This window comes from Leucoraja erinacea, chromosome 8 (assembly GCF_028641065.1).
Source record: "Leucoraja erinacea ecotype New England chromosome 8, Leri_hhj_1, whole genome shotgun sequence".
Lineage (NCBI taxonomy): Eukaryota > Metazoa > Chordata > Chondrichthyes > Rajiformes > Rajidae > Leucoraja > Leucoraja erinaceus.
Window position 1 is genome coordinate 271940 of NC_073384.1, and position 62500 is coordinate 334439.

The window sequence follows — 62500 nt, forward strand, 5'->3', positions numbered from 1 at the left end:
GATCATCCAACTCAGTATCCCGTACCTGCCTTCTCTCCATACCCTCTGATCCCTTTAACCACAAGGGCCACAACTAACTCCCTCTTAAATATAGCCAATGAACTGGCCTCAACTACCCTCTGTGGCAGAGAGTTCCAGAGATTCACCACTCTCTGTGTGAAAAAAGTTTTCCTCATCTCGGTTTTAAAGGATTTCCCCCTTATCCTTAAGCTGTGACCCCTTGTTCTGGACTTCCCCAACATCGGGAGCAATCTTCCTGCATCTAGCCTGTCCAACCCCTTAAGAATTTTGTAAGTTTCTATAAGATCCCCTCTCAATCTCCTAAATTCTAGAGAGTATAAACCAAGTCTATCCAGTCTTTCTTCATAAGACAGTTCTGACATCCCAGGAATCAGTCTGGTGAACCGTCTCTGAACTCCCTCTATGGCAATAATGTCCTTCCTCAGATTTGGAGACCAAAACTGTACACAATACTCCAGGTGTGGTCTCACCAAGACCCTGTACAACTGCAGTAGAACATCCCTGCTCCTATACTCAAATCATTTTGCTATGAAAGCCAACATACCATTCGCTTTCTTTACTGCCTGCTGCACCTGCATGCCTACCTTCAATGACTGGTGTACCATGACACCCAGGTCTCACTGCATCTCCCCCTTTCCCAATCGGCCACCATTTAGATAATAGTCTGCTTTCCTGTTTTTGCCACCAAAATGGATAACCTCACATTATTAACCTATGATAAGTGTTTGACGGCACTGGGCCTGTACTCGCTGGAGTTTAGAAAGTTGAGGGGTCACCTCATTGAAACTTCCCGAATAGTGAAAGGCTTGGATAGAGTGGATGTAGAGAATCTAGGACCAGAGGTCACAGCCTCAGAATAAAAGGACGTACCTTTAGGAAAGAGATGAGGAGAAATGTCTTTAGTCAGAGGGTGGTGAATCTGTGGGATTCTTTGCCACAGACGGCTTTGGAGGCCACAAGTCAGTGGATATTTTTAAGGCAGAGATAGATAGATTCTTGATTAGTGCGGGTGTCAGGGGTTATGGGGAGAAGGCAGGAGAATGGGGTTAGGAGGGAGAGATAGATCAGCCATGAGTGGGGTTGGACAGGCTAGATGCAGGAAGATTGTTCCCGATGTTGGGGAAGTCCAGGACAAGGGGTCACAGCTTAAGGATAAGGGGGAAATCCTTTAAAACCGAGATGAGAAGAACTTTTTTCACACAGAGAGTGGTGAATCTCTGGAACTCTCTGCCACAGAGGGTAGTTGAGGCCACAGTTCATTGGTTATATTTAAGAGGGAGTTAGATGTGGCCCTTGTGGCTAAGGGGATCAGAGGGTATGGAGAGAAGGCAGGTACGGGATACTGAGTTGGATGATCAGCCATGATCATATTGAATGGCGGTGCAGGCTCGAAGGGCCGAATGGCCTCCTCCTGCACCTAATTTCTATGTTTCTATGATTGTGTTTATGTGCAGTGTTATCTGATCGGTTTGGACAGCACGCAGAACAAAGCTGTTCACTGTACCTCGCTACAGGTGGCAATAATGAACCCAAACATAATGGGAATGGAAGATGAGATTTACCTGTAAGCTCACCCTGAAAAAATAGCCTGATTATTAATCGGCTGGGCTTGTACAGTTGGATGAGTTGGATGATCAGCCATGATCATATTGAATGGCGGTGCAGGCTCGAAGGGCCGAATGGCCTACTCCTGCACCTAATTTCTATGTTTCTATGTTTCTATGATTGAATGGCGGAATGGGCCGAATGGCCTTATCCTGCTCCTATCACTTTTGAAGGAACTGCAGATGCTGGTTTGAAACAAAGAGAGAAAGACAAAAAGCTGGAGTAACTCAGCCTGACAGGCAGCAGCATCTCTGGAGAGAAGGAATGGGTGACGTTTCGGTTTAAACCAGCATCTGCAGTTCCTTCCCACACACTAGTCATGTTACTGCCCAGGGAGCAAGCTGAGGGAATGAGACAGGTGTCTGCCGGGGCAGAGTTATTCTTTGAACGGCTGTTGATTTATTTGTGTGTCTCACTCTGATGTCCATGGGAAACAGCGCAAGGTCCCACCCCCTCATCACCCCCAAAGCACGGGAGAAAATAAAAAAATACAAATTCTCTCTCTCTCTCTCTCTAACGTACACCAGTATGTTCCTCTTAAAAGCTGTTTAAACCTTGCTGGCCCTTTTGTAAGTCTGTAAAACGGTCTGCTTTGTTGCACAGAGCGGGGATTTTTAATGGCCTGTGTGGAACTTTTACAGAGGGTAACACTTGGCCCCTTGTCGATAATGTAGATGTGTGGAATCTGGGATCAGGGAATTCTGCCCTTGAAACAGCTAATTCAGGATGCAGAGGGGATGAGGAGATGTATAACTGCTTGCTTTATCGATGAAGAATTCTCACCTTGTTGCTTGCTTTGGTAATTGGCTTCTGCTGATGTGTGTATACTGGAGGACTCTCTATCTCAGCCGGTGTACTGCACCTTGTTGCTTGTTGGAGACCCCATCCCCCTCCCCCCCCCATCTCTCTCTCTCGACCCCTCTCTTCTCCTTTGACCTGTTCTCTCTCGGTTCAAGCCCAGGCAAGCTCAGATCTAATCAGATCCAGATGAAGACGGTACAAATGGGAGAAGGAGGTGGAGAAACAGTCAGTCTCCACCGAGGCTGGAATTCTTCATCCATAAAACAGGGGGAAGGGGGCGATTTATCACCCGTCTACTGCAGCGGCTGGGAGGCAAGCGATCGTACAATGAACGGCAAGGCAGGTCTGGGCTGGCGGGCATCCTGAAAAACCTTGGTTCAAATCCAGGTTACTGTTTCGAAACAAACAAAAAAAAATGTTCTCCAGCCTCACACACAATAACGGGCTAACTGGAAGACTGGATAGACTCGGCTTGTACTCGCTAGAATCTAGAAGATTGAGGGGGGGTCTTATAGAAACGTACACTTACACCTACTGTTCATAGCAAAAGGATTTGAGTATAGGAGCAGGGAGGTTCTACTGCAGTTGTACAGGGTCTTGGTCTTGGGGACCACACCTGGAGTATTGCGTACAGTTTTGGTCTCCAAATCTGAGGAAGGACATTATTGCCATAGAGGGAGTGCAGAGAAGGTTCACCAGACTGATTCCTGGGATGTCAGGACTTTCATATGAAGAAAGACTGGATAGACTCGGCTTGTACTCGCTAGCTGGAAGATTGAGATTTAGAAGATTCTTAGGGGGGAACTTATTGAAACTTGGGGAAGTCCAGGACAAAACTCTTAAGGGGGGGAAACCTTTAGGCTAGATGCAGGAAGAGTGTTCCCGATGTGGGGGAAGTCCAGGACAAGGGGCCACAGTTTAAGGATAAGGGGGTTAATTCTTTTAAAGGGATCGAGATGGAGAGAAAGGGACAGTTTTGACACAGAGAGAATGGTGAATCTGCCTTCTCCTGCACCTATGAATTCTCTGCCATCAGAAGGACCCACCTAGTGTTGAGGCAATCAACCTGTAGAATCGGTCATTTTCTCGGCTGCATATTTAACCAGAGGGGGATTTGATAGATGTGGCCTAAAGGAATGTTAGCTCAAAATTTCCGCCGCATCAGGGGGTATGCTGCAGAGAAGCAGCAGAGAATACGGGTCTAATGTTTGGAAAAAAAATCAGTGCCGAAACGATCCTATTGAATGGCGATAGATGCTGCTGCAGGCTCGAAGGGCCGAATGGCCTTACTTCGATTGCCAGCATCTTCTATGTTTCCTATGTACAATCAGATTCAGCATCAAACCCAGGCCCACCTATTTATTCCCTGTTGATGCCAATCAACCTGCTAGAATCGGTCATTTTCTCGAAAGCTGCATAATTGGAACCAGAGGCAGGGATTTGATAAATTGCCGGACTCTAAAGGAATGTTAGATCATAAATTTCCGCTGCATATTTCCAGTTTTCTTGTTTTGTTTCTTTGCTGCAGTGGTTGTCGGAGCAGAGAAGATTCCAGGAAACCCTCCAATTTTAGAAAAAAAACGTGCCGAAAAGTTGCCTATTTCCTTCGCTCCATAGATGCTGCTGCACCCGCTGAGTTTCTCCAGCATTTTTGTCTACCTTCGATTTTCCAGCATCTGCAGTTCCTGCTCGAACAATAGGTGCAGGAGTAGGCCATTCGGTGCCTCAAGCCAGCACCGACATTCACTGTGATTATGGCTGATCATCCACAATCAGTACCCCGTTCCTGCCTTCTCCCCATATCCCCTATCTTCAAAAGCCCTATCTTCTAGTTCTCTCTTGAAAGTATCTAGAGAACCGGCCTCCACCGCCCTCTGAGGCAGAGAATTCAACAGACTCACAACTCTCTGGGTGAAAAAGTGTTTCCTCGTCTCCGTTCTAAATGGCTTACCCCTTATTCTTAAACTGTGTGGCCCCTGGTTCTGGACTCTCCCGACATCGGGAACATGTTTACTGCCTCTAGCGTGTCCAAACACTAAAACACTTGTCCCACTGTACGAGTTCATTCCAAGAGCTCTCCCCGAGTTTGCCCTGATTCGAACTCGGAGATTTACGGTAATGGCCACTCGTCGATACTCGGGGCTCTCGTGGACATTTTTCGACACGTTGAAAAATCTTCACGAGTCTTCCCGTGCTTACCTGCCGTTAGCGAGTCTTCCCGAGTACCTGCCGTTAGCGTTACGAGCCGCTATGAGACGTCCCCGAGCTCCGACGTACCCGCTACGTACATTCTCCGTGCTTACCACGAGTTTGATTTTATTTTAACTCGGGAGAGCTCTTGGAATGAACTCGCACCGTGGGACAGGGGTTATAATAATCTTATATGTTTCAATAAGATAGCCTCTCATCCTTCTAAATTCCAGAGTGTACAAGCCCAGCCTGTTAATAATCAGGCTATCTTTTCAGGGTGAGCTTACAGGTAAATCTCAGCTTCCATTCCCATTATGTTTGGGTTCATTATTGTTACCTGTAGCGAGGTACAGCTTTGTTCTGCGTGCTGTCCAAACCGATCAGATAACACTACACATAAATACAATCATAGACATAGAAACATAGAAACATAGAAACATAGAAACATAGAAATTAGGTGCAGGAGTAGAGGCCATTCGGCCCTTCGAGCCTGCACCGCCATTCAATGTGATCATGGCTGATCATCCAACTCAGTATCCCGTACCTGCCTTCTCTCCATACCCTCTGATCCCTTTAGCCACAAGGGCCACATCTAACTCCCTCTTAAATATAGCCAATGAACTGGCCTCGACTACCCTCTGTGGCAGAGAGTTCCAGAGATTCACCTCTCGCTGTGTGAAAAAAGTTCTTCTCATCTCGGTTTTAAAGGATTTCCCCCTTATCCTTAAACTGTGTGACCCCTTGTCCTGGACTTCCCCAACATCGGGAACAATCTTCCTGCATCTAGCCTGTCCAACCCCTTAAGAATTTTGTAAGTTTCTATAAGATCCCCTCTCAATCTCCTAAATTCTAGAGAGTATAAACCAAGTCTATCCAGTCTTTCTTCATAAGACAGTCCTGACATCCCAGGAATCAGTCTGGTGAACCGTCTCTGCACTCCCTCTATGGCAATAATGTCCTTCCTCAGATTTGGAGACCAAAACTGTACACAATACAGTCAATACAATACAATCAGGTCAAACTCCAGTCCAATAGGTGGAGCAAAGGGGGAGATACAGAGTGCAGAATATAGTTCTCAGCATTGTAGCGCATCAGTTCCACAGACAAAGTCCAATGTCCACAATGGGGTAGAGGTGAATCGGACAGCACCCTAGCTTATGGAAGGGCCGTTCAGAAGCCGGATAACAGAGGGGAAGAAGCTGTTCCTGAGTCTGGCCAGGATTGTTAGGCCTGATTCTATGGATGGAAATAGCCCCTGTCAAATTCAATTGTGTGAACAAGCCCTTCGGCCGAACTTGAAGTGTGAAAACGCACACCTCCAGATTCAGGGACAGTTTCTTCCCGGCTGTTATCAGGCAACTGAACCATCCTACCACAACCAGAGAGCAGTGCTGAACTACTATCTACCTCTTTGGTGACTGTCAGACTATCTTTGATCGGACTCTGCTGGCTTTACCTTGCACTAAACGTTATTCCCTTATCATGTATTTGTACACTGTGGACGGCACGATTGTAATCATGTGTTGTCTTTCCGCTGACTGGTTAGCACGCAACACAAGCTTTTCACTGTACTTCGATACACGTGACAATAAACTAAACTGAAAAAACATGCCCACGCTGACCAACATGCCCCAACTTATGAAGAAAGACTGGATAGACTCGGTTTATACTCTCTAGAATTTAGGAGATTGAGAGGGGATCTTATTGAAACTTACAAAATTCTTAAGGGGTTGGACAGGCTAGATGCAGGAAGATTGTTCCCGATGTTGGGGAAGTCCAGGACAAGGGGTCACAGCTTAAGGATAAGGGGGAAATCCTTTAAAACCGAGATGAGAAGAACTTTTCTCACACAGAGAGTGGTGAATCTCTGGAACTCTCTGCCGCAGAGGGTAGTCGAGGCCACAGTTCATTGGCTATATTTAAGAGGGAGTTAGATGTGGCCCTTGTGGCTAAGGGGATCAGAGGGTATGGAGAGAAGGCAGGTACGGGATACTGAGTTGGATGATCAGCCATGATCATATTGAATGGCGGTGCAGGCTCGAAGGGCCGAATGGCCTACTCCTGCACCTAATTTCTATGTTTCTATGTAACTACACTAGTCCAACTTGCCAGCATATTCGCTTTTCCCCTCTAGACCTGTCCTATCCATGAGCCTGTGCAAATGTTCCTTAAACTTTGCGATAGTCCCTGCCTCAACGACTTTTCCTGACGCTCCAAGGAATTAAGTCTTCGCCTACTCAACCTCTCTCTTTAGCCCAGGGGCTTGAGTTCAGGCAACGTCCCAGTAAATCTTCTCTGCACCCTTTCCACCTTGACAACATTTTTCCTTTAACGTGGTACCCAGAATTGAACACTGCTCTGTTCTCGCCAACATCATCTATAACAGCAACATGACCTCCCAATGTCTATACTCAGTTCATAAGCTCATAGTGTGTAAGTAGGAACTGCAGATGCTGGTTTAATGCAGAGATAGACATCAAAAACCTGGAGTAACTCAGCGGGACAGGCAGCAACTCTGGAGAGAATGAATGGTTGGGGTTTCATAGAAAACATAGAAAATAGGTGCAGGAGGAGGCCATTCGGCCCTTCGAGCCAGCACCGCTCGAGACACTTCTTCAGTTCACAGGTTCTAGGAGTGTAATTAGGCCATTCGGCCCATCAAGTCTCCTCCGCCATTCAATCATGGCTCCTAACCCCATTCTCCTGCCTTCTCCCCATAACCCCTGACACCCGCACTAATCAACAATCTATCTATCTCTGTCTTAAATATATCCACTGACTTGTGGCCTCCACAGCCGTCTGTGGCAAAGAATTCCACAGATTCACCACCCTCTGACTAAAGAAATTCCTCCTCATCTCCTTCCTAATGGAACGTCCTTTAATTCTGAGGCTGTGGCCTCTAGTCCTAGACTCTCCCACTAGTGGAAACATCCTCTCCACATCCACTCTATCCAGGCCTTTCACTATTTTGTACGTTTCAATGAGGTTCCCCCTCATCCTTCTAAACCCCAGCGAGTACAGGCCCAGTGCCGACAAACGCTCATCATAGGATAACCCACTCATCCCTGGGATCATTCTTGTAAACCTCCTCTGGACCCTCTCCAGAGCCGGCACACCCTTCATCACTGCCACATTTAAACCACGAGGGGTTAAAGGGCGGGTGACAAAGAGATATATTTCACAGAAAAGTTATTATAATTAACAAAAAACATCCTAGCTCATCTGGGCTAAGGTTGGAATCCTAAACAATCACAATTCATGTGCACACTCGATTGAAATACAAAGGGCAGCGGTAGAGTTGCTGCCTCACAGCGCCAGAGACCCGGGTTCGATCCCGACTACGGGCGCTGTCTGTACGGAGTTTGCACGTTCTCCCCGTGATCTGCGTGGGTTTTCTCCGGGTTGCTCCGGTTTCCTCCCACGCTCCAAAGACGTGCAGGTTTGTAGGTTAATTGGCTCGGTGTAAATGTAAATTGTCCCCAGTGTGTGTGTGTAGGATAGTGTTAGTGTGCGGGGATCGCTGGTCGGCACGGACTCGGTGGGCCGAAGGGCCTGTTTCCGTGCTGTATCTCTAAACTAAACTAAACTAAACTAAACTAAAATCTCCCTGCACACTGATTTAATGCAGCTGTTAAGCTGTTTATTTTAAAAAGGCTAACAACAGCATCAATATAACGCACCAAGATATTCTATGTAAACTCATTAATCAGTGAGTTACAAGAGGGAATTAACCCATGTGGGGAACTCCAAGTCAAGTCAAGTCAAGTCAAGTTTATTTGTCACATACACATACGAGATGTGCAGTGAAATGAAAGTGGCAATGCTCGCGGACTTTTGTGCAAAAGACAAACAACAAAACAACCAAACAAATTATAAACACAATCATAACACACGTATTCTTTTACCTAATAAATAATAGAAAGAAAAACGTTCTGTAGAATAGTTAGGTCTCAGTGGAGGATGAAAGATTTGTATCGAAGATAGACACAAAAACCTGGAGTAACTCAACGGGACAGGCAGCATCTCTGGAGAGAAGGAATGGGTGACGTTTCGGGTCGAGACCCTTTGTCAGGCTGGTTTGGGAGACGGGAAACGAGAGATATAGACGGTGATGTGGAGAGATATAGAACAATGAATGAAAGATGCAAACAGTAACGATGATGAAGGAAACGGGCCGTTGTTGGCTGTTTGTTGGGTGAGAACGAGAAGCTGGTGCAACTTGGGTGGGGGAGGGATAGAGAGAGAGGGAATGCCGGGGTTATTTGAACTTAGAGAAGTCAATATTCGTATTGATTGCTTGTCAGACAGAATGCACCTCTGTGACCACTTGTACTTCCGGTGGCGCTGGTGCCAGCAGCCTCCACCTACAGCCCGATATCTTTTTGTTTTTTTGTTTATTTTGTTATGTTAAAAGTGTATTTTTTTGTGTTTTTTTTGTGTTTTTATGTGGGGGAAGAGGGCACGGTGCGGGGGATACCGTACTTCAGCCGCTTCCTGGTGAGGACGCGACTATTATTCGAGTCGCGTCCTCGCCCCCCCCCCCCCCTCCCCCCACAGCGGCCTACCTACCTGGATTGGCGCGGCCTTTCCTGCCGGGATCGACCGGAGCTCCAGCAGCGGCGGGACAGCGCTGGAACATCGCGGGGCTGGCGATGCCTTACCGGGGGTCGCCGTCTGGAGCCCGGAGTGCTGGACCTGCTGCACCAACATCATGGAGCTGCGGTTTGCGGAGCTCCCAACGCGGGCGGCGCTGATGGACTGTGACTCTGCCCGGCTCGGCCTGCGGACTCGGGAGCTGCAGACTCCGGCTGCGGGAGGCGGCTGATCAGAGGGTCCGGGCCGCTGAGGAGGAAGATGCTCACCGTCGGGGTTCGGCGTCGGCGTTCCACCAGCCCGGCGTGAGGGCCTGAACATCGGGCCACCCGGGGCGGCGACTGCGGGTGCTCGGAAGGCCCCGACTACGGATGGACACGGAGGGGAGGCTGGCTGGACTATGGTGCCTTCCTCACCTGGGTGCCATTTATGTTATGTTGTGTCGTGGACTTTTTGTGTTTGTGCTTTTGTTAAATTTTTAATTCAATTTCAATTTTATTTTTTTAATATGTTTTAATATTTATTTATTATTTATTTTTATTATTTTTCTTGTGATTTTTTTTAACGATACTGCTGTACGGGAAATTCATTTCGTTGTCTCAAAGTGAGGCAACGACAATAAAATTTGAATACAATACAATACAAGAATACGAGGTGGCTCAGCGGTAGAGTTGCCGCCTTAAGGGCCTGTCTCACTTAAGGGCGTTTTCACGACATCATTCACGCATCACGACGCATGGCGCGCGGTGAGATGTGGTGGCGTAGGCAGTGACGCGCGGTCGACCGCTGCACCCCAGGATTTGGGGTCTCAAAATCCTCGTGCCCATGTGGGACAGGCCCTTTACAGCGCTCACAGCGCCAGAGACCCGGGTTCGATCCCGACTACAGGGGCGCTGTCTGTACGGAGTTTGCACGTTCTCCCCGAGACCCACGTGGGTTTCTCCGGGAGCTCCGGTTTCCTCCCACACTGCAAAGACGTGCAGGTTTGGAGGTTAATTGGCTTGGTGTAAATGTAAATTGTCCCCCAGTGTGTGTAGGATAGTGTTAGTGTGCGGGGATCGCTGGTCGGCACGGACTCGGTGGGCCGAAGGGCCTGTTTCTGTGCTCTATCTGTGCTCTAAACTAAATATATGGGGACTGCGGTGTTTTTTGACTTTATCGATCTTCCGGATCTGCTGTAAGTAGTGGCCAATGTTGGCCCGATTTACTAAGGGGATATGCACCTCAACGTTAAATGCATGTCTTTCCGGTCAAACTGTTAATCAGGCAGCTGACGGTAGTGAGTTACGGCTGGTACAGGCAGGGGCTGCTGTGTACATGGACATTACTGACATCAGAAACAAAAATAAAATGAACAAGGAACAAGTTAGTCATTCAATGCAAAGGAAAAAAATGGCCCAAACTGCCGGCCTCGTCTCTGGGGGGAAATTCATGTCAAATTCTGCTGTCTGTCAGGATTAAATGCCCATTTGGTTTTTACTAACATGTGGTTTGAGGACAAAGCATCTCAAATCACTCCTGCTCCGAACAAAGAGTCTAAAGTTGCTGGTTTAAATGCCTCAATGGCCGCTCTTAATGTGAAAGTGCCAGGGTCACAGAGTAACTCTGATGGCTCCTTTGCTGCTCAAGTCAAGTCAAGTCAACTTTAGTTGTGACATACACATACAAGATGTGCAGTGGAATGGAAGTGGCAATGCCTGCGGTATTGTGCAAAAACAACATAGAAACATAGACAATAGGTGCAGGAGTAGAGGCCATTCGGCCCTTCGAGCCTGCACCGCCATTCAATATGATCATGGCTGATCATCCAACTCAGTATCCTGTACCTGCCTTCTCTCATAGAAACATAGAAACATAGAAATTAGGTGCAGGAGTAGGCCATTCGGCCCTTCGAGCCTGCACCGCCATTCAATATGATCATGGCTGATCATCCAACTCAGTATCCCGTACCTGCCTTCTCTCCATACCCTCTGATCCCCTTAGCCACAAGGGCCACATCTAACTCCCTCTTAAATATAGCCAATGAACTGTGGCCTCGACTACCCTCTGTGGCAGAGAGTTCCAGAGATTCACCACTCTCTGTGTGAAAAAAGTTCTTCTCATCTCGGTTTTAAAGGATTTCCCCCTTATCCTTAAGCTGTGACCCCTTGTCCTGGACTTCCCCAACATCGGGAACAATCTTCCTGCATCTAGCCTGTCCAACCCCTTAAGAATTTTGTACGTTTCTATAAGATCCCCTCTCAATCTCCTAAATTCTAGAGAGTATAAACCAAGTCTATCCAGTCTTTTTCTTCATAAGACAGTCCTGACATCCCAGGAATCAGTCTGGTGAACCGTCTCTGCACTCCCTCTATGGCAATAATGTCCTTCCTCAGATTTGGAGACCAAAACTGTACGCAATACTCCAGGTGTGGTCTCACCAAGACCCTGTACAACTGCAGTAGAACCTCCCTGCTCCTATACTCAAATCCTATACTCCTATACTCAAATCCTACTCCTATATACAACACAACACAACAGAACAGAACCAGTATTTACATTAAAACAAGACACAACTATTTATGCCCTGGTGAGATTAGAGTTTACAATCCTGACGGCCTGTGGGAAGAAACTCTGTCTCAACCTCTCCGTTTTCGCAGCGTGACAGCGGAGGCGTTTGCCTGACCGTAGCAGCTGGAACAGTCCGTTGCAGGGGTGGAAGGGGTCCCCCATAATGTTGCTGGCTCTGGAGTTGCACCTCCTGTTGTATAGTTCCTGCAGGGGGGGCGAGTGAAGTTCCTATAGTGCGTTCGGCCGAACGCACTACTCTCTGCAGAGCCTTCTTGTCCTTGGCAGAGCAATTCCCAAACCAGATGATAATGTTCCCGGACAAGATGCTTTCCACCACTGCTGCGTAGAAGGACTGAAGGATCCTCAGAGAGACTCTGTTCCTTCTTCCCTTGTCATGTCCCATGTCCACACTTGCTTGAACTGCGCAGTTTGTGGACAGAGGGGTTTTGTTTAAATCTGTGAAAAAGACCCTTGCTTCACTCTTCCCCCCTCCCCCCCCCCCCCCCCCCCCCCCCCCCCCCACCCTCTCTGCCCCTCAAATTTACGCCACTTCAAACAGGGTCGAGTGCAGTGTGAGAGGAGGAGGGGACTGGACACTGCACGATGGGGCATTGTTTTTTACCGGCCCTCCAACTTGGTGATTTTTTCAGGCAACTGCCCGGTCAGCGACTGTCGTAGTCGTGTCAGGTCGCCGAAAAACCAGCGACAACGTACGTCATCCTGGCGACAACACACGACAGCACCTACGTCAGGAGAAGTCAAGCTACGCTCGTTGGCGTCAAACCCACTCTCGCCAAACGTGTCGAAAATTCAGCGGCGACCAGAGAGACGCCAGGACCTTTTTGCGCGACTGAGGAGACAACTATCGGCGGCCGCCAGCGAACATGTGGCGGCAAACTTTGTCGGCTGTAGTCGCCTAAAAAATCTCCTAAGTGGGACAGCCCCATTACTCACCAACTCCATCACTACATTTCCGCTCAACCCCCCACCCCCCCAATCGCGGAATTGCAACGTTGGCTGACTATCGATCATCGTCACAGAGGCAAAAGGCCAATGGCAAAGCCTAAGCTAGCTAATCGCAGGCTCTTGAGTGTTCACTGGTTATATATGCACTGTTGAAAAATGTCTCTGTTCCAGCACATGGATCTGATTACAGCGTTAACCTGCGCTGCACTGCACCACAGTAATACTGCAGAAACAGGGAACTGCTGGAGAACATGGATAGGTGACGTTTCACAGAGTGCTGGAGTAACTCAGCGGGTCAGGCAGCATCTGTGGAGAACATGGATAGGTGGCGTTTCACAGAGTGCTGGAGTAACTCAGCGGGTCAGGCAGCATCTGCGGAGAAAACGGATAGGTGCCGTTTTGGGTCGAGACCCTTCTTCTGACTGATTGCAGCAGGGGTGGGGGAGGGAGGGGGTAGAGAGAGCTGGGAGAGAGGAGGGACAGGACAATGCCTGGCAGCTAATAGTAGCAATGTTACAAAATTTTGAGATTTTAAAAATCAAGTCTGCAATTTATCCCATCAGATAAAGCATAACAATAAGTTTAATTTGACACCAAATTCACTTTCATATCTCAAGTATTAAAAGAGTTATTGCCATTTTCATACTCGGAAATTAGCATCTTGTTCCCTATTGATTTTCAATGGACATTACAAAAAAGCTGTGATCTTGGATAGTCAAAAGCCCATTTCTTAAGGAAAGATTAACATTTTTAAATAGCCTAAGTGTCCAAAGATTATTCACAAATAATTCACAATATAACATGATTTTTATATCTAATTTACATTAATTTATAGGCCAAATGGAAGGAATTTAGTGTTCAATTGCTGTAAATAAATGCCCATTTAAATCAGCTTTCTAGTGGGTTCCTGTGGAACGCGCTGGTTTAGAACGTTGACATCGCGCTGGATTAGTGCCCTCAAATGCCGAGAAAAATACTGCGGGATATAAAAAGCCCAAAATGAACTACTCGCTATAGATAACTTGATATATAGGGGTATATATATGCCCCATTTAATGTAAAAATAAGGTACATACCTTTAATTGTTTGCTTTATAAAACCCTGGGGCTGCGAGAGGTTGCGGAGTGAACGAGAGCTTTTAAAACTATTATATCTATTATTCGAGTCCTATAAAACTAATAATACCTTTTGCGACCGGGTCTTGCAGCGATTTTTCGTTAATGATTTACTAGGCTGAACATCTGCGATTAGTACAGCCTAGTAAAAATCGCGTTTTAAACCCGCCCCCTCCAAACAGCTCCAAAATCGCGGACATGGCTGAGGGCAGATTCCTAATGACGATTCAGGTAGGTTTTGTAACATACCTACTAATAGGTGGATTCAGGTGAGGGGGTTTATTGATCAGCAGATAGTTCGACAAGACCAGAGATGCAAAAACCGAAGGTGTGTAAACAAGGAGCATATTTTAGGAGCAAATTTACTGCTTACAGATTTCATGCTCCATTTAGAAACATAGACTAGTCTCCCAGTTCCTGCCGCTGAAAAACATCCCCACAGCATGATGCTGCCACCACCATGCTTCACCGTAGGTATCGAAACTTAGAAAATAGGTGCAGGAGTAGGCCATTCGGCCCTTCGAGCCTGCACCACCATTCAATATGATCAAGGCTGATCATCCAGAATCAGTACCCCGTTCCTGCTTTCTCCCCATATCCCTTGATTCCGTCAGCCCTAATTTCTTATATTCAAAGAATATAGTCATGGAGTGATACAGCACGGAAAAGGCTCTTCAACCAACCTGCCCACCCCGACCAACATGCCCCATCTATACTAGTCCCACCTGCCCACGTTTGGCCCATGTCCCTCTAAATGTTTCCAGTCCCTGTGCTATCCAAACGTTTTTTCAATACTGTTATAGTCCTTGCCTCAACCATCTCCCGTGGCAGCTTGTCCCGTACACCCACCACCTATATACCCAGTGACTTTCTTTGCAATATATTTGCAATATGATGTCCCGGAACATTCTGGAATGGACATGAAAGCCCATTGTAGAAATGTACTCGTTTTAACAAATATACGGATGAACATCATTTCACAAAACGAATTTGGCGGGCACGGTGGCGCAGCGGTAGAGTTGCTGCCTCACAGCGCCAGGGACCCGGGTTCCATCCTGACTACGGGCGCTGTCTGTACAGAGTTTGCACGTTCTCCCCGTGACCTGCGTGGGTTTTCTCCGAGATCTTCCGTTTCCTCCCACACTCCACAGACGTACAGGTTTGTAGATTAACTGGCTTGGTACAAATGTAAAACTGTCCCTAGTGTGTGTGTAGGATAGTGTTAGTGTGCGGGGATCGCTGGTCGATGTGGACACGGTGGGGCCGAAGGGCCTGTTTCTGCGCTGTATCTCTAAACTAAACTAATCTAAAATTAAAATTACACTAAACTAAACTAAACTAAACTAAACTAATCTAATCTAAACCAATCTAACTAATCTAATCGAAACTAATCTAAACTAATCTAAACTAAACTAAACTAATCTAATCTAATCTAAACTAAACTAATCTAAACTAGTCTAAACTAAACTAAACTAAACTAATCTAAACTAATCTAATCTAATCTAAACTAAACTAATCTAAACTAGTCTAAACTAAACTAATCTAATCTAAACTAAACTAATCTAATCTAAACTAAACTAATCTAAACTAATCTAATCTAAACTAACTACTAAACTAAACTAAACTAAACTCTAATCTAATCTAAACTAATCTAATCTAATCTAAACTAATCTAAACTAATCTAAACTAAACTAAACAATGAGAGAGGATAGACAAAAATGCTGGAGAAACTCAGCGGGTGAGGCAGCATCTATGGAGTGAAGGAATAGGTGACGTTTAAGGGTCTCGACCCGAAACGTCACCTATTTCCTTTGTTCCATAGATGCTGCCTTACCCGCTGAGTTTCTCAAGAATTTTTGTCTACCTTTGATTTTTTCAGCATCTGCAGTTCCTTCGTGAACAATGAGGGAGGTAGCTTGATGTCACCTTTGTATATTCCTACTATAAAACGGCATGTGGAGGACACATACTATGCTACATATGATCAGTGACACAGGTTGCTGGAGGCCTGAAGGTTCATGAGTTATACCCCATCTCTGGCCACTCTTCACTTCACATCTTCACGGCAACACAATCTTGCAACGGCAGGGTGTGTTCATCTACCTGAGTGCTTCATTTCCTTCACAACATACAAGCTATATTGGAGAGCATTTGTCTAATATTCTACAAGCACTTGTTGGCCCGCATTTACACTGCTCCAATCCCCCAAGGGCAATGCAGTAAAACTACAAAATCATCTCCTGATGTTGTGGAGAATGTATCCTTGACTGAGGGGTCAGATAGTGTTCCCTTTTATTTTCTCTCTGCTATTCCCCCCCCATTTCAAGGACTTTATTCAACAATCGCATATTACAGCGTGCATAAGCGTTGAATGATTTAAGATTCAAGATTCAAGAGAGTTTATTGTCATGTGTCCCTGATAGGACAATGAAATTCTTGCTTTGCTTCAGCACAACAGAACATAGTAGGCATGAATACAGAACAGATCAGTGTGTCCATATACCATTGTATAAATATATACACACATCAATAAATAAACTGATCAAGTGCAAATAACAGATAATGGGCTATTAATGTTCAGAGTTTTGTCCGAGCCGGGTTTAATAGCCTGATGGCTGTGGGGAAGTAGCTATTCCTGAACCTGGATGTTGCAGCCTTCAAGCCCCTGTACAATACAATACAAATTTATTATCATTTGAACCCCAGTGAGACTCAAACGAAAATTCTACATTCTACCTGAAGGTAGCGGTTACAATACATCAAGCTGCCATTATAATACAATGGTGCAGTCATTATCTACAACGCTCTCGAGCCTCCGCGGCGCCCAGCATTCACGGAAGGCCTCCAGACTCCCCATGCACACCGCGTGTTCCATCTTCAGGGTCACGCGAGCACGGCCGTCGGCCCAGAAGAGGGGCGGGCAGCCGACTCTACCATGACCATCGACCGCCCGCTGCCTGGACCCGCGAATGGCCATCTTGGCCAGGCCCAGGAGCAAACCAGGGAGGTCCCACCCCAACCCCAATAGGCCCTGCCCTGTGTCCTAACACCAGGATTGTGGGACTAAAACGCAACCGCAACTTGAGGAGCAGCCCCGTCAGGTGACGTTTCACAGAGTGCTGGAGTAACTCAGCGGGTCAGGCAGCATCTGTGGAGAACATGGATAGGTGACGTTTCAGGTCGGGATCCTTCTTCAGATTCACTGTACCTCCACCAACCTATCCCATTATCTATTTATATGAGCATTGGTCTGCCTACCTGTCCATCTACACGTCTACCGATAAACCCATTTACCTAACAATGTATAGACCCAAAGTCTCGACCCGAGACGTCACCCATTCCTTCTCTCCAGAGATGCTGCCTGGCCCGTTAAGTTACTCGAGCATTCTGTGTCTATCTCCATTTTAAACCAGCATCTGCAGTCACTTCCTACACAAACGTATCTACTGTATGTATCTTGCCATCTGTGTCCGTTTGAGTCCATGGGTCTTCTTCGTTGATTGTCCATCAGAGAGACTTTCTATCTGCCTGCCCTTCTGTCCCATCTATTTATTCACGATTATTTAAACCATATAACCATATAACCATATAACAATTACAGCACGGAAACAGGCCATCTCGGCCCTACAAGTCCGTGCCGAACAACTTTTTTCCCCTTAGTCCCACCTGCCTGCACTCATACCATAACCCTCCATTCCCTTCTCATCCATATGCCTATCCAATTTATTTTTAAAGGATACCAACGAACCTGCCTCCACCACTTCCACTGGAAGCTCATTCCACACCGCTACCACTCTCTGAGTAAAGAAGTTCCCCCTCATGTTACCCCTAAACTTCTGTCCCTTAATTCTGAAGTCATGTCCTCTTGTTTGAATCTTCCCTATTCTCAAAGGGAAAAGCTTGTCCACATCAACTCTGTCTATCCCTCTCATCATTTTAAAGACCTCTATCAAGTCCCCCCTTAACCTTCTGCGCTCCAGAGAATAAAGACCTAACTTATTCAACCTTACTCTGTAACCTATCTCTGTATTTATCTGCAATATTAATCTGTCTACCTACAGAATAAAATGTAACGTACAGAATAGTGAAAGGCCTTGGACAGAGTGGATGTGGAGAGGATGTTTCCACTAGTGGGAGAGTCTAGGGCCAGAGGTCACAGCCTCAAAATTAAAGGACGTCCCTTTAGGAAGGAGATGAGGAGGAATTTTTTCATCAGAGGGTGGTGAATATGTGGAATTCTATGCCACAGAAGGCTGTGTCTATGGATATTTTTAAGGCAGAGATCAGCAGATTCTTGATTAGTACGGGTGTCAGGGGTTATGGGGAGAAGGCAGGAGAATGGGGTTAGGAGGGAGAGATAAATCAGCCATGATTGAATGGTGGAGTTGCCTAACTCTGCTCCTATAACCCGTGGACGTATGAAATAAATAGTTTCTGGTAGGTCATACATTCACTCAAAGGTTCCATGATTCACAAATCAGGGTGGCACGGTGGTGCAGCGGTAGAGCACCAGAGACCCGGGTTTCATCCCGACTACGGGGGCTGTCTGTACGGAGTTTGCACGTTCTCCCTGTGACCTGCGTGGGTTTTACTCCGGGTGCTCCGGTTTCCTCCCACACTCCAGAGATGCACAGGTTTGTAGGTTCATTAGCTTCGGTAAATGTAAGAATGATCCCTCATGCGTGTAGGATAGTGTTAATGTGTAGGGATCGCCGGCCGGCACGGACCTGGTGGGCCGAAGGGCCTGTTTCTGTACTGCAACTCTAAACTAAACTAAACTTCAAGTCTGAAGAAGGGTCTCAACCCAAAACGTCACCCGTCCCTTCTCTCCAGAGATGCTGCCTGTCCCGCTGAGTTATTTTTGTCTCCCTTCGATTTCAGAATCAGAATCAGAATCAGACTTTATTCACCAAGTATGTTTTGCAACATATGAGGAATTTCATTGTCCAGGTCAGTTATACAATTAGAAGCAACAGATCACTCAAAAACACATTTTAACATCAACATCCACCACAGTGACTCCCACACATTCCCCACTGTGATGGAAGGTGAAATAAACTTCAAGTCTCTTCCTTTTGTTCTTCCTCGGTCGTGGGCCTCGAGCCCCCGTTGACGGGATGATCTTGACTCCCGTAGCCGGCGGCGTTTGGGCTCTCCGCGTCGAGGCGATCAGCTCCTGCATCGGGGGGGATGTCAGCTCCCCCGCACCGGGCGATCGAACTTCACGTCGGGGCTGGTCGAACCTTCCGCGGCGTTGGAGCTCCCGACTCGGCCTCACCCGAGACTGCGAGCCCTTGTTGGTAAGTCTGCAGGCTGCGGTGGGAGCGACCCCAGGCAAGGGATCCGCTCCGATGTTAAGTCCGCGCCCCACGGTGGGCCTCACGACAGTACGAGGAGGCTCCCAGCTCCAGCGATGGTAGGCTGCAGAGCCCAGAGAATGTGATCCGGAAATTGATCACATCTCTGGGAAGGTAGGAACTTGAAAAAACAATGTTCCCCTCCCCCCCCCCCCCCCATCCCCCCAAATGAACAGACTGCTGGCAGGGCTGGCCATCTCCCCGCCACCCCTGGTGCTCTTTGCACCAGCATCTCCAGTTCTTACCGAAACTAAACTTCAAATCTACAAGACTGATCCTCGACCTGTACACTCCACTGGCATATACACGGCCATAAGGGATAGGAGTAGAATTAGGCCATTCGGCCCATCAAGTCTACTCCGCTATTCAATTACGGCTGATAGAAACATAGGAACATAGAAATTAGGTGCAGTAGTAGAGGCCATTCGGCCCTTCGAGCCTGCACCGCCATTCAATATGATCATGGCTGATCATCCAACTCAGTATCCCGTACCTGCCTTCTCTCCATACCCCCTGATCCCCTTGGCCACAAGGGCCACATCTAACTCCCTCTTAAATATAGCCAATGAACTGTGGCCTCGACTACCCTCTGCGGCAGAGAGTTCCACAGATTCACCACTCTCTGTGTGAAAAAAGTTCTTCTCATCTCGGTTTTAAAGGATTTCCCCCTTATCCTTAAGCTGTGACCCCTTGTCCTGGACTTCCCCAACATCGGAAGCAATCTTCCTGCATCTAGCCTGTCCAACCCCTTAAGAATTTTGTAAGTTTCTATAAGATCCCCTCTCAATCTCCTAAATTCTAGAGAGTATAAAGCAAGTCTATCCAGTCTTTCTTCATAAGACAGTCCTGACATCCCAGGAATCAGTCTGGTGAACCTTCTCTGCACTCCCTCTATGGCAATAATGTCCTTCCTCAGATTTGGATGTCCTTCCTCAGATCTATCTCTCCTTCCTAACCCCCTTCTACCCGTAACCCCTGACACCCGCACTAATCACAAATCTGTCCATCTCTGCCTTAAAAATATCCGCTGACTTGGCTCTTTGTGTGAGTTGAACTGAACTGTTGCGTGGAATATGATGTTTTAACGGGGTAAAATGATGCAGGGTTATCTTGTAACAAATCTGGGTCCCTGACCAGACAAAGTGAACAGGCCACAATCTGTGAGGAGAGGAGACACATCATCCTCCCCGACAATCTCTGCCACTGATGCCCCCCAAGGTCATGTTCTCAGCCACTACTATACTCCGTATACACTCATAACTGTGCAGCCAAAACCGATTCCAACTCAATCTACAGCACAGACTAAAGATAATTTGAATAGTCGGGGAAGTCCAGGACAAGGGGTCACAGTTTAAGGATAAGGGGGAAATCTTTTAGGACCGAGATGAGGAAAACATTTTTCACACAGAGAGTGGTGAATCTGTGGAATTCTCTGCCACAGAAGGTAGTTGAGGCCACACAGTTCATTGGCTATATTCAAGAGGGAGTTAGATGTGGCCCTTGTGGCTAAAGGGATCAGGGGGTATGGAGAGAAGGCAGGTACGGGATACTGAGTTGGATGATCAGCCATGATCATATTGAATGGCGAATGGTGCAGGCTCGAAGGGCCGAATGGCCTCTACTCCTGCACCTATTTTCTATGTTTCTATAAGATAGGCACAAAAGGCTGGAGTGAGATGGGCCAGTGGAACGTGGACAAGTGGGGCTAGCTTAGCTTTCCCTGCGTAAAAAAAGTTATCCCTGAGGTTCCTCTGAAACCTCCCCCTTCCCACCTAAAGCCTGTGGCCTGTAGTTTTAGAATCCTTCATTGTAACACGTCTCCCTATTGATTCAAAACGCTCCTAGTTGGAGCTACAGCAGTGTTTTTTCTGCATTTATTGACATGTTCATTAATTAGTTCAATGATCGTGACCCTTGACTGAACCGCCCGTGATCACGTTTACTTCAGTGTCTGCACATTTACACTTTAGAAAGTCGTGACCCGAACTGACGGCCCTGTCCCACTGTACGAGTTCATTCCAAGATCTCTTCCGATTTAAAAAAAAAAATCAAACTCGTGGTAAGCGCGTAGAATGTACGTCGGAGCTCGGGGACGTCTCTTAGTGGCTCGTAACGCTAACGGCAGGTACTCGGGAAACGCGGTAAGCTCGTGAAGACTCGTGAAGATTTTTCAACATGTTGAAAATTGTCCACGAGAGCCCTGAGTACCTACGAGCGGCCATTACCGTAATTCTCCGAGTTCGAATCAGGGGAAACTCGGGAGAACTCTTGGATTAGCTCGTACATTGGGACAGGGCCAGGAAGAGCAACACTGAATGTCCGATTGTAACCAAGAACACCTGAGAAATTAAACTCTTCCATGTTTTCTCTCTCTCTCAGGTGCAACGCCGGCCATTCCGCCAGTCACGTATTATATACGGGCGTCACGGTGGCGCAGCGGTAGAGTTGCTGCCTCACAGCGCCAGAGACCCGGGTTCCATCCTGACTACGGGTGCTGTCTGTACGGAGTTTCTACCTTCTCCCCGTGACCTGCCTGGGTTTTCTCCGGGATAGACAATAGACAATAGGTGCAGGAGCAGAGGCCACTCGGCCCTTCGAGCCAGCACCGCCATTCAATGTGATCATGGCTGATCATCCCCAATCAGTACCCCGTTCCTGCCTTCTCCCCATATCCCCTGACTGCGCTATCTTTAAGAGCCCTATCTAGCTCTCTCTTGAAAGTATCTAGAGAACCGGCCTCCACCGCCCTCTGAGGCAGAGAATTCCACAGACTCACAACTCTCTGTGTGAAAAAGTGTTTCCTCCTCTCCGTTCTAAATGGCTTACCCCTTATTCTTAAACTGTGTGCCCCTGGTTCTGGACTCCCCCAACATCGGGAACATGTTTCCTGCCTCTAGCGTGTCCAAACCCTTAATAATCTTATATGTTTCAATGAGATAGAAACATAGAAACATAGAAATTAGGTGCAGGAGTAGGCCATTCTGCCCTTCGAGCCTGCACCGTCATTCAATATGATCATGGCTGATCATCCAACTCAGTATCCCGTACCTGCCTTCTCTCCATACCCCCTGATCCCCTTAGCCACAAGGGCCACATCTGAGAGAACCTCTCATCCTTCTAAACGCCAGAGTGTACAAGCCCAGCTGCTCCATTCTCTCAGCATATGACAGTCCCGCCATCCCGGGAATTAACCTGGTGAACCTACGCTGCACTCCCTCAATGTCCTTCCTCAAATTAGGGGACGTAAACTGCACACAATACTCCAGGTGTGGTCTCACAAGGGCCCTGTACAACTGCAGAAGGACCTCTGTGCTCCTATACTCAACTCCTCTTGTTATGAAGGCCAACATGCCATTGGCTTTCTTCACTGCCTGCTGTACCTGGTCATCGGATTCCTCCCACACTCCAAAGACGTACAGGTTTGCGGGATAAATGGCTCGGTATAAAAAGGTAACATTATCCCTCGTGTGTGTTGGATAGTGTTAATGTGCGGGGATCAAAGCAGGAAGATAAGATTAGTTTAATCCGGCATCATGTTCAGTACGGACCTTTTGGGCTGAAGGGCCTGTTCAAGGCTTGAAGGCCAGTTTATTGTTGCACGTACCAATCACCGCACAGCCATACTAGGTCACAGCCAACTAAGTTACAGAGATAGGTTGAATAAGTTAGGTCTTTATTCTCTGGAGCGCAGAAGGTTAAGGGGGGACCTGATAGAGGTCTTTAAAATGATGAGAGGGATAGACAGAGTTGACGTGGATAAGCTTTTCCCTTTGAGAATAGGGAAGATTCAAACAAGAGGACATGACTTGAGAATTAAGGGACAGAAGTTTAGGGGTAATATGAGGGGGAACTTCTTTACTCAGAGAGTGGTGGCGGTGTGGAATGAGCTTCCAGTGGAAGTGGTGGAGGCAGGTTCATTGGTATCATTTAAAAATAAATTGGTTAGGCATATGGATGAGAAGGGAATGGAGGGTTATGGTATGAGTGCAGGCAGGTGGGACTAAGGGGAAAAAAATTTGTTCGGCATGGACTTGTAGGGCCGAGATGGCCTGTTTCCGTGCTGTAATTGTTATATGGTTATATATGGTTATAGGTGAAAAGCAACAAGACACACAACCACTAAATTCTAAAGAGTTAGATTTTCAGATAGGGTCACGTTTCATAACAAACTTTCATAATAAATTAAATTATGATGAATGAAAACCACTGATGTCTTGAGCCTCTCTTTAGTCTTGTGTATCACTTATTAATTAATTTTTTGCACCTCAGGGCACAGGGCTCAACCCAATTCAGACAGGCCTGCTTAGCGCTTTGAAGAACAGGCGGTTCTTAATTCTGCATGTGCATCTGGCCCCCGTGGCGAATGCCTTGTTTTCTCTGGCAGTCTATCAGCGAGTCCACATCCATCCACTAACTCGAGGCCTGTTGCCAGGGCTCCTTATCTCCACTGATCAAAATGGATATTCCCCAAAGCGTTGCACATTCCATTCTGGACCTCTCCGCTGGGGCTTGTGCATGCTTAGTTTTAGTTTGGTCAGTAGGGGACATAGAAACATCGAAACATAGACAATAGGTGCAGGAGTAGAGGCCATTCGGCCCTTCAAGCCTGCACCGCCATTCAATATGATCATGGCTGATCATCCAACTCAGTATCCTGTACCTGCCTTCTCTCCATACCCCCTGATCCCTTTAGCCACAAGGGCCACATCTAACTCCCTCTTAAATATAGCCAATGAACTGGCCTCAACTACCCTCTGCGGCAGAGAGTTCCACAGATTCACCACTCTCTGTGTGAAAAAAGTTCTTCTCATCTCGTCCTAAAAAGGATTTCCCCCTTATCCTTAAGCTGTGACCCCTTGTCCTGGACTTCCCCAACATCGGGAACAATCTTCCTGCATCTAGCCTGTCCAACCCCTTAAGAATTTTGTAAGTTTCTATAAGATCCCCCCTCAATCTTCTAAATTCTAGAGAGTATAAACCAAGTCTATCCAGTCTTTCTTCATAAGACAGTCCTGACATCCCAGGAATCAGTCTGGTGAACCGTCTCTGCACTCCCTCTATGGCAAGGCCCTTCGGCCCGCCGTGTCCGTGCCGACCAGCCATCCCTGCACACTGACGCTATAACCTACACACACTGGGGACAATTTTTTCCGAAGAAAACCCACGCAGGTCACGGGGAGAACGTGCAAACTCCGTACCGACAGCACCCGTAGTCAGGATCGAACCCGGGTCTCCGGTGCTGCAAGCGCTGTAAGGCTGCAATTCTACCGCTGCGCCACCGTGGTTCCCAGTATAATTATAAATATAATTGTTATAATCTCATTTATAAGTACATCATAATTCAGTAACAGATGCACACATACAGCATTAGACCAGAGAGCAGTGCTGAACTACTATCTACCTCATTGGTGACCCTCGGACTATCCTTGATCGGACTCTGCTGGCTTTACCTTGCACTAAACGTTATCCCTCATCATGTATTGTCTTTCCGCTGACTGGTTAGCACGCAACAAAAGCTTTTCACTGTACCTCGCTACACGTGACAATAAACTAAACTGAACTAGATGTCCCTTAAGTTTTCAGTGATTGAGATGGTACTTTAAATTCATTCATTGTAGAGGCAGAATTAGGCCATTCGGCCCATCAAGTCTACCCCACCATTCAATCATGGCCGATCTCTCTCTCCCTCCTAACCCCATTCTCCTGCCTTCTCCCCATAACCTCTGACACCCGCACTAATCAAAGTTATGCCCTTGTCCCACTTAGGAAACCTGAACGGGCAAATGCATGGCAGATGCAGTATAATGTGGATAAATGTGAGGTTATTCACTTTGGTGGCAAAAACGGGAAAGTAGATTATTATCTGAATGGTGGCCGATTAGGAAAGGGGGAAGATGCAACGAGACCTGGGTGTCATGGTACACCAGTCATTGAAAGTAGGCATGCAGGTGCAGCAGGCAGTGAAGAAGGCGAATGGTATGTTAGCATTCATAGCAAAAGGATTTGAGTATAGGAGCAGGGAGGTTCTACTGCAGTTGCACAGGGTCTTGGTGAGGCCACACCTGGAGTATTGCATACAGTTTTGGTCTCCTAATCTGAGGAAAGACATTCTTGCCATAGAGGGAGTACAGAGAAGGTTCACCAGACTGATTCCTGGGATGTCAGGACTTTCATATGAAGAAAGACTGGATAGACTCGGTTTGTACTCGCTAGAATTTAGAAGATTAAGGGGGGATCTTATAGAAACTTACAAAATCCTTAAGGGGTTGGACAGGCTAGATGCAGGAAGATTGTTCCCGATGTTGGGGAAGTCCGGAACAAGGGGTCACAGCTTAAGGATAAGGGGGAAATCCTTTAGGACCAAGATGAGGAAAACATTTTTCACACAGAGAGTGGTGAATCTGTGGAATTCTCTGCCACAGAAGGTAGTTGAGGCCACAGTTCATTGGCTATATTTAAGAGGGAGTTAGATGTGGCCCTTGTGGCTAAAGGGATCAGGGGGTATGGAGAGAAGGCAGGTACGGGATACTGAGTTGGATGATCAGCCATGATCATATTGAATGGCAGTGCAGGCTCGAAGGGCCGAATGGCCTACTCCTGCACCTCATTTCTATGTTTCTATGAACGGAAACCTCTGGAGACTTTGCGCCCCACCCAAGGTTTCCGTGCGGTTCCCGGAGGTTGCAGGTAGTGGAAGCAGGCAGGGGGACTGACAAAAACCTCCGGGAACCGCACGGAAACCTTGGGTGGGGCGCAAATTCTTCAGAGGTTTCCCTTCGGGTTTCCTAGGTGGGACAGGGGCATATATATATATATATATATAAGGTAGACAAAAGTGCTGGAGTAACTCAGCCGGTGCAGCAGCATCTATGGAGCGAAGGAAATGGGTAACGTTTCGGGCCGAAACCCCTTGGGTTTCGACCCGAAACGTTGCCTATTTCCCCTTGGGTTTCGACCCGAAACGTTGCCTATTTCCTTCGCTCCATAGATGCTGCTGCACCCGCTGAGTTTCTCCAGCATTTTTGTCTACCTCAAAGCAAGGGATGGCTCCGACCTCCACAGACAATACCTTTTGGATCCTGCTTCTGTGGAGTCTGCATGTTCTCCCTGTGACCTCGTGGGTTTTCTCCGGGCGCTCCGGTTTCCTCCCACATCCCAGAGACCTGCGGGTTTGTAGGTTAATCGCCCCCTCTGTCAATAGCCCCCTTGTGTGTAGGGAGTGGATGAGAGAGTGGGATAAGATAGATAGATGGAGAGAAGGCAGGTATGGGATACTGAGTTGGATGATCAGCCATGATCATATTAAATGGCGGTGCAGGCTCGAAGGGCCGAATGGCCTACTCCTGCACCTAATTTCTATGTTTCTATGTTTCTAGAACTAGTGCGAGCGGGCGGGTGATCGCTGGCCATTCAGGGGAGCTCGATTTTCCCCTGCTAATCTTGCCGCTTATTTAACCATATAACCATATAACAATTACAGCACGGAAACAGGCCATCTCGGCCCTACAAGTCCGTGCCGAACAACTTTTTTTCCCCTTAGTCCCACCTGCCTACACTCATACCATAACCCTCCATTCCCTTCTCATCCATATGCCGATCCAATTTATTTTTAAATGATACCAATGAACCTGCCTCCACCACTTCCACTGGAAGCTCATTCCACACCGCTACCACTCTCTGAGTAAAGAAGTTCCCCCTCATGTTACCCCTAAACTTCTGTCCCTTAATTCCGAAGTCATGTCCTCTTGTTTGAGCATTTCTGCATTTCACATGTGTCGGTTTGAGCCAGCCAGTAATGACATATGGCAGCACTTTGGTGAACCTTCCTCTCCAAGTTGGACTTAGACCGGAAGCAATTAAAATTGAAACACATTCACCAGTCGTAAATAGATGCATATTTCCTAGACCCGATCCAATGGCTGCCTGATGTGAATGGCTTGAAAATTGTTCCTACCTGGTTCTGCAAAAACCGCATCAAAAGTTTAATCTTTCAGCTCCATGGCATTAAACCCAGTCACTGTTAATAACCCAGAGATTTACCGTTGCTTATTTTCAATGGAGAAAGGGACGGAACTATAAACAATCGATCCTCGTTCTGTGGGTCAAGCACTAACGTGGACTCACATAGAAACATAGAAACATAGAAATTAGGTGCAGGAGTAGGCCATTCGGCCCTTCGAGCCTGCACCGCCATTTAATATGATCATGGCTGATCATCCAACTCAGTATCCCGTACCTGCCTTCTCTCCATACCCCCTGATCCCCTTGGCCACAAGGGCCACATCTAACTCCCTCTTAAATATAGCCAATGAACTGGCCTCAACTACCTTCTGTGGCAGAGAGTTCCAGAGATTCACCACATGGGCCTTGGCTCTCCTTAAGAAATTTGGTTCCATAAAGCTTATTCACAATGGATTTGAGAAACCGGATGCAACACGCATACATTACCTCGCAACACATGAATGAATGAATGAATGAATGAATGAATGTTTATTGGCCCAAGTATTCACATACAAGGAATTTGCCTTGGTGCTCCGCTCGCAAGTGACAACAATGACATACAGTGACAGTTAGGAATGACGCATAAAACATTAAACATTAATAATAAAACATTATCAATTAAACATGTGAATTAAATAAAATACCAGATCAAAGGGAGGCTACAGATTTTTGGCTGTTGAGTAGAGCAACTACTCGTGGATAAAAACTGTTTTTATGTCTGGCTGTGGCAGCTTTGACAGTCCGGAGTCGCCTTCCAGAGGGAAGTGATTCAAAGAGTTTGTGGCCAGGGTGAGAGGGGTCAGAGATGATCTTGCCCGCTCGCTTCCTGGCCCTTGCAGTGTACAGTTCATCAATGGGGGGAAGGTTGCATGTAGCACACATACAACAAGGGGTCAGTTTCTACATGCCTTTAGGACAAGGATTGCTTTCAATTCCAGATACTTTGAGAACAAAAGATTAGATCTTGCTTGAAAAAGCTGACTGCAATTGTGATGTTTGAGGGGGCTGGGTCACCATAAGATCACAAGGTGATTTGAGCAGAATTAGGGCCATTCGGCCCATCAGGTCTACTCCACCATTCAATCATGGCTGATCTATCTCTCCCTCCTAACCCCATTCTCCTGCCTTCTCCCCACAACCTCTGATGCCTGTATGTCATAGTCATAGATAGGTAATAGGTGCAGGAGTAGGCCATTCGGCCCTTCGAGCCATTCAATGTGATCATGGCTGATCATCCCCAATCAGTACCCCGTTCCAGCCTTCTCCCCATATCCCCTGACTCCGCTATCTTTAAACGCCCTATCTAGCTCTCTCTTGAAAGTATCCAGAGAACCGGCCTCCACCGCCCTCTGAGGCAGAGAATTCCACGGGACAAGGCAGAGCTTAAATGGATCTAATTATTTATGATTGATTCCTGATTCCTGGGATGTCAGGACTGTCTTATGAAGAAAGACTGGATAGACTTGGTTTATACTCTCTAGAATTTAGGAGATTGAGAGGGGATCTTATAGAAACTTACAAAATTCTTAAGGGGTTGGACAGGCTAGATGCAGGAAGATTGTTCCCGATGTTAGGGAAGTCCAGGACAAGGGGTCACAGCTTAAGGATAAGAGGGAAATCCTTTAAAACCGAGATGAGAAGAACTTTTTTCACACAGAGAGTGGTGAATCTCTGGAACTCTCTGCCGCAGAGGGTAGTTGAGGCCACAGTTCATTGGCTATATTTAAGAGGGAGTTAGATGTGGCCCTTGTGGCTAAGGGGATCAGGGGGTATGGAGAGAAGGCAGGTACGGGATACTGAGTTGGATGATCAGCCATGATCATATTGAATGGCGGTGCAGGCTCGAAGGGCCGAATGGCCTACTCCTGCACCTAATTTCTATGTTTCTATGTTCTATGTAACCTCTGATGCCTGTATGTCATAGTCATAGATAGGTAATAGGTGCAGGAGTAGGCCATTCGGCCCTTCGAGCCTTCAATGTGATCATGGCTGATCATCCCCAATCAGTACCCCGTTCCTGCCTTCTCCCCATATCCCCCGACTCCAGCTCTCTCTTGAAAGTATCCAGAGAACCTGCCTCCACCGCCCTCTGAGGCAGAGAATTCCATGGGACGAGTCAGAGAGCTTAAATGGATCTAATTATTAATAAAACCCTGCAAACTTGAAAGATGCGAGTATATTGCCTACCTTGCAATCCTAGATGTTACAGATGGAGTAAGTGGATGTCAGAGCTCTTCATTAAACCCCCCCCCCCCCCACCCTCCCCCGACCTCAGCACGAGTGTCAGGCTTTGTTTTCAAGAGTCTTATACCTGGAAGATTTTAATCTGCTGAACAGCCAGGTGACGGAGAGAGAGAGGAGAAAAAAAAAACATTGTAAGCATGAAGTGGTCTGATCTTGTCAGCCGGCAATCTCCAGAGCTGTCTCTGTAGATCACACTTGCAACCCTTTCCTCATTAGGCACTGTACGAGGTGATCCTCTCCACGAACACTGGCGCGCGGTGCCCCTTCAGTCAGCTCCCAGCTCCGTCAATGTACTCGGATGCAGCGGTCACCTGTCCTAGGATTCAGAGGTGAACTGGGCAAGGGGAACTGGCAAGAACTAGTCACTTTCCTAGAAACATAGAAACATAGAAATTAGGTGCAGGAGTAGAGGCCATTCGGCTAAAATCGCCTGAGTGGGACATTAGTGTTACTTATGTTGGGATAGTCTCAGCCTCAACTATCTCCTCCATAGAAACATAGAAACATAGAAACATAGAAATTAGGTGCAGGAGTAGGCCATTCGGCCCTTCGAGCCTGCACCGCCATTCAATATGATCATGGCTGATCATCCAACTCAGTATCCCATCCCTGCCTTCTCTCCATACCCCCTGATCCCTTTAGCCACAAGGGCCACATCTAACTCCCTCTTAAATATAGCCAATGAACTGTGGCCTCGACTACCCTCTGTGGCAGAGAGTTCCACAGATTCACCACTCTCTGTGTGAAAAAGGTTCTTCTCATCTCGGTTTTAAAGGATTTCCCCCTTATCCTTAAGCTGTGACCCCTTGTCCTGGACTTCCCCAACATCGGGAGCAATCTTCCTGCATCTAGCCTGTCCAACCCCTTAAGAATTTTGTAAGTTTCTATAAGATCCCCTCTCAATCTCCTAAATTCTAGAGAGTATAAACCAAGTCTATCCAGTCTTTCTTCATAAGACAGTCCTGACATCCCAGGAATCAGTCTGGTGAACCTTCTCTGCACTCCCTCTATGGCAATAATGTCCTTCCTCAGATTTGGAGACCAAAAACTGTACGCAATACTCCAGGTGCAGGAAGGAACTTAAGGTGCCGGTTTTAAACTGAAGGAAGACACAAAATGTTGGAGTAACTCAATGGGATAGGATAGCATCTCTGGAGAGAAGGAATGGGACCTGAAACATCACCCATTTCTTCTCTCCAGAGATGCTGCCTGTCCCGCTGAGTTACTCCAGCTTTTGTTTTGTCTATCTTTAGTCACTTCCCGGCCTTGAAAGACTAAAAAAATTTACCGAGTTGACATATCTCTCGTTCCCTAACGCCTGTTTAGTTCTGCACGAGATCAGTACAGTTCAGTTCAGAGTCATAAGGTCATAATAGCAGTAGAATTAGGCCGTTCGGCCCATCAAGTCTACTCCGCCATTCAATCATGGCTGATCTAACTCGCCCTCCTAACCCCATTCTCCTGCCTTCTCCCCATAATCCCTGACACCCGCACTGATCAAGAATCTCTTGCCCACAGAAGCTGAATCGAGGACTAAAGGACATAGGTTGATGGGAAAAAGATTTAATGGGAATCTGAGGGGTAACCTTTTGGGTGGAACAAGCTGCTGGATTTGAGTATAGGAGCAGGGAGGTTCTACTGCAGTTGTACAGGGTCTTGGTGAGACCACACCTGGAGTATTGCGTACAGTTTTGGTCTCCTAATCTGAGGAAAGACATTCTTGCCATAGAGGGAGTACAGAGAAGGTTCACCAGACTGATTCCTGGGATGGCAGGACTTTCATATGAAGAAAGACTGGATAGACTCGGCTTGTACGCGCTAGAATTTAGAAGATTGAGGGGGGATCTTATAGAAACTTATAAAATTCTTAAGGGGTTGGACAGGCTAGATGCAGGAAGATTGTTCCCGATGTTGGGGAAGTCCAGAACAAGGGGTCACAGCTTAAGGATAAAGGGGAAATCTTTTAGAACCTTTTATTCACACAGAGAGTGGTGAATCTGTGGAACTCTCTGCCACAGAAGGTAGTTGAGGCCACAGTTCATTGGCTATATTTAAGAGGGAGTTAGATGTGGCCCTTGTGGCTAAGGGGATCAGGGGGTATGGAGAGAAGACAGGTACGGGATACTGAGTTGGATGATCAGCCATGATCATATTGAATGGCGGTGCAGGCTCGAAGGGCCGAATGGCCTACTCCTGCACCTATTTTCTATGTTTCTATGAACGGAAACCTCTGGAGACTTTGCGCCCCACCCAAGGTTTCCGTGCGGTTCCCGGAGGTTGCAGGTAGTGGAAGCAGGTAGGGACTATCCCAACATAAGTAAGACTAATGGGCCTGTTCCACTTAGGCGATTTTTTTGGGCGACTACAGACGACTTCCGCAAAACTTTCAACGTGTTGAAACCATATTTGGTGCCAGTGGCGACAGTGTTTGCTGTCGTGGGTTGCCGTAGGTTGCCGTAGGTTGCCGTAGGTTGCCGTGGGTTGCCGTGGGTTGCCGTGGGTTGCCGTAGGTTGCTGTAGGTTGCCGTAGGTTGCTGTAGGTTGTCGTAGGTTGCCGTTGCCGTGGGTTGCCGTGGGTTGCCGTGGGTTGCCGTGGGTTGTCGTAGGTTGTCGTAGGTTGTCGGAGGTTGCGTGGGTTGCCGTGGGTTGTCGTAGGTTGTCGTAGGTTGCTGTAGGTTGCCGTGGGTTGCCGTGGGTTGCCGTGGGTTGCCGTGGGTTGTCGTAGGTTGTCGTAGGTTGTCGTAGGTTGCCGTGGGTTGCTGTAGGTTGCCGTGGGTTGCTGTAGGTTGCTGTAGGTTGTCGTAGGTTGTCGTAGGTTGCCGTGGGTTGCTGTAGGTTGCCGTGGGTTGCTGTAGGTTGCTGTAGGTTGCTTAGGTTGTCGTAGGTTGCCGTGGGTTGCTGTGGGTTGCCGTAGGTTGCCGTGGGTTGCTGTAGGTTGCCGTAGGTTGCCGTAGGTTGCCGTAGGTTGCCGTAGGTTGCCGTAGGTTGCCGTAGGTTGCCGTAGGTTGCCGTAGGTTGTCGTAGGTTGCCGTAGGTTGCCGTGGTTGCCGTAGGTTGCCGTGGTTGCCGTTTGCCGTGGGTTGCCGTGGGTTGCCGTGGGTTGCTGTAGGTTGCTGTAGGTTGCCGTAGGTTGCCGTAGGTTGTCGTAGGTTGCCGTAGGTTGCCGTGGGTTGTCGTAGGTTGTCGTAGGTTGCCGTGGGTTGTCGTAGGTTGTCGTAGGTTGTCGTAGGTTGCTGTAGGTTGCCGTAGGTTGCTGTAGGTTGCCGTAGGTTGCTGTAGGTTGCCGTAGGTTGCCGTAGGTTGCTGTAGGTTGCCGTAGGTTGCTGTAGGTTGCCGTAGGTTGCCGTAGGTTGCCGTGGGTTGCCGTAGGTTGCCGCCACGTGTCTTAGGTGAATTCCATTAAAATTAGTCCCTGGCAGCCGCCTAAAGAGTCGCCTAAGTGGGACAGGCCCATTTGACATAGAAACATAGAAACATAGAAATTAGGTGGAGGAGTAGGCCATTCGGCCCTTTGAGCCTGCACCGCCATTCAATATGATCATGGCTGATCATCCAACTCAGTATCCCGTACCTGCCTTCTCTCCATACCCCCTGATCCCCTTAGCCACAAGGGCCACATCTAACTCCCTCTTAAATATAGCCAATGAACTGGCCTCAACTACCCTCTGTGGCAGAGAGTTCCAGAGATTCACCACTCTCTGTGTGAAAAATGTACTTCTCATCTCGGTTTTAAAGGATTTCCCCCTTATCCTTAAGCTGTGACCCCTTGTTCTGGACTTCCCCAACATCGGGAACAATCTTCCTGCATCTAGCCTGTCCAACCCCTTAAGAATTTTGTAAGTTTCTATAAGATCCCCTCTCAATCTCCTAAATTCTAGAGAGTATAAACCAAGTCTATCCAGTCTTTCTTCATAAGACAGTCCTGACATCCCAGGAATCAGTCTGGTTAACCTTCTCTGTACTCCCTCTATGGCAAGAATGTCCTTCCTCAGATTTGGAGACCAAAACTGTACGCAATACTCCAGGTGCAGGAAGGAACTGCAGGTGCCGGTTTTAAACTGAAGGGAGACACAAAAAACGTTGGAGTAACTCAATGGGATAGGATAGCATCTCTGGAGAGAAGGAATGGGACCCGAAACGTCACCCATTCCTTCTCTCCAGAGATGCTGCCTGTCCCGCTGAGTTACTCCAGCTTTTTTTTTGTCTATCTTTAGTCACTTCCCGGCCTTGAAATACTAAAGAAATTGACCGAGTTGACATGTCCCTCGTTCCCTAACGCCTGTTCAGATTCAGATTCAGATTCAATTTTAATTGTCATTGTCAGTGTACAGTACAGAGACAACGAAATGCATTTAGCATCTCCCTGGAAGAGCGACATAGCAAACGATTTGAATAAAAATAAATAAATAATAAGTGTCTGGGGGGGTGGTGATTGGCAGTTACCGAGGTACGTTGTTGAGTAGAGTGGCAGCTGCCGGGAAGAAGCTGTTCCTCGACCTGCTGGTTCGGCAACGGAGAGACCTGTAGCGCCTCCCGGATGGTAGGAGGGTAAACAGTCCATGGTTGGGGTGAGAGCAGTCCTTGGCGATGCTGAGCGCCCTCCGCAGACAGCGCTTGCTTTGGACAGACTCAATGGAGGGTTCAGTTCTGCACACGATCAGTTCAGAGTCATAAGGTCATAATAGCAGTAGAATTAGGCTGTTCGGCCCATCAAGTCTACTCCGCCATTCAATCATGGCTGATCTAACTCTCCCTCCTAACCCCATTCTCCTGCCTTCTCCCTATAACCCCTGACACCCGCACTAATCAAGAATCTCTTGCCCACAGAAGCTGAATCGAGGACTAGAGGACCTAGGTTGAAGGGGAAAAGATTTAATGGGAATCTGAGGGGTAACCTTTTGGGTGGAACAAGCTGCTGGATTTGAGTATAGGAGCAGGGAGGTTCTACTGCAGTTGTACAGGGTCTTGGTGAGACCACACCTGGAGTATTGAGTACAGTTTTGGTCTCCTAATCTGAGGAAAGACATTCTTGCCATAGAGGGAGTGCAGAGAAGGTTCACCAGACTGATTCCTGGGATGGCAGGACTTTCATATGAAGAAAGACTGGATAGACTCGGCTTGTACTCGCTAGAGTTTAGAAGATTGAGGGGGGATCTTATAGAAACTTACAAAATTCTTAAGGGGTTGGACAGGCTAGATGCAGGAAGATTGTTCCTGATGTTGGGGAAGTCCAGAACAAGGGGTCACAGTTTAAGGATAAGGGGGAAATATTTTAGGACCGAGATGTGGAAAACTTTTTTCACACACAGAGTGGTGAATCTGTGGAATTCTCTGCCAGAGAAGGTAGTTGAGGCCACAGTTCATTGGCTATATTTAAGTGGGAGTTAGATGTGGCCCTTGTGGCTAAGGCGATCAGAGGGTATGGAGAGAAGGCAGGTACAGGATACCGAGTTGGATGATCAGCCATGTTCATATTGAATGGCGGTGCAGGCTCGAAGGGCCGAATGGCCTACTCCTGCACCTAATTTCTATGTTTCTATGAACGGAAACCTCTGGAGACTTTGCGCCCCACCCAAGGTTTCCGTGCGGTTCCCGGAGGTTGCAGGTAGTGGAAGCAGGTAGGGACTATCTCAACATAAGTAAGACTAATGGGCCTGTTCCACTTAGGCGATTTTTTTGGGCGACTACAGACGACTTCCGCAAAACTTTCAACGTGTTGAAACCATATTTGGTGCCAGTGGCGACAGTGTTTGCTGTCGTGGGTTGCCGTAGGTTGCCGTAGGTTGCCGTAGGTTGCCGTAGGTTGCTGTAGGTTGCCGTAGGTTGCCGTAGGTTGCCGTGGGTTGCCGTGGGTTGTCGTAGGTTGTCGTAGGTTGCCGTGGGTTGCCGTAGGGTGGCGTGGGTTGCCGTAGGTTGGCGTAGGTTGCCGTAGGTTGCCGTAGGTTGCCGTAGGTTGCCGTGGGTTGCCGTAGGTTGCCGTAGGTTGCCGTAGGTTGCCGTAGGTTGCCGTAGGTTGTCGTAGGTTGTTGTAGGTTGCCGTAGGTTGCCGTAGGGTTGCGTAGGGTTGCCATGGGTTGCCGTGGGTTGCCGTGGGTTGCCGTAGGTTGCCGTGGGTTGCCTGTAGGTTGCTGTAGGTTGCCGTAGGTTGCTGTAGGTTGCTGTAGGTTGCCGTAGGTTGCCGTAGGTTGCCGTAGGTTGCCGTAGGTTGCCGTAGGTTGCCGTAGGTTGCCGTAGGTTGCCGTAGGTTGCCTTAGGTTGCTGTAGGTTGCTGTAGGTTGCCGTAGGTTGCCGTAGGTTGCTGTAGGTTGCTGTAGGTTGCTGTAGGTTGCCGTAGGTTGCCGTAGGTTGCTGTAGGTTGCCGTAGGTTGCCGTAGGTTGCTGTAGGTTGCCGTAGGTTGCTGTAGGTTGCTGTAGGTTGCTGTAGGTTGCCGTAGGTTGCCGTAGGTTGCTGTAGGTTGCCGTAGGTTGCCGTAGGTTGCTGTAGGTTGCCGTAGGTTGCCGTAGGTTGCTGTAGGTTGCCGTAGGTTGCCGTAGGTTGCCGTAGGTTGCCGTGGGTTGCCGTAGGTTGCCGTAGGTTGCCGCCAGGTGTCTTAGGTGAATTCCATTAAAATTAGTCCCTGGCAGCCGCCTAAAGAGTCGCCTAAGTGGGACAGGCCCATTTGACATAGAAACATAGAACATAGAAATTAGGTGCAGGAGTTGAGGCCATTCGGCCCTTCGAGCCTGCACCACCATTCAATATGATCATGGCTGATCATCCAACTCAGTATCCCGTACCTGCCTTCTCTCCATACCCCCTGATCCCCTTAGCCACAAGGGCCACATCTAACTCCCTTTTAAATATAGCCAATGAACTGTGGCCTCGACTACCCTCTGCGGCAGAGAGTTCCAGAGATTCGCCACTCTCTGTGTGAAAAAAGTTCTTCTCATCTCGGTTTTAAAGGATTTCCCCCTTATCCTTAAGCTGTGACCCCTTGTGCTGGACTTCCCCAACATCGGGAGCAATCTTCCTGCATCTTGCCTGTCCAACCCCTTAAGAATTTTGTAAGTTTCTATAAGATCCCCTCTCAATCTCCTAAATTCTAGAGTATAAACCAAGTCTATCCAGTCTTTCTTCATAAGACAGTCCTGACATCCCAGGAATCAGTCTGGTGAACCTGGATAGGACATGGATAGGACATGTTTGGACAGGCTTGGAGGGATATGGGCCAAACGCAGGCAGGTGGGACTAGTGAAGCTGAGACATGTTGGCCGGTGTGGGCAAGTTGGGCTGATGGCCTGTTTCCACACTCTGTGACTCTGTCTCTGTGTCTGTGTGTGACTCTGTGTGTGACTCTGTGTGTGACTCTGTGCGTGACTCTGTGTGTGTGACTCTATCTGTGTGACTCTGTGCGTGACTCTGTGCGTGACTGTGTGCGTGACTGTGTGTGTGACTCTGTGTGTGACTCTGTGCGTGACTGTGTGCGTGACTGTGTGCTGTCTGTGTGTGACTGTGTGTGTGACTCTGTGTGTGACTCTGTGTGTGTGACTCTGTGTGTGTGTGGCTCTGTGTGTGTGGCTCTGTGTGTGTGGCTCTGTGTGTGTGGCTCTGTGTGTGTGACTCTGTGTGTGTGACTCTGTGAGTGACTCTGTGAGTGACTCTGTGAGTGACTCTGTGTGTGACTCTGTGTGTGACTGTGTGTGTGACTCTGTGTGTGACTCTGTGTGTGACTGTGTGTGTGACTCTGTGTGTGACTGTGTGTGTGACTGTGTGTGTGACTGTGTGTGTGACTCTGTGTGTGACTCTGTGTGTGACTCTGTGTGTGACTCTGTGTGTGACTCTGTGTGACTCTGTGTGTGACTCTGTGCGTGACTCTGTGCGTGACTCTGTGTGTGACACTCTGACTAAACCACTTTCCTGTGAAATGCTACAAAAATAAACTCCACTGACCTGTCTCTCGTTCACCAACGCTTGTTTAGTTCCGCTCGAGATCAGGTTCCAACACACTTACAAGATTTTTAAGCTCTTGACATTCAGGTCTGCCTGAAACACATGCATTAACTTTCTTTAAGACTGGCAATCAAATCTTGATTATTTCATCTGAACATAAACTGAAGTTCATGTTAACAAATGATAGGAGCAGAATTAGGCATTCGGCCCATCAAGTCTATTCAAGAAGGTAAATAAAAATGCTGGAGAAACTCAGCGGGTGCAGCAGCATCTATGGAGCGAAGGAAATAGGCGACGTTTCAGGGCCGAAACCCTTCTTCAGACTGATGGGGGGTGGGGAGGGGAGAAGGAAGGAAAAGGGGGAGGAGGAGGAGCCCGAGGGCGGGGGGATGGGAGGAGACAGCTCGAGGGTTAAGGAAGGGGAGGAGACAGCAAGGGCTAGCAAAATAGGGAGAATTCAACATTCATGCCATCAGGATGCAAGCAACCCAGGCGGAATATGAGGTGCTGTTCCTCCAATTTCCCGGTGTTGCTCACTCTGGCAATGGAGGAGACCCAGGACAGAGAGGTCGGATTGGGAATGGGAGGGGGAGTTGAAGTGCTGAGCCACCGGGAGGTCAGGTAGGTTATTGCGGACTGAGCGGAGGTGTTCGGCGAAACGATCGCCCAACCTACGCTTAGTCTCCCCGATGTAGATCAGCTGACATCTAGAGCAGCGGATGCAGTAGATGAGGTTGGAGGAGATACAGGTGAACCTTTATCGCACCTGGAACAACTGCTTGGGACCTTGAATGGAGTTGAGGGGGGAGGTAAAGGGACAGGTGTTGCATTTCTTGCGGTTGCAACGGAAAGTACCCGGGGAGGGGGTGGTGCGGGAGGGAAGGGAAGAATTGACAAGGGAGTTGCGGAGGGAGCGGTCTTTGCGGAAGGCAGACATGGGGGGAGATGGGAAGATGTGGCGAGTGGTGGGGTCACGTTGGAGGTGGCGGAAATGGCGATGGATTATGTGTTGTATTTGCCGGCTGGTGGGGTGAAAGGTGAGGACCAGGTGGACTATTCAAGTCTATTCAAGTCAAGATTCCAGTGTGTTTTATTGTCATGTGTCCCTGTAGAACAAGGAAATTCTTACTTGCTGCAGCACAACACAGTATGGAAACATGGTACACTGGAAACAATATAATAAACGACAGAGCAAATAAAAGTTCAGTATGAAAAGTTCAGACATGAAAAATGAAAAGTTCAGACATGACCACAAATGCACGTGTAAGAATGAACTGCAGATGCTGATTCAAATCGGAGGTACGCACAAAATGCTGGAGTAACTCAGCGGGACAGGCAGCATCTCTGGAGAGAAGGAATGGGTGACGTTTCGGGTCGAGACCCTTCTTCTTGGTTTCTTGGTCCTCCAAAATATTCCAAATGGAATTTAAACTGGAGGTGGTGGAGGGAGGACTTAAGAAAGAGCTACCTTAAATGTAGTTGCATCTGGTTGGGTAACTATAGTTGGGTGGAGATTATTCCATGCTTTAATTGTGCGGGGGAAGAACGAATTGCTGTACACATCTGTCTTTGTAGCTGTTATCACGAATTGGATCGAATGCCCTCGTCTGCTCCTAATTGGTTTGGGTTTGGTGTAGGTCTTGTAATCTATGTCGAGCTGACCATTTAACATTTTGTAAAAACAGGTCAAAGGGTGAGCTTCACGTCTGTCTTGGAGAGGGTTCCACCCCGACCAGAGAATTCAGAAGTTTGGTAACACTCGCTTCTCTCTCATAGGTGTTAGTAACAAATCGAGCTGCCTGTCTTTGGACACGTTCGATGGAAGAAATGTTTTTATTTGTGTATGGGTCCCGTTCTTCAGACTCCGAATTCAGATTCTTCACAGTCTGAAGAAGGGTCTCGACCCGAATCGTCACCCATTCCTTCTCTCCAGAGACGCTGCCTGTCCCGCTGAGTTACTCCAGCATTTTGTGTCTACCCACAAATACATAGATTATATATATATATACTAGACTAAGTGGGACCCGTTGGGTCCCTGCATCACACGGGAGGGCTGGTCCCCCAACGTAATATTCCACCTCTCCACCAATTCCAATATTGGTGGCCAGTGGGGGGGGATTTCTACATTGCTAGTGTGGGTGTTGTTGGCTGCAGGGACTGGTTTCAAGAGGGCTAGTATGGACATTGTGGGCCGAATGGATTCTTGGGCTGGCAGCTCAGTCACTCAAGCCTGATGTGCTGGCAGCTCACTCACTCACTCGCGGCTGGTGGGCTGGCAGTTGACTCACGGCTATTCCTTGAAATTCCATTTCAAGCAGGGTGCAAGGCCACCAAATTCAAGTGCAGTTTCATTCCATTTCAAGCAGGGTGCTGGGCCACTATAGACAGCGAGTCGTGACCTCTCCCTCCTCCATCTTGCAGAGACTGAGCCACGCCCACACTTCCACGTTTTATAGTCCCTCCCCCCCCCCCCACCAGAAGGGGTGTGGCCTTCTTGACGTGATTGAGAGGAGAGAGAATCTCATCGTTTTTTAAACGCTAATAACTCTTTTATTTTTTATCGATGGGAAAAATCCTCGTCACCTGATGAGCGGAGGGGGACTGAGTAAGATGGCCAAAGATCACAGCTGTAGCGTTTTTTCTAAAATCAATATAATGCGCAAACAGGAATTGGTCAAGATTAGACTTTTAATTATGTAGAAGGCAAGGCAACTTTAATTAGGCAAGGCAACTTTAATTAGGCAAGGCAACTTTAATTAGGCACGGCAACTTTAATTAGGCAAGGCAACTTTAATTAGGCAACTTTAATTAGGCAAGGCAACTTTAATTAGGCAAGGCAACTTTAATCAGGCAAGGCAACTTTAATTAGGCAACTTTAATTAGGCAAGGCAACTTTAATTAGGCAAGGCAACTTTAATTAGGCAACTTTAATTAGGCAAGGCAACTTTAATCAGGCAAGGCAACTTTAATTAGGCAAGGCAACCTTAATTAGGCAACACAGCTTTAGCATTTACAAACCAAAGGCAACACAGCTTTAGCATTTCCAAACTATATTTTCAAACCACATTAAGGGCACTGACAGGTCAGTAAAACCACTCACAGTTTAGTAGAAGGTTACAGAAAAGCTGGAAAACTCAGCGGGTGCAGCAGCATCTATGGAGCGAAGGAAACAGGCAACGTTTCGGGCTGAAACCCTTCTTCAGACTGATCGGGGTGGGGGTGGGTGGGGACAAGAAAGGGAAAAGGAGGAGTAGCCAGAAGGCTGGAGGGTGGGAGGAGACAGCAGGGGAGCTGAGGAAGGGGAGGAGACAGCAAGGACTAACAGAATTGGGAGAAATCGATGTTCATGCCCCCGGGGTGCAGACTCCCCAAACGGAATATGAGGTGCTGTTCCTCCAATTTCCGGTGCTGCTCGCTGTGGCCATGGAGGAGACCCAGGACAGAGAGGTCGGAGGCGGAGTGGGAGGGCACAGTTTAGTAGACATGTGTTCAGTGTTATTCACAGCTCAGACTGAGAGACGTGACCCTCTCACTTCCCCCATCTTGCAGAGACTGACTGAGGCATTCAACACTTCCGGGTTTTATATTCCCTCCGGAAGGGGCGTGGCCTTCAGGAGAGGGAATCTCAACATTTTTTAAACACTAATAACTCTTTTATTTTTCATCGATGGGAATAATCCTCTGCACCTGATGAGCGGAGGGGGATTCTGAGTAAGATGGCCAAAAATCACAGCCGTAAGTGGTAGCGTGGATGGCCTACTCCTGCACCTATTTTCTGTGTTTCTATATTTCTATGTATCTCTAAACGCAAGTAAAATTGAATGGAGAACATACAATGTCAACGTCCATGCCGCTGGGGCGTAAGCTGCCCAAGCGAAATATGAGCTGCTGTTCTTTCAATTTGCGCTGGGCCTCGCTCTGACAATGGAGGAAGCCCAGGACAGAGAGTGTGAAGAAGGATCTCCCATTCCTTCCCTCCAGAGGGGCTGCCTGTCCCGCTGAGTTACTCCAGCATTTCGTGTCTATCTTCGGTGTAAACCAACATCTGCAGTTCCTTGCTGCAACATACAAAGTTCGGCAGGAACAGCAGGGGGTGACGTGACAGGCACAGGGGCAAAGATAAACTATCTGCCCTTCTACAGATCTGATTTGCCCAGGATTGAAGGAGGCCTATGTCCATTATCACACGCTGTTGACAAATGACAAAACATTCTCCGTGTTTGCTACTCAACACCAAAAGGAGGAAATTGGATGATTTTATCTTTCCAACTATCCCCGCCCCCCCTTTTAACCCATTAACTCTAATCACTGCGTCAATAGACAATAGACAATAGACAATGGGTGCAGGAGTAGAGGCCATTCGGCCCTTCGAGCCAGCACCGCCATTCAATGTGATCATGGCTGATCATCCACAATCAGTACCCCGTTCCTGCCTTCTCCCCATTTCCCCTGACTCCGCTATCTTTAAGAGCCCTATCCAGCTCTCTCTTGAAAGTATCCAGAGAACCGGCCTCCACCGCCCTCTGAGGCAGAGAATTCCACAGACTCACCACTCTCTGTGTGAAAAAGTGTTTCCTCGTCTCCGTTCTAAATGGCTTACCCCTTATTCTTAAACTGTGTGTGGCCCCTGGTTCTGGACTCCCCCTACATCGGGAACGTGTTTCCTGCCTCTAGCGTGTCCAAATCCTTAACAATCTTATATGTTTCAATGAGATCCCCTCTCATCCTTCTAAACTCCAGAATATACAAGCCCAGCTGCTCCATTCTCTCAGCATATGACAGTCCCACCATCCCGGGAATTAACCTTGTAAACCTACGCTGGGCTCCCTCAATAGCAAGAATGTCCCTCCTCAAATTAGGGGACCAAAACTGCACACAATACTCCAGGTGTGGTCTCACTAGGGCCCTGTACAACTGCAGAAGGACCTCTTTGCTCCTGTATTCGATTCCTCTTGTTGTAAATGTCAATTTATAACAAATGTTGTCTTGTCAATGAGTTCAGATGGTTGTTTCAACCTCCTGTATGTCTCTGAGTTCACTCCAGTCACAGGGAGGTGAACAGGAATCACTCTGCATCCATTCTCCCAATCAAGATTTATTCCTTTCCCCGGCCACTTTAATACACAGTAGAGTTCTTCTAGTGAACTCATTCACCAGCTATCTGTCACCCATAAGGGCAACACTATTACGCTTTAAAAAAAGCAGTGTTTTTTTATATGCGGTAACCCGTTATATTTTGGTTTAGTTTAGTTTAGAGATACAGCGCGGAAACACTGAAGGGCCTGTCCCACTTGGAGATTTTTTCAGAGATTGCCGGCGTCATATCAGTGTCCATGTAACCATATAACAATTACAGCACGGAAACAGGCCATCTCGGCCCTACAAGTCCGTGCCGAACAACTTTTTTTCCCTTAGTCCCACCTGCCTGCACTCATACCATAACCCTCCATTCCCTTCTCATCCATATGCCTATCCAATTTATTTTTAAATGATACCAACGAACCTGCCTCCACCACTTCCACTGGAAGCTCATTCCACACCGCTACCACTCTCTGCGTAAAGAAGTTCCCCCTCATGTTACCCCTAAACTTCTGTCCCTTAATTCTGAAGTCATGTCCTCTTGTTTGAATCTTCCCTACTCTCAAAGGGAAAAGCTGATCCACATCAACTCTGTCTATCCCTCTCATCATTTTAAAAACCTCTATCAAGTCCCCCCTTAACCTTCTGCGCTCCAGAGAATAAAGACCTAACTTGTTCAACCTTTCTCTGTAACTTAGTTGTTGAAACCCAGGCAACATTCTAGTAAATCTCCTCTGTACTCTCTCTATTTTGTTGCCATCCTTCCTATAATTGGGCGACCAAAATTGTACACCATACTCCAGAATTGGCCTCACCAATGCCTTGTACAATTTTAACATTACATCCCAGCTTCTATACTCAATGCTCTGATTTATAAAGGCTAGCATACCAAAAGCTTTATTTACCACCCTATCTATATGAGATTCCACCTTCAAGGAACTATGCACGGTTATTCCCAGATCCCTCTGTCGCCCAAAGATTTTGAACGTTTCAAAACCCAGCGGCAACAAAAAAATGTCGCCACACTTGAAAAAACACCGGGCGTCGATACGACATCGCGCAGCGGACTTTACGGTGACCTGATACGTGGCCGTGAAAATCGGCAAGTGGGACAGGCCCTTTAGTCCGTGTTGACCAGCGATCACCCCGTATACTCGCACTGTCCTACACACACACACACACACACACTGGGGACAATTTACACTTACACCAAGCCAGTTAACCTACAAACCCACCCGAAGATCTCAGAGAAAACCCGCGTGGGTCACGGGGAGAACGTGCAAACTCCACACAGGCAGCACCCGTGGTCGGGATGGAACTCGGGTCTCTGGCGCCGTGAGGCAGCAACTCTACCGCTGCGCCTCCACGCTCTCTGAATGCAGCAAAATGCCTCAAGGCCCGTTGGGAACTGATGCATTGCCTGAGATTCTATTCTTGTTCCTTCGCTCCTGTGTGGCCATGTTGAGTGGAAAGGTATTGACAAAAACTGGTGTCGGGCGGCACGGTGGCGCAGCGGCAGTGTTGCTGCCTCACAGCGCCGGAGACCCGGGTTCCGTCCTGTCCGTCTGTCTGTCTGTGCAGAGTTTGCACAGAGTTCTCCCCGTGACCTGCGTGGGTTTTCTCCGGGTGCTCCGGTTTCCTCCCACACTCCAAAGACGTACAGTGCGGGCTTGTAGGTTATTCGGCCCCTCTGTGAACTTCCCCTAGTGTGGGACATTCTTGCTATTGAGGGAGTGCAGCGTAGGTTTACAAGGTTAATTGGCGGGATGGCGGCACTGTCATATGCTGACAATAAACAATAGACAATAGGTGCAGGAGGAGGCCATTCGGCCCTTCGAGCCAGCACCGCCATTCAATGTGATCATGGCTGATCATCCACAATCAATACTCCATGTAGTGGCAGATTTTTATATTGTTCAAGAGATTACTCCCTCCATGGTTAACTGGACTGCATGGTTAAGGGGAATGTCTTCATTCACATTCGGGGACCTTCAGAGCTTCTGCACAGATAAATCTTCAAAACACAGTCCTTTGATTAATAAATTATTTATTGTTGATGAAAAGCAATAAGGTAATCCAAACATCTTCCGACTCGTACACTATAATCTTCATCGAACTCCAGCTCGTCGCATTAAATGTTAGAAAACTCCTCGCGTCTCCGTTAAACTTCGCATGGTCAAAGGGTAAACCTTCCCCGTGCTGGGCCGAAACTAAACTGAAACCTATGCTTCTACGCAAGAAACCTAGCTCCTACTCGCCCTAAAGTAGGTCATAAATCCCACCCACAATATAACGGGCAGTCAAAAATTTAAAGACACATGCCATTATCAATGACTGTTAGCAGATCAAGTTAGTTTGTATCGTATCAATAGACAATAGGTGCAGGAGGAGGCCATTCGGCCCTTCGAACCAGCACCACCATTCAATGTGATCATGGCTGATCATCCCCAATCAGTGCCACTGTTCCTGCCTTCTCCCCATATCCCCTGACTCCGCTATCTTTAAGAGCCCTATCTAGCTCTCTCTTGAAAGTATCCAGAGAACCGGCCTCCACCGCCCTCTGAGGCAGAGAATTCCACAGACTCACAACTCTCTGTGTGAAAACGTGTTTCCTCGTCTCTGTTCTAAATGACTTACCCCTTATTCTTAAACTGTGTGGCCCCTGGTTCTGGACTCCCCCAACATCGGAAACATGTTTCCTGCCTCTAGCGTGTCCAAACCCTTAATAATCTTATATGTTTCAATAAGATGCCCTCTCATCCTTCTAAACTCCACAGTATGTGGTTGAGGAAGTGGATGAGGAACTGGGAAAAGATGGAGCTAGTGTGAACGGGTGATCGATGGTCGGCACGGACTGGATGGGCTGAAGGGCCTGATTCCCTGCTGTATCTCCAGACTCTAAACTCTGAGCGGGGCCCACAATTAATAATATCAACCCAAAACTGTAAAGGGAGCCTCTCTATCTCACTTGTAACTCATTTTTACCCAGGATGGGGGAATCAAGGACTCGAGGACTTTGGTTTGAGATGAGAGGGGAGAAATTGAGGAGGAACCCGAGGGGTAACTTTTTCACACAGAAAACAGGTGGGTGTATGGAACAAGCTGCCAGAGGAAAATAGTTGGGACTATCCCAACGTTTAAAAACAATAAAGGGGCTGCCCATATAGACAGGTAATTGAATATTTGGAAGAGTTTGATCAGGTATACTCGCAGCTTGGTCGACTTGCCCAGGAGGTCTTTGGTCTCCTTCATCTCGAGAGTGGTCCCCGCGTACTCGAGGCCTCAGCTAGGTCGCGGCGTTTTTTTCAACATGTTGAAAAATGCCCGCGAGTAAAAAAAGGTCGCGTGGAAAAAAGTAGATATACACCTCCCGCTGCCTTGAGGCAAAGAAGATCATCAAACAGCTCCCAGAAAGAATAAAGACTGTTCGACTGTGCCCTCTGGAAGCGACCTAGGTGCATCAAATCCAGGCAAGACTAGAATAGCTGCTTTCCCTCGAATTATAACTACTATAAATTCAAATGCATACTCGCATGCATGACTACACCGCCCAACACGGACTTCCATCTTTGTATATGTATATATTCATGTAGCGCCGAGAATTTGTGCCCCCGTACTCCCCCCCCCATCTCCTAGGTTTTTTGTTTTTTTCAACTTGTTTTTTGTGCTAAAATGTATGCCGCTGAGTAAAGCAAAAGTTCACTGTACATGTGTGACAAAAATGGCATATCTATATTAGATGTATTTGTTACTCGTAGGTTTAGTTGTAGTAGGTCGTAGTAAGTCGGCATGTTAGTCGTAGGTAATCGAGGGCAGGCGAAGATAGTCTTCATCATAGTCGAAGGGAGGTCGAAGGGAGGTCGCCTTCACTCTCCACTATTCGGTGTCCAATTTTCCCAAAGTTAGTTGTAGCTAGTTGTAGATAGTCTTCAACATAGTCGAAGGAGGTCTTCAACATGACATTTTTTGTCCATCCGCAACCGCAAGAGATGCAACACTTGTCCCTTTACCTCCCCCCTCGACTCCGTTCAAGGACCCAAGCAATCGTTCCAGGTGCGACAGAGGTTTACCTGCATCTCTTCCAACCTCATCTATTGCGTCCGCTGCTCTAGATGTCAGCAGATCTATATCGGTGAGACCAAGCGGAGGTTGGGCGATCGTTTCGCCGAACACCTCCGCTCGGTCCGCAATAACCAAGCTGACCTCCCGGTGGCTCAGCACTTCAACTCCCCCTCCCATTCCCAATCCGACCTCTCTGTCCTGGGTCTCCTCCATGGCCACAGCGAGCAGCACCGGAAATTGGAGGAACAGCACCTCATATTCCATTTGGGGAATCTGCATCCTGGGGGAATGAACATCGAATTCTCCCAATTTTGTTAGTCCTTGCTGTCTCCTCCCCTTCCTCAGCCCCCCTGCTGTCTCCTCCCATCCCCCAGCCTTCGGGCTCCTCCTCCTTTTCCCTTTCTTGTCCCCACCCACCCCCGCCCCCGATCAGTCTGAAGAAGGGTTTCGGCCCGAAATGTTGCCTATTTCCTTCGCTCCATGCTGCTGCACCCGCTGAGTTTCTCCAGCTTTTTTGTGTAACCTGACATTTTTTCAAACTCTCCTCAACTCTTCTAAACTTGCCAATTAGGTCGCCACAGTGGGACAGGCCCTTTAGACAGGTACATGGATAGAACAGGTTTGGAGGGATATGGACCAAACGCAGGGGCAGGTTGGACAAGTGTAGATAGGACATGTTGGCCGGCTGTGCTGAAGGGCCTGTATGACTCTATGACTCTATGAAGATGACAGATGGACTGAATAACCTCATTACTGTGGAATTAGTTTTAAATTCAGCAGGGTGCAAATGCATGAACTACGACCTGTCCTGGTCGCACTAAGTTCATCAGTTATTCAGTCCGTTAAATCTACTCCGCCATTCAAACATGCATTTTGGCTTTTTGTTTTTGTTTTTTAAATGATTGAATATCTTTTTTGGTTTGTTTACAAACCTGCTGTGCTGCAAGTAAGAATGTCATTGTTCCGTTTCAGTATACATATGACAATTAAATTCTGTGTCAGTATTAGTACGGGTGTCAGGGTTTATGGGGAGAAGGCAGGAGCATGGGGACTAGTGTAGCTGGGACATGTTGGCCAGTGTAGGCATGTTGGGCCAAAGGGCCTGTTTCCACACTGTATCACTCTATGTGAACCTGTGGAATTCTCTGCCACAAAGGGTAGTTGAGGCCACACAGTTCATTGGCTATATTTAAGAGGGAGTTAGATGTGGCCCTTGTGGCTAAAGGGATCAGGGGGTATGGAGAGAAGGCAGGTACGGGATACTGAGTTGGATGATCAGCCATGATCATATTGAATGGCGGTGCAGGCTCGAAGGGCCGAATGGCCTACTCCTGCACCTATTGTCTATGTTTCTATGTTTCTATGACTAGTGTAGCTGGGACATGTAGGCCGGTATGGGCAGGTTGGGCTGAAGGGCCAGTTTCCACACTGTATCACTCTACGACTATATAATAGGGAAGGTCCCATTAATGCATTTCATTGTCTCTGTACTGTACACTGACAATGACAATTAAAATTGAATCTGAATCTGAGGTCCGAACATGGGTAAATGGGACTAGCTTGGATGGAGCATCTTGGCCAGCATGGGTGCGTAGGGCCGAAGGGCCTGCTTCCGTGCTGTATGACTCCATGACTCTTGGCGTTGGGTCATTAAACCCTTGTTATGTGTGAAGGTCGGTGGTAATTCCACACCAAAAGCGATTAGCATTGAAAACTGTCAAAGTGAGAGTTAACTACCTCCTCGACAACCTTGAACTCCAGTATCGTTCAGCCCACAATCCATACTTCACTCCTACAGTTAATGTCATCTTCAAAACAGCAACTGCTTGGCAGGGGAACTGATATCCTCCACAGGGCTTTCTGTTTGTGTTCTGGTTATTATTGGCACCCGTTAACTTTGTAAGTGCTGGCAAACGGGGGCCGTGTCAGTATTTTATCTGACAGATTTTTACAAAAGCTGGGTGAAAAACCGCCCGACTTCTCAGGGCCCCCTGTGTAGTGGAACGGGCAGTAAATATGGATCTGACAACCTCTTGACAACAAACATCATTTCTCCGAAAGTTATGGGGTACTGGGAACTTAGCCGCTTTATGGCGAATGCCCAATATCAGTCTTATTTCAATCTCAACCTTCGTGTCCAAACTTGTGCAGTTTGGAAAATAATTTACTTTGAGGAGGACAAGAGGCTTTGTTGCTGAACGTGTAGTGAATCATTTGTTCCTTGTGTTCTCCCAAACAATGATCCTGTGGTTAGAATGTAATGTCTGCGGTGAATTATATATATTTTTCGGTCATTTAGTCCGTTGTTCCTTGCCAGTTTCCTGTTCCACCCCCTCCCCGCGTGGCTGGCTAGCTGCGTGACCTCGTCTCCATCCAGGGTGGTGGCACCCACCCATCTCGCATATCCAGAGTCACCCAACCCCCTGCCTTCATCGTAGAGTCAAGGGGAGGCTGTTTAAGACAACAAAGGTGAGAAAAAAACTTTTTCACCCAGAGAGTTGTGTGAATTTGTGGAATTCCCTGCCACAGAGGGCAGTGGAGGCCAAGTCACTGGATGGATTTAAGAGAGAGTTAGATCGAGCTCTAGGGGCTAGTGGAGTCAAGGGATATGGGGAGAAGGCAGGCACGGGTTATTGATAGGGGACGATCAGCAATGTCACGGTGGTGCAGCGGTAGAGTTGCTGCCTTACAGCAAAATGCAGCGCCAGAGATCTGGGTTCGATCCCGACTACGGGTGCTGTCTGTATAACCATATAACCATATAACAATTACAGCACGGAAACAGGCCATCTCGGCCCTACAAGTCCGTGCCGAACACATATTCTCCCCTAGTCCCATCTACCTGCACTCAGACCATAACCCTCCATTCCTTTCCCGTCCATATAACTATCCAATTTATTTTTAAATGATAAAATCAAACCTGCCTCCACCACCTTCACTGGAAGCTCATTCCACACCGCCACCACTCTCTGAGTAAAGAAGTTCCCCCTCATGTTACCCCTAAACTTCTGTCCCTTAATTCTCAAGTCATGTCCTCTTGTTTGAATCTTCCCTACTCTCAGTGGGAAAAGCTTATCCACGTCAACTCTGTCTATCCCTCTCATCATTTTAAAGACCTCTATCAAGTCCCCCCTTAACCTTCTGCGCTCCAGAGAATAAAGCCCTAACTTGTTCAACCTTTCTCTGTAATCTATATATATATAAGGTAGACAAAAATGCTGGAGAAACTCAGCGGGTGCAGCAGCATCTATGGAGCGAAGGAAATAGGTAACGTTTCGGGCCGAAACCCCTTGGGTTTCGGCCCGAAACGTTGCCTATATCCCCTTGGGTTTCGACCCGAAACGTCGCCTATTTCCTTCGCTCCATAGATGCTGCTGCACCTGCTGAGTTTCTCCAGCATTTTTGTCTACCTCAAAGCAAGGGATGGCTCCGACCTCCGACCTCTGGCGATACCCAGAGAACTGCCCTGCCGACTACAAAATTCACAAGGTGAATGGCGGTGCTGGCTCGAAGGGCCGAATGGCCTCTTCCTTCATCTATTTTCTATGTTTCTATCAGCTCAGTGCCAGCAGGAACGTGAGAAATATAAGGACTTGCCGATCTCATTGGGTCAAGATCAGACTTCTTAGAGTCTCAGAAGCGCAGTTCAACCCTGGGGGTGGGAGATTGCAACTTTCACATGGTCCGCTGTGTTTCAACGAATGCAATCAACCTGGTGTGCACAATCAAATAAGATCAAACAGAACAAGTTGTCCTGCAACTTTAGGCTGTGCACGCCACACACAAGAAGAAAAAGTTTGATTCAATTCCGTTCAGTTAGAAACATAGAAACATAGAAACATAGGTGCAGGAGTAGGCCATTCGGCCCTTCGAGCCTGCACCGCCATTCAATATGATCATGGCTGATCATCCAACTCAGTATCCCGTACCTGCCTTCTCTCCATACCCCCTGATCCCCTTAGCCACAAGGGCAACATCTAACTCCCTCTTAAATATAGCCAATGAACTGGCCTCAACTACCCTCTGCGGCAGAGAGTTCCAGAGATTCACCACTCTCTGTGTGAAAAAAGTTCATCTCATCTCGGTTTTAAAGGATTTCCCCCTTATCCTTAAGCTGTGACCCCTTATCCTGGACTTTCCCAACATCGGGAACAATCTTCCTGCATCTAGCCTGTCCAACCCCTTAAGAATTTTGTACGTTTCTATAAGATCCCCTCTCAATCTCCTAAATTCTAGCGAGTATAAACCAAGTCTATCCAGTCTTTCTTCATATGAAAGTCCTGACATCCCAGGAAGTTCTGTTCACCGTAGACATTTCTTTCTAACCAGAGGATCTTTGTTTCTGAGATCACAAGGAACGAATGATTTGTGCCATGGTAGGCAATGACCTCTCTTACACATGTGCAGGAGTAGGCCATTCGGCCCTTCGAACCAGCACCGCCATTCAATGTGATCACGGCTGATCATCCCCAATCATTACCCCGTTCCTGCCTTCTCCCCATATCCCCTGACTCCACTATCTTTAAGAGCCCTAACTAGCTCTCTCTTGAAAGCATCCAGAGAACCGGCCTCCACCGCCCTCTGAGGCAGAGAATTCCACAGACTCTCCACTCTCTGTGAGAAAAAGTGTTTCCTCGTCTCCGTTTCTAAATGGCAGACCCCTTATTCTTAAACTGTGTGTGGCCCCTGGTTCTGGACTCCCCCAACATCAGGAACATGTTTCCTGCCTCTAGCGTGTCCAAACCCTTAATAATCTTTAATGAGATATCCTCTCATCCTTCTAAACTCCAGAGTGTACAAGCCCAGCCGCTCCATTCTCTCAGCATATGACAGTCCCGCCATCCCTGTCATCCCAAAGGAACTTATACGATCTATTCTACATTTTTCTTGATCTCCCCCCACCCCTCCCCCGATGTCTGTACCTCCACCACCCCCGACTCACAGTCTGAAGAAGGGTCTCGAACCCAAACTTCACCCATTCCTTCTCTCCAGAGACGCTGCCTGTCCCGCTGAGTTACTCCAGCATTTAGTGTCCATCTTCGGTTTAGTTCAGTTTAGTTTATTGCCACGTGTACCGAGGTACAGTGAAAAGCTTTTGTGTTGCGTGCTAACCAGTCAGCGGAAAGACAACACACGATTACAATCGAGCCGTCCACAGTGTACAGATACAGGATAAGGGAATAACGTTTAGTGCAAGGTAAAGCCAGCAAAGTCCGATCAAGGATAGTCCGAGGGTCACCAATGAGGTGGATAGTTGTTCAGGACTGCTCTCTGGTTGTGGTAGGATGGTTCAGTTGCCCGATAACAGCTGGGAAGAAACTGTCTCTAAATCTGGAGGTGTGCGTTTGTTTTCACACTTCTGTACCTCTTGCCCGATGGGAGAGGGGAGAAGAGGGAGTGGCCGGGGTGCGACTGGTCCGTGATGATGCTGCTGGCCTTGCCGCATGATGACGTAGGAACATGGCGACTCTCTGCGTGCAGTTCCAGAAGAGGATCTATTGTACTCATGTACGTTCAAAAGATGCGACGTATAAAACAATTTATCGCGATGCATCACAGCCCGGTTTGGGAACTGCTCCATCCAAGACCGCAAGAAATTGTTGAGAGTTGTTGTCACAGCCCAGACCATCGCACAAACCAACCTCCCTTCCATTGACTCCATCTCCACCTCACGCTGCCTCACGCAAGGCCAGCAGCATCATCAAGGACCAGTCACACCACGGCCACTCCCTCTTCTCCCCTCTCCCATCGGGCAAGAGGAACAGAAGTGTGAAAACGAACGCACACCTCCAGATTCAGGGACAGTTTCTTCCCGGCTGTTATCAGGCAACTGAACCATCCTACCACAACCAGAGAGCAGTCCTGACCTCCCATCTACCTCATTGGTGACCCTCGGACAATCCTTGATCGGACTTTGCTGGCTTTACCTTGCACTAAACGTTATTCCCTTATCGTGTATCTTTACACTGTGGATGGCTTGATTGTAATAGACACAAATGACACATATGAAAGTCCTGCCATCCCAGGAATCAGTCTTATGAACCTCTCTGTACTCCCTCTACGGCAAGAATGACTTTCCATAGTTAGGCAGCATCTGTGGAGAACATGGATAGGTGACGTTTCAGAGTGCTGGAGTAACTCAGCGGGTCAGGCAGCATCTGTGGAGAACATGGATAGGTGACGTTTCACAGAGTGCTGGAGTAACTCAGCGGGTCAGGCAGCATCTATGGAGTTAAGGAAATAGGCAACGTTTCGGGTCGAAACCCATAAGGGTTTCGGCCCGAAACGTTGCCTATTTCCAGAAGGATTTCGGCCCAAAACGTTGCCTATTTCCTTAGCTCCATAGATGCTGCTGCACCATAACTGAGTGGGTCAGGCAGCATCTGTGGAGAACATGGATAGGTGACGTTTCACAGAGTTCTGGAGTAACTCAGCGGGTCAGGCAGCATCTGTGGAGAACATGGATAGGTGACGTTTCACAGAGTGCTGGAGTAACTCAGCGGGTCAGGCAGCATCTGTGGGGAACATGGATAGGTGACGTTTCACAGAGTGCTGGAGTAACTCAGCGGGTCAGGCAGCATCTGTGGGGAACATGGATAGGTGACGTTTCACAGAGTGCTGGAGTAACTCAGAGGGTCAGGCAGCATCTGTGGAGAACATGGATGGGTGACGTTTCACAGAGCGCTGGAGTAACTCAGCGGGTGCAGCAGCATCTATGGAGCTAAGGAAATAGGTAACGTTTCGGGTCGAAACCCTTCCGGGTTTCGGCCCGAAACGTTGCCTATTTCCAGAAGGATTTCGGCCCGAAACGTTGCCTATTTCCTTCGCTCCATAGATGCTGCTGCACCATAACTCACCGGGTCAGGCAGCATCTGTGGAGAACATGGATAGGTGACGTTTCACAGAGTGCTGGAATAACTCAGCGGGTCAGGCAGCATCTGTGGAGAACATGGATAGGTGACGTTTCACAGAGTGCTGGAGTTACTCAGCGGGACAGGCAGCATCTGTGGAGCTAAGGAATGGGCAACACTTCAGGTCGAGACCCTTCTCCAAGCTCAGGATCGATTGTAATCATGTATTGTCTTTCCGCTGACTGGTTAGCACGCAACAAAAAGCTTTTCACTGTACCTCGGTACACGCGGCAATAAACTAAACTGAAACTACCGATGGGATTAAGGTGACCTCCTAGAAAAAACGACCTTTGTGCTTTGTAAGTGTCAGACTAATGCTAGTCGGGACCTCCAAGGTGTGTTCGACCATCCCAACATCGGAGTTTGGATCATCCCGACGAGAGGGCCTGTACATCCGGCCGTCTGTAGTGGCGACTACAGAGGTTTCATGGCCCCGACCACGGGTCAACAAAGACTGGCTGAACCTTATTGCCTTCCACCACAGTGAAGAATGCTGTGGTGAATGTTTGTGTTAAATCGTATTGTGTATTGATACCAGACTGATTCCTGGGATGTCAGGACTGTCTTATGAGGAAAGACTGGATAGACTTGGTTTATACTCTCTAGAATTTAGGAGATTGAGAGGGGATCTTATAGAAACTTACAAAATGCTTAAGGGGTTGGACAGGCTAGATGCAGGAAGATTGTTCCCGATGTTGGGGAAGTCCAGGACAAGGGGTCACAGCTTAAGGATAAGGGGGAAATCCTTTAAAACTGAGATGAGAAGAACTTTTTTCACACAGAGAGTGGTGAATCTCTGGAACTCTCTGGCACAGAGGGTAGTCGAGGCCAGTTCATTGGCTATATTTAAGAGGGATTTAGATGTGGCCCTTGTGGCTAAGGGGATCAGGGGGTATGGAGAGAAGGCAGGTACGGGATACTGAGTTGGATGATCAGCCATGATCATATTGAATGGCGGTGCAGGCTCGAAGGGCCGAATGCCTACTCCTGCACCTAATTTCTATGTTTCTATGTTTCTATTGTGTGTTCTTTTTAAGTGTATCGCTGCTGGCAAATTCATATCACTGCACCTTCGTTGCTGCATGTGACCAATAACGTTGACTTTGATGTTTCGTTACTCTATCAGCAGTGCCCTGTGTATGTATTTGCCACCGTGTAGACTTGCTTCACACTGTAGTATCGTCAGTGATTTCATTAACCCAGTCAACCGTGATATTATCAGTTTCTTTCAACACCTATTTCCATCTCATTCTGCATTTTGCAAACCCTTGTATGTGATCTGGCCAGTCAAACGATATTTATGTTAAACATGGCCTGGCTCCAATTTTTAAGAGTGAATTCAAAACCAAAATTAGAATTTAAATAGAATGTTTTCTAAATATACTCTCTCAGCTCAATGATAAATCAAACTGCACATACTGGCACCAGTTTATAGAACAGGCAGGAGCAGTAATCAATAGATTACAATCTGAGATCAATAATAAAGCTGCCAATACAAAAATTGTGGGATGTTATTCATATCTGGGCTATGTTCATAAGCGATAGGAGCGGATTCAGGCCATTCGGCCCATCAAGTCTACTCCGCCATTCAATCATGGCTGATCTATCTCTCCCTCTTAGCCCCATTCTGGTTTATACTCTCTAGAATTTAGGAGATTGAGAGGGGATCTTATAGAAACTTACAAAATTCTTAAGGGGTTGGACAGGCTAGATGCAGGAAGATTGTTCCCGATGTTGGGGAAGTCCAGGACAAGGGGTCACAGCTTAAGGATAAGGGGGAAATCCTTTAAAACCGAGATGAGGAGAACTTTTTTCACACAGAGAGTGGTGAATCTCTGGAACTCTCTGCCACAGAGGGTAGTTGAGGCCAGTTCATTGGCTATATTTAAGAGGGAGTTAGATGTGGCCCTTGTGGCCAAGGGGATCAGAGGGTATGGAGAGAAGGCAGGTACGGGATACTGAGTTGGATGATCAGCCATGATCATATTGAATGGCGGTGCAGGCTCGAAGGGCCGAATGGCCTACTACTCCTGCACCTAATTTCTATGTTTCTATGTTTCTATTCTCCTGCCTTCTCCCCATAACCCCTGACAAATGCTGTGCTTATCTCGGGTGGCACGATGGCACAGTGGTAGAGTTGCTGCCTTACAATAGACAATAGACAATAGGTGCAGGAGTAGAGGCTATTCGGCCCTTCGAGCCTGCACCGCCATTCAATGCGATCATGGCTGATCATCCCCAATCAGTACCCCGTTCCTGCTTTCTCCCCTAAAAAAGAGCGCTTGCAGTGCCATAGACACGGGTTCGAACCTTACCACGGGTGTTGTCTAACCTACAAACCTGCACGTCTTTGGAGTGTGGGAGGAAACTGGAGCACCCGGAGAAAACCCACGCAGGTCACGGGGAGAACGTGCAAACTCCGTACAGACAGCACCAGTAGTCGGGATGGAACCCGGGTCTCTGGCGCTGAGAGGCAGCAACTCTACCCACCCTAGAGAATGCGTTTCTTCTGCATTAACTACTGCGTGACCTTGTTAGGACCTCCACACACAACATTGCTCCAGCTCCCTTCATTCCACCAGCATAATACACAAAACTAACCCACAAGGTTGGCTTAATTAGTTTATGCAGGCATTTGAGAGATAGGTCTCAAATGTCAGACAACTGGTGTAGTGGTGCTGCTGGTGATACTACCTTACAGCAGACCAAATGGTTTCAAGTTTCACAGAATGAACAGGTTGTATTATTGGGAACTAGTTCCGTAAACCCCCCTGAATCATATTGCAGCTGAGTGCTGATCTGTACATATACTTGGTTACTTGGTCCTCCAAAATATTCCAAATGGAATTTAAACTGGAGGTGGTGGAGGGAGGACTTAAGGCAGAAAGGGTTTTTGGGGAAGAAAGAGCTACTTTAAATATAGTTGTATCTGGTTGGGTAACTATGCTTTAATTGTGCGGGGGAAGAACGAATTGCTGTCCACATCTGCACACTCCTGCTACCAGTTGAAGGGTCCGTTAGCCAACATGGACCTGACCAAAGAAGATGGTCGCCATCAGGAAGCCAGTGGCTACGCTGGGATAATAGACAACAGGCAATAGGTGCAGGAGTAGAGGCCATTCGGCCCTTCGAGCCTGCACCGCCATTCTATGTGATCATGGCTGATCATCCCCGCTCCCGTTCCTGCCTTCTAGTCAAAGATAGACACAAAATGCTGGAGTAACTCAGCGGGACAGGCAGCATCCCTGGAGAGATGGCATGGGTGACGTTACGGATCAAGACCTTTCTTCAGAGTCAGGTTGAGGCAGGGACTATCACACCATTTAAGAAACATTCAGACAGGTATATCTACAACCTAGCCCTGAGCTTATTGTAACCTGCTTATGACATTTTCACCTGCATTGAGAGGAAAATAAATAATACTAGACCGAATGCAGACCAACGGCGTTTGCGGGGGGGGGGGGGGGGGGGGGGGGGGGGGGGGGGGGGGGGGGGGGGGGGGATCACACTCACATTAACCACCCCCCAAACACACAGGTGAGGAGGGGGGGGAGGGGGGGTGGTGAGAATAGGGGAGGGAGGGGAGAGGAGCCGGAGGAAACGGGACAGATTTGGGAGGGAAAGGAGAGCGGGGTAGGGGGTGAGAGAGGGGGATGGGGAGAGAGATGTGGGGGGAGGGGAAGGGATGGGGAGGGAGGGGGAAGAGGGGGGAGAGAGAGGAAGGGGGGTGGGGGAATGGAGAGAGAGGATGGGTGGGAGAGGGAGAGGGGTGAGAGGAGAGGGTGAAAACATAGAAACATAGAAACATAGAAACATAGAAATTAGGAGTAGAGGCCATTCGTCCCTTCGAGCCTGCACCGCCATTCAATGTGATCATGGCTGATCATCCCCAATCAGTACCCCGTTCCTGCCTTCTCCCCATATCGCCTGACTCCGCTATTTTTTAAGAGCCCTATCTAGCTCTCTCTTGAAAGCATCCAGAGAACCGGCCTCCACCGCCCTATGAGGCAGAGAATTCCACAGATTCACAACTCTCTGTGAGAAAAAGTGTTTCCTCGTCTCCGTTCTAAAGGCTTACCCCTTATTCTTAAACTGTGTGGCCCCTGGTTCTGGACTCCCCCAAAACCCATGTCCACAAATAGAAAAGCATGAATTAATTAAATCCTTTTCAGAATGGAATAATATTAGACTTCACCCTCCGTAACGTAGATAATTCAACTTGCGTGTGGCATGCACGGCCTAAAGTTGTAAGGCAACTTGTTCTATTTGATCTATTTGTTTGTGCATGTCGGGTTAATTGCATTAGTCGAACCAGGGCGGACCACGTGAATGTTGCAATCTCCCACCCCAATAATCCAACGAATGTTCTAACGTGTAAATGTGATTTACCGGGAGGAGGTGGCTGATCTAGCACTCTGGTGCCAGGAGAACAGCCTCCTCTTGAACATCAAAAAAACTAAGGAGCTGATCATGGACTTTAGGAGGGCACATCATCCGAGGACGTACACTCCATTGAGTATAAATGGGGATCCTGTGGATAGGGTGAACTGTTTTAAATATCTGGGAGTCCACATCTCCGAGGATATGACATGGGCATCACACGCCTCAGCACTCGTGAGTAAGGCAAGGCAGCGCCTTTACCACCTCAGGCAATTGAGAAAATTCAGAGTGTCTCCGAGGATCCTCCAGTGCTTATACGCAGCGGCGGTGGAAAGCATCTTGTCCGGGAACATTACCATCTGGTTTGGGAATTGCTCTGCCAAGGACAAGAAGGCTCTGCAGAGAGTAGTGCGTTCGGCACGAACGCCTGGGCTATGGGAACTTCACTCACCCCCCTGCAGGAACTATACAACAGGAGGTGCAACTCCAGAGCAAATAAAATCATGGGAGACCCCTTCCACCCCTGCAACGGACTGTTCCAGCTGCTACGGTCAGGCAAACGCCTCCGTTGCCATGCGGTGAGAACGGAGAGGTTGAGAAGGAGTTTCTTCCCAGAGGCCATTCGGACTGTAAACGCCTATCTCACCAGGGACTAACTCTACTGAACGTTTTTCCTTCCATTATTTATTATGTAAAAGAATATGTGTGTTATGATTGTGTTTATAATTTGTTTGGTTGTTTTGTTGTTTGTCTTTTGCACAAAAGTCCGCGAGCATTGCCACTTTCATTTCACTGCACATCTCGTATGTGTATGTGACAAATAAACTTGACTTGACGACTCGACTTGATTAACATCAGGCTGCCCAGCTAAACATCTTTCCTCCATTCATTGAAATAAAAGCAATCTTTTCTAAGCTATCTAAGTTGGGGGAATAAAATATCAGTCTCTCTGTGTCAAGTTACTTCTTGGGGGGAAAAAAGAAGATTTAATGTGTAATATGAATCTAAATTAAATTGTGATATGCCTGGTGGTGTTCGTTTATTTGGGCCATTATTCTTCATTACTCGTGGACTCACACAGACAACAAATAAAGGGAGAGATTAAACATAGACAATAGGTGCAGGAGGAGGCCATTCGGCCCTTCGAGCCAGCACCATTCGCCATTCATTGTGACCATGGCTGATCGTCCCCTATCAATAACCCGTGCCTGCCTTCTCCCCATATCCCTTGACTCCACTAGCCCCTAGAGCTCTATCTAACTCTCTCTTAAATCCATCCAGTGACTTGGCCTCCACTACCCTCTGTGGCAGGGAATTCCACAAATTCACAAACTCTCTGGGTGAAAAAGTTTTTTCTCACCTCAGTCTTAAATGGCCTCCCCTTTATTCTAAGACGTGTGTGGCCCCTGGTTCTGGACTCGCCCAACATTGGGAACATTTTTCCCTGCATCTAGCTTGTCCAGTCCTTTTATACTTTTATATTAAACATGTTAAAAAATAAAGAAAAGACTGTGACATTGTCTTATATAATATATATATATATATATGTCCCTTCTATACTCAAACAGGTTAAGGTGCTCGCTTGGGTAACTTACACCCCAGCGGTATGAATATTGACTTCTCTAATTTCAAGTAATCCTGCCTTTCCCCCCCCACCAACACATATTTTTTTAAGGCAGAGATAGATAGATTCTTCATCACCACAGGTGCCACTGGTTATGGGGAGAAGGCAGGAGAATGGGGTTAGGAGGGAGAGATAGATCAGCCAAGCTTGAATGGTGGAGTAGACTTGATGGACCGAATGGCCTAATTCTACTCTTATCCGTATGACCTTCCCTCCTTCCCAGTTCACCGACCAGTCTGACAATCTCCGACTACATTAGATCACATCGAAGGGCCGAATGGCCTCCTCCTGCACCTATTGTCTATGTTTCGACGTTTCTATGTTACTTGCCTCATCTCTATTTTTTGTCCAGGAAACATTCCGTTAATGGGGCATGGCTTTCACAATGGAAGGCTTAAAACGCATTTGGTGTATGTAGGCTAGGCTAGTCTGTGGGCAAATGGACCAGGCTTAGGACAGGGCTAAGCATAGACACATAGACACATAGAGACATAGACACATAGACACATAGACACATAGACTGATCATCCAACTCAGTATCCCGTACCTGCCTTCTCTCTCCATACCCCCTGATCCCTTTAGCCACAAGGGCCACATCTAACTCCCTCTTAAATATAGCCAATGAACTGTGTGGCCTCAACTACCTTCTGTGGCAGAGAATTCCAGAGATTCACCACACTGTGTGAAAAATGTTTTTCTCATCTCGGTCCTAAAGGATTTCCCCCTTATCCTTAAACTGTGACCCCTTGTCCTGGACTTCCCCAACATCGGGAACAATCTTCCTGCATCTAGCATGTCCAACCCCTTAAGAATTGTGTAAGTTTCTATAAGATCCCCCCTCAATCTTCTAAATTCTAGCCGAGTACAAGCCGAGTCTATCCAGTCTTTCTTCATAAGACAGTCCTGACATCCCAGGAATCAGTCTGGTGAACCGTCTCTGTACTCCCTCTATGGCAAGAATGTCTTTCCTCAGATTAGGAGACCAAAACTGCACGCAATACTCCAGGTGTGGTCTCACCAAGACCCTGTACAACTGCAGTAGAACCTCCCTGCTCCTATACTCAAATCCTTTTGCTATGAATGGATAGGTGACGTTTCACAGAGTGCTGGAGTAACTCAGCGGGTCAGGCAGCATCTGTGGAGAACATGGATAGGTGACGTTTCGGGTCGAGACCCTTCTTGCACAGAAGTATTGTTCAGTGATGTTCACCCCACAATCTCCTAACTGTCACGGTGGCGCAGCGGGTAGAGTTGCTACCTCACGGCGCCGGAGACCCGAGTTCCATCCTGACTACGGGCGCTGTCTGTACGGAGTTTGCAAGTTCTCCCCGTGGCTCAGATTTCCTCCCACACTCCAAAGACGTGCAGGTTTGCAGGTTATATAAATATAACATTGTCCAGAGTGTGTGCAGTGTTGGTTTGTGTGTGTGTGTGCGGGGACCGCGGGCTCGATGGGCCGAAGGGCCTGTTTCCGTGCTGGATCTCTAAACTAGACGCTAGTTTTCATCCACATTCCATTTAACGCGTCGTCATTCGGATCCCGGGACATCCCTGGGTCAAAGGCCGGCTGGACACACGTCGTTGTTGGCCTGAGACACGATCTCACAGAACGAGGGAGGGAACGGGGGAGGGAGGGAGGGGAGGAGAGAGAGGGAGGGGGAGAGAGGGGAGAGGGGGAGAGAGAGGGAAAGAAAAGAGAGGGGGGGGAGAGAGAGGGAGGGGGGGGAGGGGGAGAGGGAGAGGGGGGGGGGGAGGGAGGGGGGGAGAGGGAGAGAAAGAGAAGGAGGGGGAAGGAGAAAGGGGGGGAGAGGAGAGAGGGAGGGAGAGAGAGGGAGGGAGAGAAAGGGAGGGGGAGAGAGAGAGGGAGACCAAGAGAGGGACAGAGACAGAAAGAGAGAGACAGAGAGAGAGAGAGAGATGCAGAGAGGGGGAGAGAGGGAGGGGGGGGGGGAGAGGGAGAGACGATAGAGAGCGAGCGAGAGTGAGAGAGAGACAGAGAGAGGAGAGAGGGTGAGAGAGAGAGAGGGAGAGAGGGGGAGAGAGAGAGAGGGAGTGAGAGAGAGAGGGAGGGGGGAGAAAGAGGGAGAGAGGGAGGGGAGGGAGAGGAGAGAGAGACTCAGAGACGGGAACTGCTGGGAGGGAGAGAGAGGGAGGGGGAGGGACTCGCTAGATTTACGCAATAGGGAAGGAGAGAAATAGAGAGAGGGAGGGAGAGAAGGAGAGAGAGAGAGAGAGAGAGAGAGGGAGAGAGGGACAGTGGGAAAGAGAGAAGTAGGGAAGGAGAGAGACAGGGAGGGGGAGAATGGGTGAGTGAGGGATGGAGAGAGAGAGAGAGAGAGAGGGAGAGTGGAGGAGCGGCGGCTGATTGCTGCTTTATCTGGAGGTGTCGGCATGGCTACAGTGAGCGGGCCGGTGTGAGTGTGAGTGTGAGTGTGAGTGCGCTCCCGCTGCCGCCTCATTAAAGGCTAACACGGCGACTATTATTGGATGAGACGGCGTGAGGTGTGGAGGCTTGATCCGGACTAGTGTGAGCTGACTCTGACTGCCACCTGAAGCTGCTTGTCCGCCCCCACCGAGCCGAGATACTCACCAAGGTCATGGTTAATCCCCGCTGCTCGCCGGCAGAGGCCCGGGGAGCCTGGACTAGACACACATTGGGGAGGGCGTGAGGGGGGGGGGGAGAACTAACTACACACGGGGCACTGTCGCGTCTTTAGCTGCTCTCCCTATATCCAAAACCATACACTTTCCCACTGAATAAAACAAGCGCTGGGCTCTCATTCACTAGACGGACGCGTCGCTGTAGGATTAGCTCCCTCTGTTAAACCATCTTAAAGATGCCAACTTCAAATATGAAATAAGGTTAGAGTGTGTGTGTGTGTGTGTGTGTGTGTGTGTGCGTGTGTGAGTGTGTGTGTGTGTGTATGTGTGTGTGTGTGTATGTGTGTGTGTGTGTGAGTGTATATGTGTGTGTGTGTATATGTGTGTGTGTGTGTGTGTGTGTGTGTGTGTGTGTGTGTGTGTGTGTGTGTGTGTGTGTGTGTGTGTGTGTGTGTGTGTGTGTGTGTGTG

General features: G+C 48.0%; 1 long non-coding RNA gene across 1 annotated transcript; it reads right to left on the reverse strand.

Moving 5' to 3' along the window:
* Nucleotides 1–17414: 17414 nt before the first annotated feature.
* Nucleotides 17415–37487, reverse strand: LOC129699232 (uncharacterized). Its single transcript, XR_008723807.1, has 3 exons — nucleotides 37374–37487; nucleotides 29511–29813; nucleotides 17415–19262 (listed from the first exon to the last, which is right to left on the reverse strand). It is a non-coding gene; the product is annotated as an uncharacterized LOC129699232 (long non-coding RNA).
* Between the last annotated feature and the right edge of the window lie 25013 nt (nucleotides 37488–62500).